Genomic DNA, 72,089 nt, shown 5'->3' on the forward strand with positions numbered 1-72,089 from the left:
TCACTGTAAAACAGAGTTGGAGCTAGTACATCCCCATATATATGTATGGAGTGGAGTTGGCAACTGAAAATAAACTATGTGTTCCCAACAAGCTAGATGAAGGACGGCTTTCACACACACTTATCTCTCAGAACTGAGCATGTGGAGAGACGTTCGTTCATCTATCACAAAGGGAACGGGTTGCAGGAGAAACTTTTACTCTGGTTTCTCAGTCTGTTTCCTTGTGCCGGTTTGAAGTTCCTGCAGTTTTCACTGTAAAACAGAGTTGGAGCTAGTACATCCCCATATATATGTATGGAGTGGAGTTGGCAACTGAAAATAAACTATGTGTTCCCAACAAGCTAGATGAAGGACGGCTTTCACACACACTTATATCTCAGACCTGAGCATGTGGAGAGACTTTCGTTCATCTAGCACAAAGGGAACGGGTTGCAGGAGAAACTTTTCTCTGGTTTCTCAGTCTGTTTCCTAGTGCCGTTTTGAAGTTCCTGCAGTTTTCACTGTAAAACGGATTTGGAGCTAGTACCTCCCCATATATATGTATGGAGTGGAGTTTGCAACTGAAAAGAAACTTTGTGTTCCCAACAAGATAGGTGAAGGATGGCTTTCACACACAAATATCTGTCAGAACTGAGCATGTGGAGAGACGTTCGTTCATCTAGAACAAAAGGAACGGGTTGCAGGAGAAACTTTTACTATGTTTCTCAGTCTTTTTCCTAGTGCCGGTTTGAAGTTCCTGCAGTTTCCACTGTAAAACCGAGTTGGAGCTAGTACCTCCCCATATATATGTATGCAGTGGGCTTTGCAACTGAAAAGAAACTTTGTGTTCCCTACAAGCTAGGTGAAGGACGGCGTTCACACAAACTTATCACTCAGAACTGATCATGTGGAGAGACTTTCGTTCATCTAGCACAAAGAGAACGGTTTGCAGGAGAAACTTTTACTCTGGTTTCTCAGTCTGTTTCTTAGTGCCGGTTTGTAGTTCCTGCAGTTTTCACTGTAAAACCGATTTGGAGCTAGTACCACCCCATATATATGTATGGAGTGGAGTTTGCAAGTGAAAAGAAACTTTGTGTTCCCAAAAAGATAGGTGAAGGACGGCTTTCACACACACTTATCTGTCAGAACTGAGCATGTGGAGAGACGTTCGTTCATCTAGCTAAAGGGAACGGGTTGCAGGAGAAACTTTTACTCTGGTTTCTCAGTCTGTTTCCTAGTGCCGGTTTGATGTTCCTGCATTTTTCACTGTAAAATCGAGTTTGAGCTCGTACCTCCCCATATATATGTATGGAGTGGAGTCTGCAACTGAAAAGAAACTTTGTGTTCCCAACAAGCTAGGTGAAGTACGGCTTTCACACACAATTATCTCTCAAAAATGAGCATGTGGAGAGTCGTTCGTTCATGTAGCACAAAGGGAACCGGTTGCAGGAGAAGCTTTTACTCTGGTTTCACAGTATGTTTCCTAGTGCCGGTTTGAAGTTCCTTCAGTTTTCACTTTAAAACCGATTTGGAGCTAGTACCTCCCCATATATATGTATGGTGTGGAGTTTTCAAGTGAAAAGAAACTTTGTTTTTCCAACAAGCTAGGTGAAGGACGGCTTTCACAGACAATTTTATCTCAGATCTGAGCATGTTGAGAGACGTTCCTTCATCTAGCACAACGGGAACGTGTTGCAGAAGAAACTTTTACTCTTGTTTCTCAGTCTTTTTCCTAGTGCCGCTTTGAAGTTCCTGCATTTATCACTGTAAAACCGAGTTGGAGCTAGTACTTCCCCATATATATGTATGGAGTGTAGTTTGCAACTGAAAGAAACTTTGTGTTCCTAACAAGCTAGGAGAAGTACGGCTTTCACACACACATATCTCTCAGAACTGAGCATGTGGAGAGACGTTCCTTCATCAAGCACAAAGGAACGGGTTGCAGGAGAAACTTTTACTCTGATTTCTCAGTCTGTTTCCTAGTGCCGGTTTGTAGTTCCTGCAGTTTTCACTCTAAAACCGATTTGGAGCTAGTACCTCCCCATATATATGTATGGAGTGGAGTTTGCAAATGAAAAGAAACTATGTGTTCCCAAAAAGATAGGTGAATGACGGCTTTCACACACACTTATCTGTCAGAACTGAGCATGTGGAGAGACGTTCGTTCATCTAGCTAAAGGGAACGGGTTGCAGGAGAAACTTTTACTCTGGTTTCTCAGTCTGTTTCCTTGTGATGGTTTGTTGTTCCTGCAGTTTTCACTGTAAAACCGAGTTTGAGCTAGTACCTCCCCATATATATGTATGGAGTGGAGTTTGCAAGTGAAAAGAAACTTTGTGTTCCCAACAAGCTAGGTGAAGGACGGCTTTCACACACACTAATCTCTCAGAAGTGAGCATGTGGAGAGACGTTCGTTCATCTAGCACAAAGGGAACGGGTTGCAGGAGAAACTTTTACTCTGGTTTCTCAGGCTGTTTCCTAGTGCCGGTTTGAAGTTCCTGCAATTTCCACTGTAAAACCGAGTTGAAGCTTGTACCTCCCCATATATATGTATGGAGTGGAGTTTGCAACTGAAAAGAAACTTTGTGTTTTCTACAAGCTGGTTGAAGGACGGCTTTCACACCCACTTATCTCTCAGAACTGAGCATGTGGAGAGACGTTCGTTCATCTAGCACAAAGGGAACGGGTTGCAAAAGAAATTTTTACTCTGGTTTCTCACTCTGTTTCCTAGTGCCGGTTTGAAATTCCTGCAGTTTCCACTGTAAAACCGAGTTGGAGCTCGTACCTCACCATATATATGTACGGAGTGGGGATTGCAACTGAAAAGAAACTTTGTGTTCCCTACAAGCTGGTTGAAGTTCGGCTTTCACAGACACTTATCTCTCAGAACTGAGCATGTGGAGAGACGTTCGTTCATCTATCACAAATGGAACGGGTTGCAGGAGAAACTTTTACTCTGGTTTCTCAGTCTGTTTCCTTGTGCCGGTTTGAAGTTCCTGCAGTTTTCACTGTAAAACAGAGTTGGAGCTAGTACATCCCCATATATATGTATGGAGTGGAGTTGGCAACTGAAAATAAACTATGTGTTCCCAACAAGCTAGATGAAGGACGGCTTTCACACACACTTATCTCTCAGAACTGAGCATGTGGAGAGACGTTCGTTCATCTATCACAAAGGGAACGGGTTGCAGGAGAAACTTTTACTCTGGTTTCTCAGTCTGTTTCCTTGTGCCGGTTTGAAGTTCCTGCAGTTTTCACTGTAAAACAGAGTTGGAGCTAGTACATCCCCATATATATGTATGGAGTGGAGTTGGCAACTGAAAATAAACTATGTGTTCCCAACAAGCTAGATGAAGGACGGCTTTCACACACACTTATATCTCAGACCTGAGCATGTGGAGAGACTTTCGTTCATCTAGCACAAAGGGAACGGGTTGCAGGAGAAACTTTTCTCTGGTTTCTCAGTCTGTTTCCTAGTGCCGTTTTGAAGTTCCTGCAGTTTTCACTGTAAAACGGATTTGGAGCTAGTACCTCCCCATATATATGTATGGAGTGGAGTTTGCAACTGAAAAGAAACTTTGTGTTCCCAACAAGATAGGTGAAGGATGGCTTTCACACACAAATATCTGTCAGAACTGAGCATGTGGAGAGACGTTCGTTCATCTAGAACAAAAGGAACGGGTTGCAGGAGAAACTTTTACTATGTTTCTCAGTCTTTTTCCTAGTGCCGGTTTGAAGTTCCTGCAGTTTCCACTGTAAAACCGAGTTGGAGCTAGTACCTCCCCATATATATGTATGCAGTGGGCTTTGCAACTGAAAAGAAACTTTGTGTTCCCTACAAGCTAGGTGAAGGACGGCGTTCACACAAACTTATCACTCAGAACTGATCATGTGGAGAGACTTTCGTTCATCTAGCACAAAGAGAACGGTTTGCAGGAGAAACTTTTACTCTGGTTTCTCAGTCTGTTTCTTAGTGCCGGTTTGTAGTTCCTGCAGTTTTCACTGTAAAACCGATTTGGAGCTAGTACCACCCCATATATATGTATGGAGTGGAGTTTGCAAGTGAAAAGAAACTTTGTGTTCCCAAAAAGATAGGTGAAGGACGGCTTTCACACACACTTATCTGTCAGAACTGAGCATGTGGAGAGACGTTCGTTCATCTAGCTAAAGGGAACGGGTTGCAGGAGAAACTTTTACTCTGGTTTCTCAGTCTGTTTCCTAGTGCCGGTTTGATGTTCCTGCATTTTTCACTGTAAAATCGAGTTTGAGCTCGTACCTCCCCATATATATGTATGGAGTGGAGTCTGCAACTGAAAAGAAACTTTGTGTTCCCAACAAGCTAGGTGAAGTACGGCTTTCACACACAATTATCTCTCAAAAATGAGCATGTGGAGAGTCGTTCGTTCATGTAGCACAAAGGGAACCGGTTGCAGGAGAAGCTTTTACTCTGGTTTCACAGTATGTTTCCTAGTGCCGGTTTGAAGTTCCTTCAGTTTTCACTTTAAAACCGATTTGGAGCTAGTACCTCCCCATATATATGTATGGTGTGGAGTTTTCAAGTGAAAAGAAACTTTGTTTTTCCAACAAGCTAGGTGAAGGACGGCTTTCACAGACAATTTTATCTCAGATCTGAGCATGTTGAGAGACGTTCCTTCATCTAGCACAACGGGAACGTGTTGCAGAAGAAACTTTTACTCTTGTTTCTCAGTCTTTTTCCTAGTGCCGCTTTGAAGTTCCTGCATTTATCACTGTAAAACCGAGTTGGAGCTAGTACTTCCCCATATATATGTATGGAGTGTAGTTTGCAACTGAAAGAAACTTTGTGTTCCTAACAAGCTAGGAGAAGTACGGCTTTCACACACACATATCTCTCAGAACTGAGCATGTGGAGAGACGTTCCTTCATCAAGCACAAAGGAACGGGTTGCAGGAGAAACTTTTACTCTGATTTCTCAGTCTGTTTCCTAGTGCCGGTTTGTAGTTCCTGCAGTTTTCACTCTAAAACCGATTTGGAGCTAGTACCTCCCCATATATATGTATGGAGTGGAGTTTGCAAATGAAAAGAAACTATGTGTTCCCAAAAAGATAGGTGAAGGACGGCTTTCACACACACTTATCTGTCAGAACTGAGCATGTGGAGAGACGTTCGTTCATCTAGCTAAAGGGAACGGGTTGCAGGAGAAACTTTTACTCTGTTTTCTCAGTCTGTTTCCTAGTGCCGGTTTGATGTTCCTGCATTTTTCACTGTAAAATCGAGTTTGAGCTCGTACCTCCCCATATACATGTATGGAGTGGAGTCTGCAACTGAAAAGAAACTTTGTGTTCCCAACAAGCTAGGTGAAGGACGGCTTTCACACACAATTATCTCTCAGAACTGAGCATGTTGAGAGACGTTCTTTCATGTAGCACAAAGGGAACGTGTTGCAGGAGAAGCTTTTACTCTGGTTTCACAGTATGTTTCCTAGTGCCGGTTTGAAGTTCCTGCAGTTTTCACGGTAAAACCGATTTGGAGCTAGTACCTCCCCATATATATGTATGGTGTGGAGTTTGCAAGTGAAAAGAAACTTTGTGTTTCCAACAATCTAGGTGAAGGACGGCTTTCACAGACACTTTATCTCAGAACTGAGCATGTGGAGAGACGTTCCTTCATCTAGCACAACGGGAACGGGTTGCAGAAGAAACTTTTACTCTTGTTTCTCAGTCTTTTTCCTAGTGCCGGTTTGAAGTTCATGCATTTATCACTGTAAACCGAGTTGGAGCTAGTACTTCCCCATATATATGTATGGAGTGTAGTTTGCAACTGAAAAGAAACTTTGTGTTCCCAACAAGCTAGGAGAAGTACGGCTTTCACACACACTTATCTCTCAGAACTGAGCATGTGGAGAGACGTTCCTTCATCAAGCACAAAGGAACGGGTTGCAGTAGAAACTTTTACTCTGATTTCTCAGTCTGTTTCCTAGTGCCGGTTTGAAGTTCCTGAAGTTTTCACTGTAAAACCGAGTTGGAGCTAGTACCTACCCATATATATGTATGGAGTGGATTTTGCAAGTGAAAAGAAACTTTGTGTTCCCAACAAGCTAGGTGAAGGACGGCTTTCACACACACTTATCTCTCAGAACTGAGCATGTGGAGAGACGTTCGTTCATCTAGCACAAAGGGAACGGGTTGCAGGAGAAACTTTTACTCTGGTTTCTCAGTCTGTTTCCTTGTGCCGGTTTGAAGTTCCTGCAGTTTTCACTGTAAAACCGAGTTGGAGCTAGTACCTCCCCATATATATGTATGGAGTGGAGTTTGCAAGTGAAAAGAAATTTTGTGTTCCCAACAAGCTAGGAGAAGTACGGCTTTCACACACACTTATCTCTCAGAACTGAGCATGTGGGGAGACGTTCGTTCATCTAGCACAAAAGGAACGGGTTGCAGGTGAAACTTTTACTCTGGTTTCTCAGTCTGTTTCCTAGTGCCGGTTTGAAGTTCCTGCAGTTTTCACTGTAAAACCGAGTTGGAGCTAGATCCACCCCATATATATGTATGGAGTGTAGTTTGCAAGTGAAAAGAAACTTTGTGTTCCCAACAAGCTAGGTGAAGGATGGCTTTCACACACATTTATCTGTCAGAACTGAGCATGTGGAGAGACGTTCGTTCATCTAGTACAAAAGGAACGGGTTGCAGAAAAAACTTTTACTCTGGTTACTCAGTCTGTTTCCTAGTGCCGGTTTGAAGTTCCTGCAGTTTTCACTGTAAAACAGATTTGGAGCATGTACCTCCCCATATATATGTATGGAGTGGAGTTTGCAACTGAAAAGAAACTATGTGTTCCCAACAAGCTAGATGAAGGACGGCTTTCACACACACTTATCTCTCAGAACTGAGCATGTGGAGAGACGTTCGTTCATCTAGAACAAAAGGAACGGGTTGCAGGAGTAACTTTTACTATGGTTTCTCAGTCTGTTTCCTAGTGCCGGTTTGAAGTTCCTGCATTTTCCACTGTAAAACCGAGTTGGAGCTAGTACCTCCCCATATAGATTTATGCAGTGGGCTTTGCAACTGAAAAGAAACTTTGTGTTCCCTACAAGCTAGGTGAAGGACGGCTTTCACACACACTTATCACTCAGAACTGATCATGTGGAGAGACGTTCGTTCATCTAGCACAAAGAGAACGGTTTGCAGGAGAAACTTTTACTCTGGTTTCTCAGTCTGTTTCCTAGTGCCGGTTTGTAGTTCCTGCAGTTTTCACTCTAAAACCGATTTGGAGCTAGTACCTCCCCATATATATGTATGGAGTGGAGTTTGCAAATGAAAAGAAACTATGTGTTCCCAAAAAGATAGGTGAAGGAAGGCTTTCACACACACTTATCTGTCAGAACTGAGCATGTGGAGAGACGTTCGTTCATCTAGCTAAAGGGAACGGGTTGCAGGAGAAACTTTTACTCTGTTTTCTCAGTCTGTTTCCTGGTGCCGGTTTGATGTTCCTGCATTTTTCACTGTAAAATCGAGTTTGAGCTCGTACCTCCCCATATACATGTATGGAGTGGAGTCTGCAACTGAAAAGAAACTTTGTGTTCCCAACAAGCTAGGTGAAGGACGGCTTTCACACACACTTATCTCTCAGAACTGAGCATGTGGAGAGACGTTCGTTCATCTAGCACAAAAGGAACGGGTTGCAGGTGAAACTTTTACTCTGGTTTCTCAGTCTGTTTCCTAGTGCCGGTTTGAAGTTCCTGCAGTTTTCACTGTAAAACCGAGTTGGAGCTAGATCCACCCCATATATATGTATGGAGTGTAGTTTGCAAGTGAAAAGAAACTTTGTGTTCCCAACAAGCTAGGTGAAGGATGGCTTTCACACACATTTATCTGTCAGAACTGAGCATGTGGAGAGACGTTCGTTCATCTAGTACAAAAGGAACGGGTTGCAGAAAAAACTTTTACTCTGGTTACTCAGTCTGTTTCCTAGTGCCGGTTTGAAGTTCCTGCAGTTTCCACTGTAAAACCGAGTTGAAGCTTGTACCTCCCAATATATATGTATGGAGTGGAGTTTGCAACTGAAAAGAAACTTTGTGTTCTCTACAAGCTGGTTGAAGGACGGCTTTCACACCCACTTATCTCTCAGAACTGAGCATGTGGAGAGACGTTCGTTCATCTAGCAAAAAGGGAACGGGTTGAAGGAGAAACTTTTACTCTGGTTTCTCAGTCTGTTTCCTAGTGCCGGTTTGAAGTTCCTGCAGTTTTCACTGTAAAACCGAGTTGGAGCTAAAACCTCCCCATATATATGTATGGAGTGTGGTTTGCAACTGAAAAGAAACTTTGTGTTCTCTACAAGCTGGTTGAAGGACGGCTTTCACACCCACTTATCTCTCAGAACTGAGCATGAGGAGAGACGTTCGTTCATCTAGCACAAAGCGAACGGGTTGCAGAAGAAATTTTACTCTGGTTTCTCAGTCTGTTTCCTAGTGCCGGTTTTAAGTTCCTGCAGTTTTCACTGTAAAACCGAGTTGGAGCAAGTACCTCCCCATATATATGTATGGAGAGGAGTTTGCAACTGAAAAGATACTTTGTGTTCCCAACAAGCTAGGTGAAGTACGGCTTTCACACACACGTATATGTCAGAACTGAGCATGTGGAGAAACGTTCGTTCATCTAGCCAAAGGGAACGTTTTGCAGGTAAACTTTCAGTCTGGTTTCTCAGTCTGTTTCCTAGTGCCGTTTTGAAGTTCCTGCAGTTTTCACTGAAAAACCGAGTTGGAGCTAGAACCTCCCCATATATATGTATGGAGTGGAGTTTGCAAATGAAAGAAACTTTGTATTCTCTACAAGCTGGTTGAAGGACGGCTTTCACACCCACTTATCTCTCAGAACTGAGCATGTGGAGAGACGTTGGTTCATCTAGCACAAAGGGAACGGGTTGCAAGAGAAACATTTACTATGGTTTCTCAATCTGTTTCCTAGTGCCGGTTTGAAGTTCCGGCAGTTTTCACTGTAAAACAGATTTGAAGCTTGTACCTCCCAATATATATGTATGGAGTGGAGTTGGCAACTGAAAAGAAACTTTGTGTTCCCCAAAAGCTAGGTGAAGGACGGCTTTCACACACACTTATCTCTCAGAAGTGAGCATGTGGAGAGACGTTCGTTCATCTAGCAAAAAGGGAATGGGTTGCATGAGAAACTTTTACTCTGGTTTCTCAGTCTGTTTCCTAGTGCCGGTTTGAAGTTCCTGCAGTTTTCACTCTAAAAGCGAGTTGGAGCTTGTACCTCCCCATATATATGTATGGAGTGGATTTTGCAACTGAAAAGAAACTATGTGTTCCCAACAAGCTAGTTGAAGGACGGCTTTCACACACAATTATCTCTCAGAACTGAGCATGTGGAGAGACGTTCGTTCATCTAGCACAAAGGGAACGGGTTGCAGGAGAACATTATCTCTGGTTTCTCAGTCTGTTTCCTAGTGCCGGTTTGAAGTTCCTGCAGTTTTCACTGTAAAACCGATTTGGAGCTTGTACCTCCCCATATATATGTATGGAGTGGAGTTTGCAACTGAAAGGAATCTTTGTGTTCCCAACAAGCTAGGTGAAGAACTGCGTTCACACACACTTATCTCTCAGAACTGAGCATGTGGAGAGACGTTCGTTCATCTAGCACAAATGGAACGGGTTGCAGGAGAAACTTTTACTCTGGTTTCCAATTCTGTTTCCTAGTGCCGGTTTGAAGTTCCTGAAGTTTTCACTGTAAAACCGATTTGGACCAAGTACCTCCCCATATATATGTATGGAGTGGAGTCTGCAAGTGAAAAGAAACTTTGTGTTCCCAACAAGCTAGGTGAAGGACGGCTTTCACACACAATTATCTCTCAGAACTGAGCATGTGGAGAGACGTTCTTTCATGTAGCACAAAGGGAACGTGTTGCAAGAGAAGCTTTTACTCTGGTTTCACAGTATGTTTCCTAGTGCCGGTTTGAAGTTCCTGCAGTTTTCACTGTAAAACCTAGTTGGAGCTAGTACCTCCCCATATATATGTATGGTGTGGAGATTGCAAGTGAAAAGATACTTTGTGTTTCCAACAAGCTAGGTGAAGGACGGCTTTCACAGACAATTTTATCTCAGAACTGAGCATGTGGAGAGACGTTCCTTCATCTAGCACAACGGGAAAGGGTTGCAGAAGAAACTTTTACTCTTGTTTCTCAGTCTTTTTCCTAGAGCCTGTTTGAAGTTCCTGCATTTATCACTGTAAAACCGAGTTGGAGCTAGTACTTCCCCATATATATGTATGGAGTGTAGTTTGCAACTGAAAAGAAACTTTGTGTTCCCAACAAGCTAGGAGAAGTACGGCTTTCACACACACTTATCTCTCAGAACTGAGCATGTGGAGAGACGTTCCTTCATCAAGCACAAAGGAACGGGTTGCAGGAGAAACTTTTACTCTGATTTCTCAGTCTGTTTCCTAGTGCCGGTTTGAAGTTCCTGCAGTTTTCACTGTAAAACAGATTTGGAGCATGTACCTCCCCATATATATGTATGGAGTGGATTTTGCAACTGAAAAGAAACTATGTGTTCCCAACAAGCTAGATGAAGGACGGCTTTCACACACACTTATCTCTCAGAACTGAGCATGTGGAGAGACGTTCGTTCAACTATCACAAAGGGAACAGGTTGCAGCAGAAACTTTTACTCTGGTTTCTCAGTCTGTTTCCTTGTGCCGGTTTGAACTTCCTGCAGTTTTCACTGTAAAACTGTTTTGGAGCTAGTACCTCCCCATATATATGTATGGAGTGGAGTTTGCAATGAAAAGAAACTTTGTGTTCCCAACAAGCTAGGTGAAGGATTTCTTTCACCCACAAATATCTGTCAGAACTGAGCATGTGGAGAGACGTTCGTTCATCTAGAACAAAAGGAACGGGTTGCAGGAGAAACTTTTACTATGGTTTCTCAGTCTGTTTCCTAGTGCCGGTTTGAAGTTCCTGCATTTTCCACTGTAAAACCGATTTGGAGCTAGTACCTCCCCATATAGATGTATGCAGTGGGCTTTGCAACTGAAAAGAAACTTTGTGTCCCCTACAAGCTAGGTGAAGGACGGCTTTCACACACACTTATCACTCAGAACTGATCATGTGGAGAGACGTTCGTTCATCTAGCACAAAGAGAACGGTTTGCAGGAGAAACTTTTACTCTGGTTTCTCAGTCTGTTTCCTAGTGCCGGTTTGTAGTTCCTGCAGTTTTCACTCTAAAACCGATTTGGAGCTAGTACCTCCCCATATATATGTATGGAGTAGAGTTTGCAAATGAAAAGAAACTATGTGTTCCCAAAAAGATAGGTGAAGGACGGCTTTCACACACACTTATCTGTCAGAACTGAGCATGTGGAGAGACGTTCGTTCATCTAGCTAAAGGGAACGGGTTGAAGGAGGAACTTTTACTCTGTTTTCTCAGTCTGTTTCCTAGTGCCGGTTTGATGTTCCTGCATTTTTCACTGTAAAATCGAGTTTGAGCTCGTACCTCCCCATATACATGTATGGAGTGGAGTCTGCAACTGAAAAGAAACTTTGTGTTCCCAACAAGCTAGGTGAAGGACGGCTTTCACACACAATTATCTCTCAGAACTGAGCATGTTGAGAGACGTTCTTTCATGTAGCACAAAGGGAACGTGTTGCAGGAGAAGCTTTTACTCTGGTTTCACAGTATGTTTCCTAGTGCCGGTTTGAAGTTCCTGCAGTTTTCACGGTAAAACCGATTTGGAGCTAGTACCTCCCCATATATATGTATGGTGTGGAGTTTGCAAGTGAAAAGAAACTTTGTGTTTCCAACAATCTAGGTGAAGGACGGCTTTCACAGACACTTTATCTCAGAACTGAGCATGTGGAGAGACGTTCCTTCATCTAGCACAACGGGAACGGGTTGCAGAAGAAACTTTTACTCTTGTTTCTCAGTCTTTTTCCTAGTGCCGGTTTGAAGTTCATGCATTTATCACTGTAAAACCGAGTTGGAGCTAGTACTTCCCCATATATATGTATGGAGTGTAGTTTGCAACTGAAAAGAAACTTTGTGTTCCCAACAAGCTAGGAGAAGTACGGCTTTCACACACACTTATCTCTCAGAACTGAGCATGTGGAGAGACGTTCCTTCATCAAGCACAAAGGAACGGGTTGCAGTAGAAACTTTTACTCTGATTTCTCAGTCTGTTTCCTAGTGCCGGTTTGAAGTTCCTGAAGTTTTCACTGTAAAACCGAGTTGGAGCTAGTACCTACCCATATATATGTATGGAGTGGATTTTGCAAGTGAAAAGAAACTTTGTGTTCCCAACAAGCTAGGTGAAGGACGGCTTTCACACACACTTATCTCTCAGAACTGAGCATGTGGAGAGACGTTCGTTCATCTAGCACAAAGGGAACGGGTTGCAGGAGAAACTTTTACTCTGGTTTCTCAGTCTGTTTCCTTGTGCCGGTTTGAAGTTCCTGCAGTTTTCACTGTAAAACCGAGTTGGAGCTAGTACCTCCCCATATATATGTATGGAGTGGAGTTTGCAAGTGAAAAGAAATTTTGTGTTCCCAACAAGCTAGGAGAAGTACGGCTTTCACACACACTTATCTCTCAGAACTGAGCATGTGGAGAAACGTTCGTTCATCTAGCACAAAAGGAACGGGTTGCAGGTGAAACTTTTACTCTGGTTTCTCAGTCTGTTTCCTAGTGCCGGTTTGAAGTTCCTGCAGTTTTCACTGTAAAACCGAGTTGGAGCTAGATCCACCCCATATATATGTATGGAGTGTAGTTTGCAAGTGAAAAGAAACTTTGTGTTCCCAACAAGCTAGGTGAAGGATGGCTTTCACACACATTTATCTGTCAGAACTGAGCATGTGGAGAGACGTTCGTTCATCTAGTACAAAAGGAACGGGTTGCAGAAAAAACTTTTACTCTGGTTACTCAGTCTGTTTCCTAGTGCCGGTTTGAAGTTCCTGCAGTTTTCACTGTAAAACAGATTTGGAGCATGTACCTCCCCATATATATGTATGGAGTGGAGTTTGCAACTGAAAAGAAACTATGTGTTCCCAACAAGCTAGATGAAGGACGGCTTTCACACACACTTATCTCTCAGAACTGAGCATGTGGAGAGAAGTTCGTTCAACTATCACAAAGGGAACAGGTTGCAGCAGAAACTTTTACTCTGGTTTCTCAGTCTGTTTCCTTGTGCCGGTTTGAACTTCCTGCAGTTTTCACTGTAAAACTGTTTTGGAGCTAGTACCTCCCCATATATATGTATGGAGTGGAGTTTGCAATGAAAAGAAACTTTGTGTTCCCAACAAGCTAGGTGAAGGATTTCTTTCACCCACAAATATCTGTCAGAACTGAGCATGTGGAGAGCCGTTCGTTCATCTAGAACAAAAGGAACGGGTTGCAGGAGAAACTTTTACTATGGTTTCTCAGTCTGTTTCCTAGTGCCGGTTTGAAGTTCCTGCATTTTCCACTGTAAAACCGATTTGGAGCTAGTACCTCCCCATATAGATGTATGCAGTGGGCTTTGCAACTGAAAAGAAACTTTGTGTTCCCAACAAGCTAGGTGAAGGACGGCTTTCACACACAATTATCTCTCAGAACTGAGCATGTTGAGAGACGTTCTTTCATGTAGCACAAAGGGAACGTGTTGCAGGAGAAGCTTTTACTCTGGTTTCACAGTATGTTTCCTAGTGCCGGTTTGAAGTTCCTGCAGTTTTCACGGTAAAACCGATTTGGAGCTAGTACCTCCCCATATATATGTATGGTGTGGAGTTTGCAAGTGAAAAGAAACTTTGTGTTTCCAACAATCTAGGTGAAGGACGGCTTTCACAGACACTTTATCTCAGAACTGAGCATGTGGAGAGACGTTCCTTCATCTAGCACAACGGGAACGGGTTGCAGAAGAAACTTTTACTCTTGTTTCTCAGTCTTTTTCCTAGTGCCGGTTTGAAGTTCATGCATTTATCACTGTAAAACCGAGTTGGAGCTAGTACTTCCCCATATATATGTATGGAGTGTAGTTTGCAACTGAAAAGAAACTTTGTGTTCCCAACAAGCTAGGAGAAGTACGGCTTTCACACACACTTATCTCTCAGAAATGAGCATGTGGAGAGACGTTCCTTCATCAAGCACAAAGGAACGGGTTGCAGTAGAAACTTTTACTCTGATTTCTCAGTCTGTTTCCTAGTGCCGGTTTGAAGTTCCTGAAGTTTTCACTGTAAAACCGAGTTGGAGCTAGTACCTACCCATATATATGTATGGAGTGGATTTTGCAAGTGAAAAGAAACTTTGTGTTCCCAACAAGCTAGGTGAAGGACGGCTTTCACACACACTTATCTCTCAGAACTGAGCATGTGGAGAGACGTTCGTTCATCTAGCACAAAGGGAACGGGTTGCAGGAGAAACTTTTACTCTGGTTTCTCAGTCTGTTTCCTTGTGCCGGTTTGAAGTTCCTGCAGTTTTCACTGTAAAACCGAGTTGGAGCTAGTACCTCCCCATATATATGTATGGAGTGGAGTTTGCAAGTGAAAAGAAATTTTGTGTTCCCAACAAGCTAGGAGAAGTACGGCTTTCACACACACTTATCTCTCAGAACTGAGCATGTGGAGAGACGTTCGTTCATCTAGCACAAAAGGAACGGGTTGCAGGTGAAACTTTTACTCTGGTTTCTCAGTCTGTTTCCTAGTGCCGGTTTGAAGTTCCTGCAGTTTTCACTGTAAAACCGAGTTGGAGCTAGATCCACCCCATATATATGTATGGAGTGTAGTTTGCAAGTGAAAAGAAACTTTGTGTTCCCAACAAGCTAGGTGAAGGATGGCTTTCACACACATTTATCTGTCAGAACTGAGCATGTGGAGAGACGTTCGTTCATCTAGTACAAAAGGAACGGGTTGCAGAAAAAACTTTTACTCTGGTTACTCAGTCTGTTTCCTAGTGCCGGTTTGAAGTTCCTGCAGTTTCCACTGTAAAACCGAGTTGAAGCTTGTACCTCCCAATATATATGTATGGAGTGGAGTTTGCAACTGAAAAGAAACTTTGTGTTCTCTACAAGCTGGTTGAAGGACGGCTTTCACACCCACTTATCTCTCAGAACTGAGCATGTGGAGAGACGTTCGTCATCTAGCAAAAAGGGAACGGGTTGCAGGAGAAACTTTTACTCTGGTTTCTCAGTCTGTTTCCTAGTGCCGGTTTGAAGTTCCTGCAGTTTTCACTGTAAAACCGAGTTGGAGCTAAAACCTCCCCATATATATGTATGGAGTGTGGTTTGCAACTGAAAAGAAACTTTGTGTTCTCTACAAGCTGGTTGAAGGACGGCTTTCACACCCACTTATCTCTCAGAACTGAGCATGTGGAGAGACGTTCGTTCATCTAGCACAAAGCGAACGGGTTGCAGAAGAAATTTTACTCTGGTTTCTCAGTCTGTTTCCTAGTGCCGGTTTTAAGTTCCTGCAGTTTTCACTGTAAAACCGAGTTGGAGCAAGTACCTCCCCATATATATGTATGGAGAGGAGTTTGCAACTGAAAAGATACTTTGTGTTCCCAACAAGCTAGGTGAAGTACGGCTTTCACACACACGTATATGTCAGAACTGAGCATGTGGAGAAACGTTCGTTCATCTAGCCAAAGGGAACGTTTTGCAGGTAAACTTTCAGTCTGGTTTCTCAGTCTGTTTCCTAGTGCCGTTTTGAAGTTCCTGCAGTTTTCACTGAAAAACCGAGTTGGAGCTAGAACCTCCCCATATATATGTATGGAGTGGAGTTTGCAAATGAAAGAAACTTTGTTTTCCCAACAAGCTAGGTGAAGGATGGCTTTCACACACATTTATCTGTCAGAAATGAGCATGTGGAGAGAAGTTCGTTCATCTAGAAGAAAAGGAACGTGTTGCAGGAGAAACTATTACTCTGGTTTCTCAGTCTGTTTCATAGTGCCGGTTTAAAATTCCTGCAGTTTTCACTGTAAAACAGAGTTGGAGCTAGTACCTCCCCATATATATGTTTGGAGTGGAGTTTGCAACTGAAAAGAAACTTTGTGTTCGAAACAAGCTAGGTGAAGGGCGGCTTTCACACACACTTATCTTGCAGAACTGAGCATGTGGAGAGACGTTCTTTCATCTAGCAAAGGGAACGGGTTGCAGGAGTAACTTTTACTCTGGTTTCTAAGTCTGTTTCCTTGTGCTGGTTTGAAGTTCCTGCAGTTTTCACTGTAAAACCGAGTTGGAGCTAGTACCTCCCCATATATATGTACGGTGTGGAGATTGCAAGTGAAAAGAAACTGTGTGTTTCCAACAAGCTAGGTGAAAGACGGCTTTCACAGACACTTTTATCTCAGAACTGAGCATGTGGAGAGACGTTCCTTCATCTAGCACAACGGGAACGGGTTGCAGAAGAAACTTTTACTCTTGTTTCTCAGTCTTTTTCCTAGTGCCGGTTTGAAGTTCCTGCAGTTTTCACTCTAAAATCGAGTTGGAGCTTGTACCTCCCCATATATATGTATGGAGTGGATTTTGCAACTGAAAAGAAACTATGTGTTCCCAACAAGCTAGTTGAAGGACGGCTTTCACACACAATTATCTCTCATAACTGAGCATGTGGAGAGACGTTCGTTCATCTAGCACAAAGGGAACGGGTTGCACGAGAACATTTTCTCTGGTTTCTCAGTCTGTTTCCTAGTGCCGGTTTGAAGTTCCTGCAGTTTTCACTGTAAAACCGATTTGGAGCTTGTACCTCCCCATATATATGTATGGAGTGGAGTTTGCAACTGAAAAGAATCTTTGTGTTCCCAACAAGCTAGGTGAAGAACTGCGTTCACACACACTTATCTCTCAGAACTGAGCATGTGGAGAGACGTTCGTTCATCTAGCACAAATGGAACGGGTTGCAGGAGAAACTTTTACTCTGGTTTCCAATTCTGTTTCCTAGTGCCGATTTGAAGTTCCTGAAGTTTTCACTGTAAAACCGATTTGGAGCCAGTACCTCCCCATATATATGTATGGAGTGGAGTTTGCAACTGAAAAGAAACTATGTGTTCCCAACAAGCTAGATGAAGGACGGCTTTCACACACACTTATCTCTCAGAAATGAGCATGTGGAGAGACGTTCGTTCATCTATCACTAAGGGAACAGGTTGCAGCAGAAACTTTTACTCTGGTTTATCAGTCTGTTTCCTTGTGCCGGTTTGAAGTTCCTGCAGTTTTCACTGTAAAACCGAGTTGGAGCTAGTACCTCCCCATATATATGTATGGAGTGGAGTTGGCAACTGAAAAGAAACTATGTGTTCCCAACAAGCTAGGAGAAATACGGCTTTCACACACACTTATATCTCAGTCCTGAGCATGTGGAGAGACGTTCGTTCATCTAGCACAAAGGGAACGTGTTGCAGGAGAAACTTTTCTCTGGTTTCTCAGTCTGTTTCCTAGTGCCGGTTTGAAGTTCCTGCATTTTCCACTGTAAAACCGAGTTGGAGCTAGTACCTCCCCATATATATGTATGCAGTGGGCTTTGCAACTGAAATGAAACTTTGTGTTCCCTACATGCTAGGTGAAGGACGGCTTTCACACACACTTAGCACTCAGAACTGATCATGTGAGAGACGTTCGTTCATCTAGCACAAAGAGAACGGTTTGCAGGAGAAACTTTTACTCTGGTTTCTCAGTCTGTTTCCTAGTGCCGGTTTGTAGTTCCTGCAGTTTTCACTGTAAAACCGATTTGGAGCTAGTACCTCCCCATATATATGTATGGAGTGGAGTTTGCAACTGAAAAGAAACTATGTGTTCCCAAAAAGATAGGTGAAGGACGGCTTTCACACACACTTATCTGTCAGAACTGAGCATGTGGAGAGACGTTCGTTCATCTAGCTAAAAGGAACGGGTTGCAGGAGAAACTTTTACTCTGGTTTCTCAGTCTGTTTCCTAGAGCCGGTTTGATGTTCCTGCATTTTTCACTGTAAAATAGAGCTTGAGCTCGTACCTCCCCATATATATGTATGGAGTGGAGTCTGCAAGTGAAAAGAAACTTTGTGTTCCCAACAAGCTAGGTGAAGGACGGCTTTCACACACAATTATCTCTCAGAACTGAGCATGTGGAGAGACGTTCTTTCATGTAGCACAAAGGGAACGTGTTGCAGGAGAAGCTTTTACTCTGGTTTCACAGTATGTTTCCTAGTGCCGGTTTGAGGTTCCTGCAGTTTTCACTGTAAAACCGATTTGGATCTAGTACCTCCCCATATATATGTATGGTGTGGAGATTGCAAGTGAATAGAAACTTTGTGTTTCCAACAAGCTAGGTGAAGGACGGCTTTCACAGACAATTTTATCTCAGAACTGAGCATGTGGAGAGACGTTCCTTCATCTAGCACAACGGGAACGGGTTGCAGAAGAAACTTTTACTCTTGTTTCTCAGTCTTTTTCCTAGAGACGGTTTGAAGTTCCTGCATTTATCACTGTAAAACCGAGTTGGAGCTAGTACTTCCCCATATATATGTATGGAGTGTAGTTTGCAACTGAAAAGAAACTTTGTGTTCCCAACAAGCTAGGAGAAGTACGGCTTTCACACACACTTATCTCTCAGAACTGAGCATGTGGAGAGACTTTCCTTCATCAAGCACAAAGAACGGGTTGCAGGAGAAACTTTTACTCTGATTTCTCAGTCTGTTTCCTAGTGCCGGTTTGAAGTTCCTGCAGTTTTCACTGTAAAACAGATTTGGAGCATGTACCTCCCCATATATATGTATGGAGTGGAGTTTGCAACTGAAAAGAAACTATGTGATCCCAACAAGCTAGATGAAGGACGGCTTTCACACACACTTATCTCTCAGAACTGAGCATGAGGAGAGACGTTCGTTCATCTATCACAAAGGGAACAGGTTGCAGCAGAAACTTTTACTCTGGTTTCTCAGTCTGTTTCCTTGTGCCGGTTTGAAGTTCCTGCAGTTTTCACTGTAAAACGGTTTTGGAGCTAGTACCTCCCCATATATATGTATGGAGTGGAGTTTGCAACTGAAAAGAAACTTTGTGTTCCCAACAAGCTAGGTGAAGGATTTCTTTCACACACAAATATCTGTCAGAACTGAGCATGTGGAGAGACGTTCGTTCATCTAGAACAAAAGGAACGGGTTGCAGGAGAAACTTTTACTATGGTTTCTCAGTCTGTTTCCTAGTGCCGGTTTGAAGTTCCTGCATTTCCCACTGTAAAACCGAGTTGGAGCTAGTACCTCCCCATATAGATGTATGCAGTGGGCTTTGCAACTGAAAAGAAACTTTGTGTTCCCTACAAGCTAGGTGAAGGACGGCTTTCACACACACTTATCACTCAGAACTGAGCATGTGGAGAGACGTTCGTTCATCTAGCACAAAGCAAACGGGTTGCAGAAGAAATTTTACTCTGGTTTCTCAGTCTGTTTCCTAGTGCCGGTTTTAAGTTCCTGCAGTTTTCACTGTAAAACCGAGTTGGAGCAAGTACCTCCCCATATATATGTATGGAGAGGAGTTTGCAACTGAAAAGATACTTTGTGTTCCCAACAAGCTAGGTGAAGTACGGCTTTCACACACACGTATATGTCAGAACTGAGCATGTGGAGAAACGTTCGTTCATCTAGCCAAAGGGAACGTTTTGCAGGTAAACTTTCAGTCTGGTTTCTCAGTCTGTTTCCTAGTGCCGTTTTGAAGTTCCTGCAGTTTTCACTGAAAAACCGAGTTGGAGCTAGAACCTCCCCATATATATGTATGGAGTGGAGTTTGCAAATGAAAGAAACTTTGTTTTCCCAACAAGCTAGGTGAAGGATGGATTTCACACACACTTATCTGTCAGAAATGAGCATGTGGAGAGAAGTTCGTTCATCTAGAAGAAAAGGAACGTGTTGCAGGAGAAACTATTACTCTGGTTTCTCAGTCTGTTTCATAGTGCCGGTTTAAAATTCCTGCAGTTTTCACTGTAAAACAGAGTTGGAGCTAGTACCTCCCCATATATATGTTTGGAGTGGAGTTTGCAACTGAAAAGAAACTTTGTGTTCGAAACAAGCTAGGTGAAGGGCGGCTTTCACACACACTTATCTTGCAGAACTGAGCATGTGGAGAGACGTTCTTTCATCTAGCAAAGGGAACGGGTTGCAGGAGTAACTTTTACTCTGGTTTCTAAGTCTGTTTCCTTGTGCTGGTTTGAAGTTCCTGCAGTTTTCACTGTAAAACCGAGTTGGAGCTAGTACCTCCCCATATATATGTACGGTGTGGAGATTGCAAGTGAAAAGAAACTGTGTGTTTCCAACAAGCTAGGTGAAAGACGGCTTTCACAGACACTTTTATCTCAGAACTGAGCATGTGGAGAGACGTTCCTTCATCTAGCACAACGGGAACGGGTTGCAGAAGAAACTTTTACTCTTGTTTCTCAGTCTTTTTCCTAGTGCCTGTTTGAAGTTCCTGCAGTTTTCACTCTAAAATCGAGTTGGAGCTTGTACCTCCCCATATATATGTATGGAGTGGATTTTGCAACTGAAAAGAAACTATGTGTTCCCAACAAGCTAGTTGAAGGACGGCTTTCACACACAATTATCTCTCAGAACTGAGCATGTGGAGAGACGTTCGTTCATCTAGCACAAAGGGAACGGGTTGCACGAGAACATTTTCTCTGGTTTCTCAGTCTGTTTCCTAGTGCCGGTTTGAAGTTCCTGCAGTTTTCACTGTAAAACCGATTTGGAGCTTGTACCTCCCCATATATATGTATGGAGTGGAGTTTGCAACTGAAAAGAATCTTTGTGTTCCCAACAAGCTAGGTGAAGAACTGCGTTCACACACACTTATCTCTCAGAACTGAGCATGTGGAGAGACGTTCGTTCATCTAGCACAAATGGAACGGGTTGCAGGAGAAACTTTTACTCTGGTTTCCAATTCTGTTTCCTAGTGCCGATTTGAAGTTCCTGAAGTTTTCACTGTAAAACCGATTTGGAGCAAGTACCTCCCCATATATATGTATGGAGTGGAGTTTGCAACTGAAAAGAAACTATGTGTTCCCAACAAGCTAGATGAAGGACGGCTTTCACACACACTTATCTCTCAGAAATGAGCATGTGGAGAGACGTTCGTTCATCTATCACTAAGGGAACAGGTTGCAGCAGAAACTTTTACTCTGGTTTATCAGTCTGTTTCCTTGTGCCGGTTTGAAGTTCCTGCAGTTTTCACTGTAAAACCGAGTTGGAGCTAGTACCTCCCCATATATATGTATGGAGTGGAGTTGGCAACTGAAAAGAAACTATGTGTTCCCAACAAGCTAGGAGAAATACGGCTTTCACACACACTTATATCTCAGTCCTGAGCATGTGGAGAGACGTTCGTTCATCTAGCACAAAGGGAACGTGTTGCAGGAGAAACTTTTCTCTGGTTTCTCAGTCTGTTTCCTAGTGCCGGTTTGAAGTTCCTGCATTTTCCACTGTAAAACCGAGTTGGAGCTAGTACCTCCCCATATATATGTATGCAGTGGGCTTTGCAACTGAAATGAAACTTTGTGTTCCCTACATGCTAGGTGAAGGACGGCTTTCACACACACTTAGCACTCAGAACTGATCATGTGAGAGACGTTCGTTCATCTAGCACAAAGAGAACGGTTTGCAGGAGAAACTTTTACTCTGGTTTCTCAGTCTGTTTCCTAGTGCCGGTTTGTAGTTCCTGCAGTTTTCACTGTAAAACCGATTTGGAGCTAGTACCTCCCCATATATATGTATGGAGTGGAGTTTGCAACTGAAAAGAAACTATGTGTTCCCAAAAAGATAGGTGAAGGACGGCTTTCACACACACTTATCTGTCAGAACTGAGCATGTGGAGAGACGTTCGTTCATCTAGCTAAAAGGAACGGGTTGCAGGAGAAACTTTTACTCTGGTTTCTCAGTCTGTTTCCTAGAGCCGGTTTGATGTTCCTGCATTTTTCACTGTAAAATAGAGCTTGAGCTCGTACCTCCCCATATATATGTATGGAGTGGAGTCTGCAAGTGAAAAGAAACTTTGTGTTCCCAACAAGCTAGGTGAAGGACGGCTTTCACACACAATTATCTCTCAGAACTGAGCATGTGGAGAGACGTTCTTTCATGTAGCACAAAGGGAACGTGTTGCAGGAGAAGCTTTTACTCTGGTTTCACAGTATGTTTCCTAGTGCCGGTTTGAGGTTCCTGCAGTTTTCACTGTAAAACCGATTTGGATCTAGTACCTCCCCATATATATGTATGGTGTGGAGATTGCAAGTGAATAGAAACTTTGTGTTTCCAACAAGCTAGGTGAAGGACGGCTTTCACAGACAATTTTATCTCAGAACTGAGCATGTGGAGAGACGTTCCTTCATCTAGCACAACGGGAACGGGTTGCAGAAGAAACTTTTACTCTTGTTTCTCAGTCTTTTTCCTAGAGACGGTTTGAAGTTCCTGCATTTATCACTGTAAAACCGAGTTGGAGCTAGTACTTCCCCATATATATGTATGGAGTGTAGTTTGCAACTGAAAAGAAACTTTGTGTTCCCAACAAGCTAGGAGAAGTACGGCTTTCACACACACTTATCTCTCAGAACTGAGCATGTGGAGAGACTTTCCTTCATCAAGCACAAAGAACGGGTTGCAGGAGAAACTTTTACTCTGTTTTCTCAGTCTGTTTCCTGGTGCCGGTTTGATGTTCCTGCATTTTTCACTGTAAAATCGAGTTTGAGCTCGTACCTCCCCATATACATGTATGGAGTGGAGTCTGCAACTGAAAAGAAACTTTGTGTTCCCAACAAGCTAGGTGAAGGACGGCTTTCACACACACTTATCTCTCAGAACTGAGCATGTGGAGAGACGTTCGTTCATCTAGCACAAAAGGAACGGGTTGCAGGTGAAACTTTTACTCTGGTTTCTCAGTCTGTTTCCTAGTGCCGGTTTGAAGTTCCTGCAGTTTTCACTGTAAAACCGAGTTGGAGCTAGATCCACCCCATATATATGTATGGAGTGTAGTTTGCAAGTGAAAAGAAACTTTGTGTTCCCAACAAGCTAGGTGAAGGATGGCTTTCACACACATTTATCTGTCAGAACTGAGCATGTGGAGAGACGTTCGTTCATCTAGTACAAAAGGAACGGGTTGCAGAAAAAACTTTTACTCTGGTTACTCAGTCTGTTTCCTAGTGCCGGTTTGAAGTTCCTGCAGTTTCCACTGTAAAACCGAGTTGAAGCTTGTACCTCCCAATATATATGTATGGAGTGGAGTTTGCAACTGAAAAGAAACTTTGTGTTCTCTACAAGCTGGTTGAAGGACGGCTTTCACACCCACTTATCTCTCAGAACTGAGCATGTGGAGAGACGTTCGTTCATCTAGCAAAAAGGGAACGGGTTGAAGGAGAAACTTTTACTCTGGTTTCTCAGTCTGTTTCCTAGTGCCGGTTTGAAGTTCCTGCAGTTTTCACTGTAAAACCGAGTTGGAGCTAAAACCTCCCCATATATATGTATGGAGTGTGGTTTGCAACTGAAAAGAAACTTTGTGTTCTCTACAAGCTGGTTGAAGGACGGCTTTCACACCCACTTATCTCTCAGAACTGAGCATGAGGAGAGACGTTCGTTCATCTAGCACAAAGCGAACGGGTTGCAGAAGAAATTTTACTCTGGTTTCTCAGTCTGTTTCCTAGTGCCGGTTTTAAGTTCCTGCAGTTTTCACTGTAAAACCGAGTTGGAGCAAGTACCTCCCCATATATATGTATGGAGAGGAGTTTGCAACTGAAAAGATACTTTGTGTTCCCAACAAGCTAGGTGAAGTACGGCTTTCACACACACGTATATGTCAGAACTGAGCATGTGGAGAAACGTTCGTTCATCTAGCCAAAGGGAACGTTTTGCAGGTAAACTTTCAGTCTGGTTTCTCAGTCTGTTTCCTAGTGCCGTTTTGAAGTTCCTGCAGTTTTCACTGAAAAACCGAGTTGGAGCTAGAACCTCCCCATATATATGTATGGAGTGGAGTTTGCAAATGAAAGAAACTTTGTATTCTCTACAAGCTGGTTGAAGGACGGCTTTCACACCCACTTATCTCTCAGAACTGAGCATGTGGAGAGACGTTGGTTCATCTAGCACAAAGGGAACGGGTTGCAAGAGAAACATTTACTATGGTTTCTCAATCTGTTTCCTAGTGCCGGTTTGAAGTTCCGGCAGTTTTCACTGTAAAACAGATTTGAAGCTTGTACCTCCCAATATATATGTATGGAGTGGAGTTGGCAACTGAAAAGAAACTTTGTGTTCCCAAAAAGCTAGGTGAAGGACGGCTTTCACACACACTTATCTCTCAGAAGTGAGCATGTGGAGAGACGTTCGTTCATCTAGCAAAAAGGGAATGGGTTGCATGAGAAACTTTTACTCTGGTTTCTCAGTCTGTTTCCTAGTGCCGGTTTGAAGTTCCTGCAGTTTTCACTCTAAAAGCGAGTTGGAGCTTGTACCTCCCCATATATATGTATGGAGTGGATTTTGCAACTGAAAAGAAACTATGTGTTCCCAACAAGCTAGTTGAAGGACGGCTTTCACACACAATTATCTCTCAGAACTGAGCATGTGGAGAGACGTTCGTTCATCTAGCACAAAGGGAACGGGTTGCAGGAGAACATTATCTCTGGTTTCTCAGTCTGTTTCCTAGTGCCGGTTTGAAGTTCCTGCAGTTTTCACTGTAAAACCGATTTGGAGCTTGTACCTCCCCATATATATGTATGGAGTGGAGTTTGCAACTGAAAGGAATCTTTGTGTTCCCAACAAGCTAGGTGAAGAACTGCGTTCACACACACTTATCTCTCAGAACTGAGCATGTGGAGAGACGTTCGTTCATCTAGCACAAATGGAACGGGTTGCAGGAGAAACTTTTACTCTGGTTTCCAATTCTGTTTCCTAGTGCCGGTTTGAAGTTCCTGAAGTTTTCACTGTAAAACCGATTTGGACCAAGTACCTCCCCATATATATGTATGGAGTGGAGTCTGCAAGTGAAAAGAAACTTTGTGTTCCCAACAAGCTAGGTGAAGGACGGCTTTCACACACAATTATCTCTCAGAACTGAGCATGTGGAGAGACGTTCTTTCATGTAGCACAAAGGGAACGTGTTGCAAGAGAAGCTTTTACTCTGGTTTCACAGTATGTTTCCTAGTGCCGGTTTGAAGTTCCTGCAGTTTTCACTGTAAAACCTAGTTGGAGCTAGTACCTCCCCATATATATGTATGGTGTGGAGATTGCAAGTGAAAAGATACTTTGTGTTTCCAACAAGCTAGGTGAAGGACGGCTTTCACAGACAATTTTATCTCAGAACTGAGCATGTGGAGAGACGTTCCTTCATCTAGCACAACGGGAAAGGGTTGCAGAAGAAACTTTTACTCTTGTTTCTCAGTCTTTTTCCTAGAGCCTGTTTGAAGTTCCTGCATTTATCACTGTAAAACCGAGTTGGAGCTAGTACTTCCCCATATATATGTATGGAGTGTAGTTTGCAACTGAAAAGAAACTTTGTGTTCCCAACAAGCTAGGAGAAGTACGGCTTTCACACACACTTATCTCTCAGAACTGAGCATGTGGAGAGACGTTCCTTCATCAAGCACAAAGGAACGGGTAGCAGGAGAAACTTTTACTCTGATTTCTCAGTCTGTTTCCTAGTGCCGGTTTGAAGTTCCTGCAGTTTTCACTGTAAAACAGATTTGGAGCATGTACCTCCCCATATATATGTATGGAGTGGATTTTGCAACTGAAAAGAAACTATGTGTTCCCAACAAGCTAGATGAAGGACGGCTTTCACACACACTTATCTCTCAGAACTGAGCATGTGGAGAGACGTTCGTTCAACTATCACAAAGGGAACAGGTTGCAGCAGAAACTTTTACTCTGGTTTCTCAGTCTGTTTCCTTGTGCCGGTTTGAACTTCCTGCAGTTTTCACTGTAAAACTGTTTTGGAGCTAGTACCTCCCCATATATATGTATGGAGTGGAGTTTGCAATGTAAAGAAACTTTGTGTTCCCAACAAGCTAGGTGAAGGATTTCTTTCACCCACAAATATCTGTCAGAACTGAGCATGTGGAGAGACGTTCGTTCATCTAGAACAAAAGGAACGGGTTGCAGGAGAAACTTTTACTATGGTTTCTCAGTCTGTTTCCTAGTGCCGGTTTGAAGTTCCTGCATTTTCCACTGTAAAACCGATTTGGAGCTAGTACCTCCCCATATAGATGTATGCAGTGGGCTTTGCAACTGAAAAGAAACTTTGTGTCCCCTACAAGCTAGGTGAAGGACGGCTTTCACACACACTTATCACTCAGAACTGATCATGTGGAGAGACGTTCGTTCATCTAGCACAAAGAGAACGGTTTGCAGGAGAAACTTTTACTCTGGTTTCTCAGTCTGTTTCCTAGTGCCGGTTTGTAGTTCCTGCAGTTTTCACTCTAAAACCGATTTGGAGCTAGTACCTCCCCATATATATGTATGGAGTAGAGTTTGCAAATGAAAAGAAACTATGTGTTCCCAAAAAGATAGGTGAAGGACGGCTTTCACACACACTTATCTGTCAGAACTGAGCATGTGGAGAGACGTTCGTTCATCTAGCTAAAGGGAACGGGTTGAAGGAGGAACTTTTACTCTGTTTTCTCAGTCTGTTTCCTAGTGCCGGTTTGATGTTCCTGCATTTTTCACTGTAAAATCGAGTTTGAGCTCGTACCTCCCCATATACATGTATGGAGTGGAGTCTGCAACTGAAAAGAAACTTTGTGTTCCCAACAAGCTAGGTGAAGGACGGCTTTCACACACAGTTATCTCTCAGAACTGAGCATGTTGAGAGACGTTCTTTCATGTAGCACAAAGGGAACGTGTTGCAGGAGAAGCTTTTACTCTGGTTTCACAGTATGTTTCCTAGTGCCGGTTTGAAGTTCCTGCAGTTTTCACGGTAAAACCGATTTGGAGCTAGTACCTCCCCATATATATGTATGGTGTGGAGTTTGCAAGTGAAAAGAAACTTTGTGTTTCCAACAATCTAGGTGAAGGACGGCTTTCACAGACACTTTATCTCAGAACTGAGCATGTGGAGAGACGTTCCTTCATCTAGCACAACGGGAACGGGTTGCAGAAGAAACTTTTACTCTTGTTTCTCAGTCTTTTTCCTAGTGCCGGTTTGAAGTTCATGCATTTATCACTGTAAAACCGAGTTGGAGCTAGTACTTCCCCATATATATGTATGGAGTGTAGTTTGCAACTGAAAAGAAACTTTGTGTTCCCAACAAGCTAGGAGAAGTACGGCTTTCACACACACTTATCTCTCAGAACTGAGCATGTGGAGAGACGTTCCTTCATCAAGCACAAAGGAACGGGTTGCAGTAGAAACTTTTACTCTGATTTCTCAGTCTGTTTCCTAGTGCCGGTTTGAAGTTCCTGAAGTTTTCACTGTAAAACCGAGTTGGAGCTAGTACCTACCCATATATATGTATGGAGTGGATTTTGCAAGTGAAAAGAAACTTTGTGTTCCCAACAAGCTAGGTGAAGGACGGCTTTCACACACACTTATCTCTCAGAACTGAGCATGTGGAGAGACGTTCGTTCATCTAGCACAAAGGGAACGGGTTGCAGGAGAAACTTTTACTCTGGTTTCTCAGTCTGTTTCCTTGTGCCGGTTTGAAGTTCCTGCAGTTTTCACTGTAAAACCGAGTTGGAGCTAGTACCTCCCCATATATATGTATGGAGTGGAGTTTGCAAGTGAAAAGAAATTTTGTGTTCCCAACAAGCTAGGAGAAGTACGGCTTTCACACACACTTATCTCTCAGAACTGAGCATGTGGAGAAACGTTCGTTCATCTAGCACAAAAGGAACGGGTTGCAGGTGAAACTTTTACTCTGGTTTCTCAGTCTGTTTCCTAGTGCCGGTTTGAAGTTCCTGCAGTTTTCACTGTAAAACCGAGTTGGAGCTAGATCCACCCCATATATATGTATGGAGTGTAGTTTGCAAGTGAAAAGAAACTTTGTGTTCCCAACAAGCTAGGTGAAGGATGGCTTTCACACACATTTATCTGTCAGAACTGAGCATGTGGAGAGACGTTCGTTCATCTAGTACAAAAGGAACGGGTTGCAGAAAAAACTTTTACTCTGGTTACTCAGTCTGTTTCCTAGTGCCGGTTTGAAGTTCCTGCAGTTTTCACTGTAAAACAGATTTGGAGCATGTACCTCCCCATATATATGTATGGAGTGGAGTTTGCAACTGAAAAGAAACTATGTGTTCCCAACAAGCTAGATGAAGGACGGCTTTCACACACACTTATCTCTCAGAACTGAGCATGTGGAGAGAAGTTCGTTCAACTATCACAAAGGGAACAGGTTGCAGCAGAAACTTTTACTCTGGTTTCTCAGTCTGTTTCCTTGTGCCGGTTTGAACTTCCTGCAGTTTTCACTGTAAAACTGTTTTGGAGCTAGTACCTCCCCATATATATGTATGGAGTGGAGTTTGCAATGAAAAGAAACTTTGTGTTCCCAACAAGCTAGGTGAAGGATTTCTTTCACCCACAAATATCTGTCAGAACTGAGCATGTGGAGAGACGTTCGTTCATCTAGAACAAAAGGAACGGGTTGCAGGAGAAACTTTTACTATGGTTTCTCAGTCTGTTTCCTAGTGCCGGTTTGAAGTTCCTGCATTTTCCACTGTAAAACCGATTTGGAGCTAGTACCTCCCCATATAGATGTATGCAGTGGGCTTTGCAACTGAAAAGAAACTTTGTGTCCCCTACAAGCTAGGTGAAGGACGGCTTTCACACACACTTATCACTCAGAACTGATCATGTGGAGAGACGTTCGTTCATCTAGCACAAAGAGAACGGTTTGCAGGAGAAACTTTTACTCTGGTTTCTCAGTCTGTTTCCTAGTGCCGGTTTGTAGTTCCTGCAGTTTTCACTCTAAAACCGATTTGGAGCTAGTACCTCCCCATATATATGTATGGAGTGGAGTTTGCAAATGAAAAGAAACTATGTGTTCCCAAAAAGATAGGTGAAGGACGGCTTTCACACACACTTATCTGTCAGAACTGAGCATGTGGAGAGACGTTCGTTCATCTAGCTAAAGGGAACGGGTTGCAGGAGAAACTTTTACTCTGTTTTCTCAGTCTGTTTCCTAGTGCCGGTTTGATGTTCCTGCATTTTTCACTGTAAAATCGAGTTTGAGCTCGTACCTCCCCATATACATGTATGGAGTGGAGTCTGCAACTGAAAAGAAACTTTGTGTTCCCAACAAGCTAGGTGAAGGACGGCTTTCACACACAATTATCTCTCAGAACTGAGCATGTTGAGAGACGTTCTTTCATGTAGCACAAAGGGAACGTGTTGCAGGAGAAGCTTTTACTCTGGTTTCACAGTATGTTTCCTAGTGCCGGTTTGAAGTTCCTGCAGTTTTCACGGTAAAACCGATTTGGAGCTAGTACCTCCCCATATATATGTATGGTGTGGAGTTTGCAAGTGAAAAGAAACTTTGTGTTTCCAACAATCTAGGTGAAGGACGGCTTTCACAGACACTTTATCTCAGAACTGAGCATGTGGAGAGACGTTCCTTCATCTAGCACAACGGGAACGGGTTGCAGAAGAAACTTTTACTCTTGTTTCTCAGTCTTTTTCCTAGTGCCGGTTTGAAGTTCATGCATTTATCACTGTAAAACCGAGTTGGAGCTAGTACTTCCCCATATATATGTATGGAGTGTAGTTTGCAACTGAAAAGAAACTTTGTGTTCCCAACAAGCTAGGAGAAGTACGGCTTTCACACACACTTATCTCTCAGAAATGAGCATGTGGAGAGACGTTCCTTCATCAAGCACAAAGGAACGGGTTGCAGTAGAAACTTTTACTCTGATTTCTCAGTCTGTTTCCTAGTGCCGGTTTGAAGTTCCTGAAGTTTTCACTGTAAAACCGAGTTGGAGCTAGTACCTACCCATATATATGTATGGAGTGGATTTTGCAAGTGAAAAGAAACTTTGTGTTCCCAACAAGCTAGGTGAAGGACGGCTTTCACACACACTTATCTCTCAGAACTGAGCATGTGGAGAGACGTTCGTTCATCTAGCACAAAGGGAACGGGTTGCAGGAGAAACTTTTACTCTGGTTTCTCAGTCTGTTTCCTTGTGCCGGTTTGAAGTTCCTGCAGTTTTCACTGTAAAACCGAGTTGGAGCTAGTACCTCCCCATATATATGTATGGAGTGGAGTTTGCAAGTGAAAAGAAATTTTGTGTTCCCAACAAGCTAGGAGAAGTACGGCTTTCACACACACTTATCTCTCAGAACTGAGCATGTGGAGAGACGTTCGTTCATCTAGCACAAAAGGAACGGGTTGCAGGTGAAACTTTTACTCTGGTTTCTCAGTCTGTTTCCTAGTGCCGGTTTGAAGTTCCTGCAGTTTTCACTGTAAAACCGAGTTGGAGCTAGATCCACCCCATATATATGTATGGAGTGTAGTTTGCAAGTGAAAAGAAACTTTGTGTTCCCAACAAGCTAGGTGAAGGATGGCTTTCACACACATTTATCTGTCAGAACTGAGCATGTGGAGAGACGTTCGTTCATCTAGTACAAAAGGAACGGGTTGCAGAAAAAACTTTTACTCTGGTTACTCAGTCTGTTTCCTAGTGCCGGTTTGAAGTTCCTGCAGTTTCCACTGTAAAACCGAGTTGAAGCTTGTACCTCCCAATATATATGTATGGAGTGGAGTTTGCAACTGAAAAGAAACTTTGTGTTCTCTACAAGCTGGTTGAAGGACGGCTTTCACACCCACTTATCTCTCAGAACTGAGCATGTGGAGAGACGTTCGTCATCTAGCAAAAAGGGAACGGGTTGCAGGAGAAACTTTTACTCTGGTTTCTCAGTCTGTTTCCTAGTGCCGGTTTGAAGTTCCTGCAGTTTTCACTGTAAAACCGAGTTGGAGCTAAAACCTCCCCATATATATGTATGGAGTGTGGTTTGCAACTGAAAAGAAACTTTGTGTTCTCTACAAGCTGGTTGAAGGACGGCTTTCACACCCACTTATCTCTCAGAACTGAGCATGTGGAGAGACGTTCGTTCATCTAGCACAAAGCGAACGGGTTGCAGAAGAAATTTTACTCTGGTTTCTCAGTCTGTTTCCTAGTGCCGGTTTTAAGTTCCTGCAGTTTTCACTGTAAAACCGAGTTGGAGCAAGTACCTCCCCATATATATGTATGGAGAGGAGTTTGCAACTGAAAAGATACTTTGTGTTCCCAACAAGCTAGGTGAAGTACGGCTTTCACACACACGTATATGTCAGAACTGAGCATGTGGAGAAACGTTCGTTCATCTAGCCAAAGGGAACGTTTTGCAGGTAAACTTTCAGTCTGGTTTCTCAGTCTGTTTCCTAGTGCCGTTTTGAAGTTCCTGCAGTTTTCACTGAAAAACCGAGTTGGAGCTAGAACCTCCCCATATATATGTATGGAGTGGAGTTTGCAAATGAAAGAAACTTTGTTTTCCCAACAAGCTAGGTGAAGGATGGCTTTCACACACATTTATCTGTCAGAAATGAGCATGTGGAGAGAAGTTCGTTCATCTAGAAGAAAAGGAACGTGTTGCAGGAGAAACTATTACTCTGGTTTCTCAGTCTGTTTCATAGTGCCGGTTTAAAATTCCTGCAGTTTTCACTGTAAAACAGAGTTGGAGCTAGTACCTCCCCATATATATGTTTGGAGTGGAGTTTGCAACTGAAAAAAACTTTGTGTTCGAAACAAGCTAGGTGAAGGGCGGCTTTCACACACACTTATCTTGCAGAACTGAGCATGTGGAGAGACGTTCTTTCATCTAGCAAAGGGAACGGGTTGCAGGAGTAACTTTTACTCTGGTTTCTAAGTCTGTTTCCTTGTGCTGGTTTGAAGTTCCTGCAGTTTTCACTGTAAAACCGAGTTGGAGCTAGTACCTCCCCATATATATGTACGGTGTGGAGATTGCAAGTGAAAAGAAACTGTGTGTTTCCAACAAGCTAGGTGAAAGACGGCTTTCACAGACACTTTTATCTCAGAACTGAGCATGTGGAGAGACGTTCCTTCATCTAGCACAACGGGAACGGGTTGCAGAAGAAACTTTTACTCTTGTTTCTCAGTCTTTTTCCTAGTGCCGGTTTGAAGTTCCTGCAGTTTTCACTCTAAAATCGAGTTGGAGCTTGTACCTCCCCATATATATGTATGGAGTGGATTTTGCAACTGAAAAGAAACTATGTGTTCCCAACAAGCTAGTTGAAGGACGGCTTTCACACACAATTATCTCTCATAACTGAGCATGTGGAGAGACGTTCGTTCATCTAGCACAAAGGGAACGGGTTGCACGAGAACATTTTCTCTGGTTTCTCAGTCTGTTTCCTAGTGCCGGTTTGAAGTTCCTGCAGTTTTCACTGTAAAACCGATTTGGAGCTTGTACCTCCCCATATATATGTATGGAGTGGAGTTTGCAACTGAAAAGAATCTTTGTGTTCCCAACAAGCTAGGTGAAGAACTGCGTTCACACACACTTATCTCTCAGAACTGAGCATGTGGAGAGACGTTCGTTCATCTAGCACAAATGGAACGGGTTGCAGGAGAAACTTTTACTCTGGTTTCCAATTCTGTTTCCTAGTGCCGATTTGAAGTTCCTGAAGTTTTCACTGTAAAACCGATTTGGAGCCAGTACCTCCCCATATATATGTATGGAGTGGAGTTTGCAACTGAAAAGAAACTATGTGTTCCCAACAAGCTAGATGAAGGACGGCTTTCACACACACTTATCTCTCAGAAATGAGCATGTGGAGAGACGTTCGTTCATCTATCACTAAGGGAACAGGTTGCAGCAGAAACTTTTACTCTGGTTTATCAGTCTGTTTCCTTGTGCCGGTTTGAAGTTCCTGCAGTTTTCACTGTAAAACCGAGTTGGAGCTAGTACCTCCCCATATATATGTATGGAGTGGAGTTGGCAACTGAAAAGAAACTATGTGTTCCCAACAAGCTAGGAGAAATACGGCTTTCACACACACTTATATCTCAGTCCTGAGCATGTGGAGAGACGTTCGTTCATCTAGCACAAAGGGAACGTGTTGCAGGAGAAACTTTTCTCTGGTTTCTCAGTCTGTTTCCTAGTGCCGGTTTGAAGTTCCTGCATTTTCCACTGTAAAACCGAGTTGGAGCTAGTACCTCCCCATATATATGTATGCAGTGGGCTTTGCAACTGAAATGAAACTTTGTGTTCCCTACATGCTAGGTGAAGGACGGCTTTCACACACACTTAGCACTCAGAACTGATCATGTGAGAGACGTTCGTTCATCTAGCACAAAGAGAACGGTTTGCAGGAGAAACTTTTACTCTGGTTTCTCAGTCTGTTTCCTAGTGCCGGTTTGTAGTTCCTGCAGTTTTCACTGTAAAACCGATTTGGAGCTAGTACCTCCCCATATATATGTATGGAGTGGAGTTTGCAACTGAAAAGAAACTATGTGTTCCCAAAAAGATAGGTGAAGGACGGCTTTCACACACACTTATCTGTCAGAACTGAGCATGTGGAGAGACGTTCGTTCATCTAGCTAAAAGGAACGGGTTGCAGGAGAAACTTTTACTCTGGTTTCTCAGTCTGTTTCCTAGAGCCGGTTTGATGTTCCTGCATTTTTCACTGTAAAATAGAGCTTGAGCTCGTACCTCCCCATATATATGTATGGAGTGGAGTCTGCAAGTGAAAAGAAACTTTGTGTTCCCAACAAGCTAGGTGAAGGACGGCTTTCACACACAATTATCTCTCAGAACTGAGCATGTGGAGAGACGTTCTTTCATGTAGCACAAAGGGAACGTGTTGCAGGAGAAGCTTTTACTCTGGTTTCACAGTATGTTTCCTAGTGCCGGTTTGAGGTTCCTGCAGTTTTCACTGTAAAACCGATTTGGATCTAGTACCTCCCCATATATATGTATGGTGTGGAGATTGCAAGTGAATAGAAACTTTGTGTTTCCAACAAGCTAGGTGAAGGACGGCTTTCACAGACAATTTTATCTCAGAACTGAGCATGTGGAGAGACGTTCCTTCATCTAGCACAACGGGAACGGGTTGCAGAAGAAACTTTTACTCTTGTTTCTCAGTCTTTTTCCTAGAGACGGTTTGAAGTTCCTGCATTTATCACTGTAAAACCGAGTTGGAGCTAGTACTTCCCCATATATATGTATGGAGTGTAGTTTGCAACTGAAAAGAAACTTTGTGTTCCCAACAAGCTAGGAGAAGTACGGCTTTCACACACACTTATCTCTCAGAACTGAGCATGTGGAGAGACTTTCCTTCATCAAGCACAAAGAACGGGTTGCAGGAGAAACTTTTACTCTGATTTCTCAGTCTGTTTCCTAGTGCCGGTTTGAAGTTCCTGCAGTTTTCACTGTAAAACAGATTTGGAGCATGTACCTCCCCATATATATGTATGGAGTGGAGTTTGCAACTGAAAAGAAACTATGTGATCCCAACAAGCTAGATGAAGGACGGCTTTCACACACACTTATCTCTCAGAACTGAGCATGAGGAGAGACGTTCGTTCATCTATCACAAAGGGAACAGGTTGCAGCAGAAACTTTTACTCTGGTTTCTCAGTCTGTTTCCTTGTGCCGGTTTGAAGTTCCTGCAGTTTTCACTGTAAAACGGTTTTGGAGCTAGTACCTCCCCATATATATGTATGGAGTGGAGTTTGCAACTGAAAAGAAACTTTGTGTTCCCAACAAGCTAGGTGAAGGATTTCTTTCACACACAAATATCTGTCAGAACTGAGCATGTGGAGAGACGTTCGTTCATCTAGAACAAAAGGAACGGGTTGCAGGAGAAACTTTTACTATGGTTTCTCAGTCTGTTTCCTAGTGCCGGTTTGAAGTTCCTGCATTTCCCACTGTAAAACCGAGTTGGAGCTAGTACCTCCCCATATAGATGTATGCAGTGGGCTTTGCAACTGAAAAGAAACTTTGTGTTCCCTACAAGCTAGGTGAAGGACGGCTTTCACACACACTTATCACTCAGAACTGAGCATGTGGAGAGACGTTCGTTCATCTAGCACAAAGCAAACGGGTTGCAGAAGAAATTTTACTCTGGTTTCTCAGTCTGTTTCCTAGTGCCGGTTTTAAGTTCCTGCAGTTTTCACTGTAAAACCGAGTTGGAGCAAGTACCTCCCCATATATATGTATGGAGAGGAGTTTGCAACTGAAAAGATACTTTGTGTTCCCAACAAGCTAGGTGAAGTACGGCTTTCACACACACGTATATGTCAGAACTGAGCATGTGGAGAAACGTTCGTTCATCTAGCCAAAGGGAACGTTTTGCAGGTAAACTTTCAGTCTGGTTTCTCAGTCTGTTTCCTAGTGCCGTTTTGAAGTTCCTGCAGTTTTCACTGAAAAACCGAGTTGGAGCTAGAACCTCCCCATATATATGTATGGAGTGGAGTTTGCAAATGAAAGAAACTTTGTTTTCCCAACAAGCTAGGTGAAGGATGGCTTTCACACACACTTATCTGTCAGAAATGAGCATGTGGAGAGAAGTTCGTTCATCTAGAAGAAAAGGAACGTGTTGCAGGAGAAACTATTACTCTGGTTTCTCAGTCTGTTTCATAGTGCCGGTTTAAAATTCCTGCAGTTTTCACTGTAAAACAGAGTTGGAGCTAGTACCTCCCCATATATATGTTTGGAGTGGAGTTTGCAACTGAAAAGAAACTTTGTGTTCGAAACAAGCTAGGTGAAGGGCGGCTTTCACACACACTTATCTTGCAGAACTGAGCATGTGGAGAGACGTTCTTTCATCTAGCAAAGGGAACGGGTTGCAGGAGTAACTTTTACTCTGGTTTCTAAGTCTGTTTCCTTGTGCTGGTTTGAAGTTCCTGCAGTTTTCACTGTAAAACCGAGTTGGAGCTAGTACCTCCCCATATATATGTACGGTGTGGAGATTGCAAGTGAAAAGAAACTGTGTGTTTCCAACAAGCTAGGTGAAAGACGGCTTTCACAGACACTTTTATCTCAGAACTGAGCATGTGGAGAGACGTTCCTTCATCTAGCACAACGGGAACGGGTTGCAGAAGAAACTTTTACTCTTGTTTCTCAGTCTTTTTCCTAGTGCCTGTTTGAAGTTCCTGCAGTTTTCACTCTAAAATCGAGTTGGAGCTTGTACCTCCCCATATATATGTATGGAGTGGATTTTGCAACTGAAAAGAAACTATGTGTTCCCAACAAGCTAGTTGAAGGACGGCTTTCACACACAATTATCTCTCAGAACTGAGCATGTGGAGAGACGTTCGTTCATCTAGCACAAAGGGAACGGGTTGCACGAGAACATTTTCTCTGGTTTCTCAGTCTGTTTCCTAGTGCCGGTTTGAAGTTCCTGCAGTTTTCACTGTAAAACCGATTTGGAGCTTGTACCTCCCCATATATATGTATGGAGTGGAGTTTGCAACTGAAAAGAATCTTTGTGTTCCCAACAAGCTAGGTGAAGAACTGCGTTCACACACACTTATCTCTCAGAACTGAGCATGTGGAGAGACGTTCGTTCATCTAGCACAAATGGAACGGGTTGCAGGAGAAACTTTTACTCTGGTTTCCAATTCTGTTTCCTAGTGCCGATTTGAAGTTCCTGAAGTTTTCACTGTAAAACCGATTTGGAGCAAGTACCTCCCCATATATATGTATGGAGTGGAGTTTGCAACTGAAAAGAAACTATGTGTTCCCAACAAGCTAGATGAAGGACGGCTTTCACACACACTTATCTCTCAGAAATGAGCATGTGGAGAGACGTTCGTTCATCTATCACTAAGGGAACAGGTTGCAGCAGAAACTTTTACTCTGGTTTATCAGTCGGTTTCCTTGTGCCGGTTTGAAGTTCCTGCAGTTTTCACTGTAAAACCGAGTTGGAGCTAGTACCTCCCCATATATATGTATGGAGTGGAGTTGGCAACTGAAAAGAAACTATGTGTTCCCAACAAGCTAGGAGAAATACGGCTTTCACACACACTTATATCTCAGTCCTGAGCATGTGGAGAGACGTTCGTTCATCTAGCACAAAGGGAACGTGTTGCAGGAGAAACTTTTCTCTGGTTTCTCAGTCTGTTTCCTAGTGCCGGTTTGAAGTTCCTGCATTTTCCACTGTAAAACCGAGTTGGAGCTAGTACCTCCCCATATATATGTATGCAGTGGGCTTTGCAACTGAAATGAAACTTTGTGTTCCCTACATGCTAGGTGAAGGACGGCTTTCACACACACTTAGCACTCAGAACTGATCATGTGAGAGACGTTCGTTCATCTAGCACAAAGAGAACGGTTTGCAGGAGAAACTTTTACTCTGGTTTCTCAGTCTGTTTCCTAGTGCCGGTTTGTAGTTCCTGCAGTTTTCACTGTAAAACCGATTTGGAGCTAGTACCTCCCCATATATATGTATGGAGTGGAGTTTGCAACTGAAAAGAAACTATGTGTTCCCAAAAAGATAGGTGAAGGACGGCTTTCACACACACTTATCTGTCAGAACTGAGCATGTGGAGAGACGTTCGTTCATCTAGCTAAAAGGAACGGGTTGCAGGAGAAACTTTTACTCTGGTTTCTCAGTCTGTTTCCTAGAGCCGGTTTGATGTTCCTGCATTTTTCACTGTAAAATAGAGCTTGAGCTCGTACCTCCCCATATATATGTATGGAGTGGAGTCTGCAAGTGAAAAGAAACTTTGTGTTCCCAACAAGCTAGGTGAAGGACGGCTTTCACACACAATTATCTCTCAGAACTGAGCATGTGGAGAGACGTTCTTTCATGTAGCACAAAGGGAACGTGTTGCAGGAGAAGCTTTTACTCTGGTTTCACAGTATGTTTCCTAGTGCCGGTTTGAGGTTCCTGCAGTTTTCACTGTAAAACCGAGTTGGAGCTAGTACCTCCCCATATATATGTATGGTGTGGAGATTGCAAGTGAATAGAAACTTTGTGTTTCCAACAAGCTAGGTGAAGGACGGCTTTCACAGACAATTTTATCTCAGAACTGAGCATGTGGAGAGACGTTCCTTCATCTAGCACAACGGGAACGGGTTGCAGAAGAAACTTTTACTCTTGTTTCTCAGTCTTTTTCCTAGAGACGGTTTGAAGTTCCTGCATTTATCACTGTAAAACCGAGTTGGAGCTAGTACTTCCCCATATATATGTATGGAGTGTAGTTTGCAACTGAAAAGAAACTTTGTGTTCCCAACAAGCTAGGAGAAGTACGGCTTTCACACACACTTATCTCTCAGAACTGAGCATGTGGAGAGACTTTCCTTCATCAAGCACAAAGAACGGGTTGCAGGAGAAACTTTTACTCTGATTTCTCAGTCTGTTTCCTAGTGCCGGTTTGAAGTTCCTGCAGTTTTCACTGTAAAACAGATTTGGAGCATGTACCTCCCCATATATATGTATGGAGTGGAGTTTGCAACTGAAAAGAAACTATGTGATCCCAACAAGCTAGATGAAGGACGGCTTTCACACACACTTATCTCTCAGAACTGAGCATGAGGAGAGACGTTCGTTCATCTATCACAAAGGGAACAGGTTGCAGCAGAAACTTTTACTCTGGTTTCTCAGTCTGTTTCCTTGTGCCGGTTTGAAGTTCCTGCAGTTTTCACTGTAAAACGGTTTTGGAGCTAGTACCTCCCCATATATATGTATGGAGTGGAGTTTGCAACTGAAAAGAAACTTTGTGTTCCCAACAAGCTAGGTGAAGGATTTCTTTCACACACAAATATCTGTCAGAACTGAGCATGTGGAGAGACGTTCGTTCATCTAGAACAAAAGGAACGGGTTGCAGGAGAAACTTTTACTATGGTTTCTCAGTCTGTTTCCTAGTGCCGGTTTGAAGTTCCTGCATTTCCCACTGTAAAACCGAGTTGGAGCTAGTACCTCCCCATATAGATGTATGCAGTGGGCTTTGCAACTGAAAAGAAACTTTGTGTTCCCTACAAGCTAGGTGAAGGACGGCTTTCACACACACTTATCACTCAGAACTGATCATGTGGAGAGACGTTCGTTCATCTAGCACAAAGAGAACGGTTTGCAGGAGAAACTTTTACTCTGGTTTCTCAGTCTGTTTCCTAGTGCCGGTTTGTAGTTCCTGCAGTTTTCACTCTAAAACCGATTTGGAGCTAGTACCTCCCCATATATATGTATGGAATGGAGTTTGCAACTGAAAAGAAACTATGTGTTCCCAAAAAGATAGGTGAATGACGGCTTTCACACACACTTATCTGTCAGAACTGAGCATGTGGAGAGACGTTCGTTCATCTAGCTAAAGGGAACGGGTTGCAGGAGAAACTTTTACTCTGTTTTCTCAGTCTGTTTCCTAGTGCCGGTTTGATGATCCTGCATTTTTCACTGTAAAATCGAGTTTGAGCTCGTACCTCCCCATATATATGTATGGAGTGGAGTCTGCAACTGAAAAGAAACTTTGTGTTCCCAACAAGCTAGGTGAAGGACGGCTTTCACACACAATTATCTCTCAGAACTGAGCATGTTGAGAGACGTTCTTTCATGTAGCACAAAGGGAACGTGTTGCAGGAGAAGCTTTTACTCTGGTTTCACAGTATGTTTCCTAGTGCCGGTTTGAAGTTCCTGCAGTTTTCACGGTAAAACCGATTTGGAGCTAGTACCTCCCCATATATATGTATGGTGTGGAGTTTGCAAGTGAAAAGAAACTTTGTGTTTCCAACAAGCTAGTTGAAGGACGGCTTTCACAGACACTTTATCTCAGAACTGAGCATGTGGAGAGACGTTCCTTCATCTAGCACAACGGGAAAGGGTTGCAGAAGAAACTTTTACACTTGTTTCTCAGTCTTTTTCCTAGTGCCGGTTTGAAGTTCCTGCATTTATCACTGTAAAACCGGGTTGGAGTTAGTACTTCCCCATATATATGTATGGAGTGTAGTTTGCAACTGAAAAGAAACTTTGTGTTCCCAACAAGCTAGGAGAAGTACGGCTTTCACACACACTTATCTCTCAGAACTGAGCATGTGGAGAGACGTTCCTTCATCAAGCACAAAGGAACGGGTTGCAGTAGAAACTTTTACTCTGATTTCTCAGTCTGTTTCCTAGTGCCGGTTTGAAGTTCCTGAAGTTTTCACTGTAAAACCGAGTTGGAGCTAGTACCTACCCATATATATGTATGGAGTGGAGTTTGCAAGTGAAAAGAATCTTTGTGTTCCCAACAAGCTAGGTGAAGAACTGCGTTCACACACACTTATCTCTCAGAACTGAGCATGTGGAGAGACGTTCGTTCATCTAGCACAAATGGAACGGGTTGCAGGAGAAACTTTTACTCTGGTTTCCAATTCTGTTTCCTAGTGCCGATTTGAAGTTCCTGAAGTTTTCACTGTAAAACCGATTTGGAGCAAGTACCTCCCCATATATATGTATGGAGTGGAGTTTGCAACTGAAAAGAAACTATGTGTTCCCAACAAGCTAGATGAAGGACGGCTTTCACACACACTTATCTCTCAGAAATGAGCATGTGGAGAGACGTTCGTTCATCTATCACTAAGGGAACAGGTTGCAGCAGAAACTTTTACTCTGGTTTATCAGTCTGTTTCCTTGTGCCGGTTTGAAGTTCCTGCAGTTTTCACTGTAAAACCGAGTTGGAGCTAGATCCACCCCATATATATGTATGGAGTGTAGTTTGCAAGTGAAAAGAAACTTTGTGTTCCCAACAAGCTAGGTGAAGGATGGCTTTCACACACATTTATCTGTCAGAACTGAGCATGTGGAGAGACGTTCGTTCATCTAGTACAAAAGGAACGGGTTGCAGAAAAAACTTTTACTCTGGTTACTCAGTCTGTTTCCTAGTGCCGGTTTGAAGTTCCTGCAGTTTCCACTGTAAAACCGAGTTGGAGCAAGTACCTCCCCATATATATGTATGGAGTGGAGTTTGCAACTGAAAAGAAACTATGTGTTCCCAACAAGCTAGATGAAGGACGGCTTTCACACACACTTATCTCTCAGAACTGAGCATGTGGAGAGACGTTCGTTCATCTATCACAAAGGGAACGGGTTGCAGGAGAAACTTTTACTCTGGTTTCTCAGTCTGTTTCCTTGTGCCGGTTTGAAGTTCCTGCAGTTTTCACTGTAAAACAGAGTTGGAGCTAGTACATCCCCATATATATGTATGGAGTGGAGTTGGCAACTGAAAATAAACTATGTGTTCCCAACAAGCTAGATGAAGGACGGCTTTCACACACACTTATATCTCAGACCTGAGCATGTGGAGAGACTTTCGTTCATCTAGCACAAAGGGAACGGGTTGCACGAGAAATTTCTCTGGTTTCTCAGTCTGTTTCCTAGTGCCGTTTTGAAGTTCCTGCAGTTTTCACTGTAAAACGGATTTGGAGCTAGTACCTCCCCATATATATGTATGGAGTGGAGTTTGCAACTGAAAAGAAACTTTGTGTTCCCAACAATATAGGTGAAGGATGGCTTTCACACACAAATATCTGTCAGAACTGAGCATGTGGAGAGACGTTCGTTCATCTAGAACAAAAGGAACGGGTTGCAGGAGAAACTTTTACTATGTTTCTCAGTCTGTTTCCTAGTGCCGGTTTGAAGTTCCTGCAGTTTCCACTGTAAAACCGAGTTGGAGCTAGTACCTCCCCATATATATGTATGCAGTGGGCTTTGCAACTGAAAAGAAACTTTGTGTTCCCTACAAGCTAGGTGAAGGACGGCGTTCACACACACTTATCACTCAGAACTGATCATGTGGAGAGACTTTCGTTCATCTAGCACAAAGAGAACGGTTTGCAGGAGAAACTTTTACTCTGGTTTCTCAGTCTGTTTCTTAGTGCCGGTTTGTAGTTCCTGCAGTTTTCACTGTAAAACCGATTTGGAGCTAGTACCACCCCATATATATGTATGGAGTGGAGTTTGCAACTGAAAAGAAACTTTGTGTTCCCAAAAAGATAGGTGAAGGACGGCTTTCACACACACTTATCTGTCAGAACTGAGCATGTGGAGAGACGTTCGTTCATCTAGCTAAAGGGAACGGGTTGCAGGAGAAATTTTTACTCTGGTTTCTCAGTCTGTTTCCTAGTGCCGGTTTGATTTTCCTGCATTTTTCACTGTAAAATCGAGTTTGAGCTCGTACCTCCCCATATATATGTATGGAGTGGAGTCTGCAACTGAAAAGAAACTTTGTGTTCCCTACAAGCTGGTTGAAGGACGGCTTTCACAGACACTTATCTCTCAGAACTGAGCATGTGGAGAGACGTTCGTTCTTCTAGCACAAAGGGAACGGGTTGCAGGAGAAACTTTTACTCTGGTTTCTCAATCTGTTTCCTTGTGACGGTTTGAAGTTCCTGCAGTTTTCACTGTAAAACCGAGTTGGAGATAGTACCTCCCCATATATATTTATGGAGTGGAGTTTGCAAGTGAAAAGAAACTTTGTGTTCCCAACAAGCTAGGTGAAGAATGGATTTCACACACACTTATCTCTCAGAACTGAGCATGTGGAAAGACGTTCCTTCATCTAGCAAAAAGGGAACGGTTTGCAGGAGAAACTTTTACTCTGGTTTCTCAGTCTGTTTCCTAGTGCCGGTTTGAAGTTCCTGCAGTTTTCACTGTAAAACTGAGTTGGAGCTAGAACCTCCCCATATATATGTATGGAGTGGAGTTTGCAATTGAAAAGAAACTTTGCGTTCCCAACAAGCTAGGTGAAGAATGGCTTTCACACACACTTATCTGTCAGAACTGAGCATGTGGAGAGACAATCGTTCATCTAGAATAAAAAGGAACGTGTTGCAGGAGAAACTTTTACTCTGGTTTCTCAGTCTGTTTCCTAGGGCCGGTTTGAAGTTCCTGCAGTTTTCACTGTAAAACCGAGTTGGAACTAGAACCTCCCCATATATATGTATGGAGTGGAGATTGCAACTGAAAAGAAACTTTGTGTTCCCAACAAGCTAGGTGAAGGATGGCTTTCACACACAATTATCTGTCAGAACTGAGCATGTGGAGAGACGTTCGTTCATCTACAACAAATTGAACGGATTGTAGGAGAAACTTTTACTCTGGTTTCTCAGTCTGTTTCCTAGTGCCGGTTTGAAGTTCCTGCAGTTTTCACTGTAAAACCGAGTTGGAGCTAGTACCTCCCCATATATATGTATGGAGAGAATTTTGCAACTGAAAAGAAACTTTGTGTTCCCTACAAGCTGGTTGAAGTACGGCTTTCACACACACTTATCTATCAGAACTGATCATGTGGAGAGACGTTCGTTCATCTAGCACAAAGGGAACGGGTTGCAGGAGAAACTTTTACTCTGGTTTCTCAGTCTTTTTCCTAGTGCCGGTATGAAGTTCCTGCAGTATTCACTGTAAAACCGAGTTGGAGCTTGTACCTCCCCATATATATGTATGGAGTGGAGTTTGCAACTGAAAAGAAACTTTGTGTTCTCTACAAGCTGGTTGAAGGACGGCTTTCACACCCACTTATCTCTCAGAACCGAGCATGTGGAGAGACGTTCGTTCATCTAGCACAAAGGGAACGGGTTGCAAGGGAAACTTTTACTCTAGATTCTCAGTTTGTTTCCTAGTGCCGGTTTGAAGTTCCTGCAGTTTTCATTGTAAAACCGAGTTGGAGCTAGTACCTCCCCATATATATTTATGGATTGGAGTTTGAAACTGAAAATAAACTTTGTGTTCCCAACAAGCTAGGTGAAGAACGGCTTTCACACACTCTTATCTCGCAGAACTGAGCATGTGTTGAGACGTTCGTTCATCTAGCACAAAGGTAACGTGTTGCAGGAGAAACTTTTACTCTGGTTTCTCAGTCTGTTTCCTAGTGCCGGTTTGTAGTTCCTGCAGTTTTCACTGTAAAACCGAGGTGGAACTTGTACCTCCCCATATATATGTATGGAGAGGAGTTTGCAAGTGAAAAGAAACTTTGTGTTCCCAACAAGCTAGGTGAAGGACGGCTTTCACACGCACGTATATGTCAGAACTGAGCATGTGGAGAAACGTTCGTTCATCTAGCCAAAGGGAACGTTTTGCAGGTAAACTTTCAGTCTGGTTTCTCAGTCTGTTTCCTAGTGCCGGTTTGAAGTTCCTGCAGTTTTCACTGTAAAACCGAGTTGGAGCTAGAACCTCCCCATATATATGTATGGAGTGGAGATTGCAACTGAAAAGAAACTTTGTTTTCCCAACAAGCTAGGTGAAGGATGGCTTTCACACACATTTATCTGTCAGAACTGAGCATGTGAATAGACGTTCGTTCATCTAGAACAAATTGAACGGATTGTAGGAGAAACTTTTACTCTGGTTTCTCAGTCTGTTTCCTAGTGCCGGTTTGAAGTTCCTGCAGTTTCCACTGTAAAACCGAGTTGGAGCTAGTACCTCCCCATATATATGTATGCAGTGGGCTTTGCAACTGAAAAGAAACTTTGTGTTCCCTACAAGCTAGGTGAAGGACGGCGTTCACACACACTTATCACTCAGAACTGATCATGTGGAGAGACTTTCGTTCATCTAGCACAAAGAGAACGGTTTGCAGGAGAAACTTTTACTCTGGTTTCTCAGTCTGTTTCTTAGTGCCGGTTTGTAGTTCCTGCAGTTTTCACTGTAAAACCGATTTGGAGCTAGTACCACCCCATATATATGTATGGAGTGGAGTTTGCAAGTGAAAAGAAACTTTGTGTTCCCAAAAAGATAGGTGAAGGACGGCTTTCACACACACTTATCTGTCAGAACTGAGCATGTGGAGAGACGTTCGTTCATCTAGATAAAGGGAACGGGTTGCAGGAGAAACTTTTACTCTGGTTTCTCAGTCTGTTTCCTTGTGCCGGTTTGAAGTTCCTGCAGTTTTCACTGTAAAACCGAGTTGGAGCTAGTACCTCCCCATATATATGTATGGAGTGGAGTTTGCAAGTGAAAAGAAATTTTGTGTTCCCAACAAGCTAGGAGAAGTACGGCTTTCACACACACTTATCTCTCAGAACTGAGCATGTGGAGAGACGTTCGTTCATCTAGCACAAAAAATGAACGGGTTGCAGGTGAAACTTTTACTCTGGTTTCTCAGTCTGTTTCCTAGTGCCGGTTTGAAGTTCCTGCAGTTTTCACTGTAAAATCGAGTTGGAGCTAGATCCACCCCATATATATGTATGGAGTGTAGTTTGCAAGTGAAAAGAAACTTTGTGTTCCCAACAAGCTAGGTGAAGGATGGCTTTCACACACATTTATCTGTCAGAACTTAGCATGTGGAGAGACGTTCGTTCATCTAGTACAAAAGGAACGGGTTGCAGAAAAAACTTTTACTCTGGTTACTCAGACTGTTTCCTAGTGCCGGTTTGAAGTTCCTGCAGTTTCCAGTGTAAAACCGAGTTGAAGCTTGTACCTCCCAATATATATGTATGGAGTGGAGTTTGCAACTGAAAAGAAACTTTGTGTTCTCTACAAGCTGGTTGAAGGACGGCTTTCACACCCACTTATCTCTCAGAACTGAGCATGTGGAGAGACGTTCGTTCATCTAGCAAAAAGGGAACGGGTTGCAGGAGAAACTTTTACTCTGGTTTCTCAGTCTGTTTCCTAGTGCCGGTTTGAAGTTCCTGCAGTTTTCACTGTAAAACCGAGTTGGAGCTAGAACCTCCCCTTATATATGTATGGAGTGTGGTTTGCAAGTGAAAAGAAACTTTGTGTTCCCAAAAAGATAGGTGAAGGACGGCTTTCACACACACTTATCTGTCAGAACTGAGCATGTGGAGAGACGTTCGTTCATCTAGCTAAAGGGAACGGGTTGCAGGAGAAACTTTTACTCTGGTTTCTCAGTCTGTTTCCTAGTGCCGGTTTGATGTTCCTGCATTTTTCACTGTAAAATCGAGTTTGAGCTCGTACCTCCCCATATATATGTATGGAGTGGAGTCTGCAACTGAAAAGAAACTTTGTGTTCCCAACAAGCTAGGTGAAGTACGGCTTTCACACACAATTATCTCTCAAAAATGAGCATGTGGAGAGTCGTTCGTTCATGTAGCACAAAGGGAACCGGTTGCAGGAGAAGCTTTTACTCTGGTTTCACAGTATGTTTCCTAGAGCCGGTTTGAAGTTCCTTCAGTTTTCACTTTAAAACCGATTTGGAGCTAGTACCTCCCCATATATATGTATGGTGTGGAGTTTTCAAGTGAAAAGAAACTTTGTTTTTCCAACAAGCTAGGTGAAGGACGGCTTTCACAGACACTTTTATCTCAGATCTGAGCATGTTGAGAGACGTTCCTTCATCTAGCACAACGGGAACGTGTTGCAGAAGAAACTTTTACTCTTGTTTCTCAGTCTTTTTCCTAGTGCCGCTTTGAAGTTCCTGCATTTATCACTGTAAAACCGAGTTGGAGCTAGTACTTCCCCATATATATGTATGGAGTGTAGTTTGCAACTGAAAGAAACTTTGTGTTCCCAACAAGCTAGGAGAAGTACGGCTTTCACACACACATATCTCTCAGAACTGAGCATGTGGAGAGACGTTCCTTCATCAAGCACAAAGGAACGGGTTGCAGGAGAAACTTTTACTCTGATTTCTCAGTCTGTTTCCTAGTGCCGGTTTGAAGTTCCTGCAGTTTTCACTGTAAAACCGAGTTGGAGCTAGTACCTACCCATATATATGTATGGAATGGAGTTTGCAATTGAAAAGAAACTTTGTGTTCCCAAAAAGCTAGGTGAAGGACGGCTTTCACACACACTTATCTCTCAGAATTAAGCATTTGGAGAGACGTTCGTTCATCTAGCACAAAGGGAACGGTTTGCAGGAGAAACTTTTACTCTGGTTTCTCAGTCTGTTTCCTTGTGACGGTTTGAAGTTCCTGCATTTTTCACTGTAAAACCGAGTTTGAGCTAGTACCTCCAAATATATATGTATGGAGTGGAGTTTGCAAGTGAAAAGAAACTTTGTGTTCCCAACAAGCTAGGTGAAGGACGGCTTTCACACACACTTATCTCTCAGAAGTGAGCATGTGGAGAGACGTTCGTTCATCTAGCACAAATGGAACGGGTTGCAGGAGAAACTTTTACTCTGATTTCTCAGTCTGTTTCCTAGTGCCGGTTTGAAGTTCCTGCTGTTTTCACTGTAAAACCGAGTTGGAGCTCGTACCTCCCCATATATATGTACGGAGTGGAGATTGCAACTGAAAAGAAACTTTGTGTTCCCTACAAGCTGGTTGAAGGACGGCTTTCACACACACTTACCTCTCAGAACTGAGCATGTGGAGATACGTTCGTTCATCTAGCCCAAAGGGAACGGGTTGCAGGAGAAACTTTTACTCTAGTTTCTCAGTCTGTTTCCTAGTACCGGTTTGAAGTTCCTGCAGTTTTCATTGTAAAACCGAGTTGGAGCTTGTACCTCCCCATATATATGTATGGAGTGGGGTTTGAAACTGAAAAGAAACTTTGTGTTCCCAACAAGCCAGGTGAAGAACGGCTTTCACACACTCTTATCTCGCAGAATTGAGCATGTGGTGAGACGTTCGTTCATCTAGCACAAAGGGAACGGTTTGCAGGGGAAACTTTTACTCTGGTTTCTCAGTCTGTTTCCTACTGCCGGTTTGAAGTTCCTGCAGTTTTCAATGTAAAACCGATTTGAAGCTTGTACCTCCCAATATGTATGTATGGAGTGGAGTTTGCAACTGAAAAGAAACTTTGTGTTCCCAGAAAGCTAGGTGAAGTAAGGCTTTCACACACACTTATCTCTCAGAACTGAGCATGAGGAGAGACGTTCGTTCATCTAGCACAAAGGGAACGGGTTGCAGGAGAAACTTTTACTCTGGTTTCTCAGTCTGTTTCCTAGTGCCGGTTTGAAGTTCCTGCAGTTTCCACTGTAAAACCGAGTTGGAGATAGTACCTCCCCATATATATGTATGGAGTGGAGTTTGCAACTCAAAAGAAACTATATGTTCCCAACAAGCTAGGTGAAGGACGGCTTTCACACACCCTTATCTCTCAGAACTGAGCATGTGGAAAGACGTTCGTTCATCTAGCAAAAAGGGAACGGTTTGCAGGAGAAACTTTTTCTCTGGTTTCTCAGTCTGTTTCCTAGTGCCGGTTTGTAGTTCCTGCAGTTTTCACTGTAAAACCGATCTGGAACTTGTACCTCCCCTTATATATGTATGGAGAGGAGTTTGCAACTGAAAAGATACTTTGTGTTCCCAACAAGCTAGGTGAAGTACGGCTTTCACACTCACGTATATGTCAGAACTGAGCATGTGGAGAAACGTTCGTTCATCTAGCCAAAGGGAACGTGTTGCAGGTAAACTTTCAGTCTGGTTTCTCAGTCTGTTTCCTAGTGCCGTTTTGAAGTTCCTGCAGTTTTCACTGAAAAACCGAGTTGGAGCTAGAACCTTCCCGTATATATGTATGGAGTGGAGTTTGCAAATGACAGAAACTTTGTTTTCCCAACAAGCTAGGTGAAGGATGGCTTTCACACACACTTATCTGTCAGAAATGAGCATGTGGAGAGAAGTTCGTTCATCTAGAAGAAAAGGAACGTGTTGCAGGAGAAACTTTTACTCTGGTTTCTCAGTCTGTTTCCTAGTGCCGGTTTGAAATTCCTGCAGTTTTCACTGTAAAACAGAGTTGGAGCTAGTACCTTCCCATATATATGTTTGGAGTGGAGTTTGCAACTGAAAAGAAACTTTGTGTTCGAAACAAGCTAGGTGAAGGCGGCTTTCACACACACTTATCTTGCAGAACTGAGCATGTGGAGAGAAGTTCGTTCATCTAGCACAAAGGGAATGGGTTGCAGGAGAAACTTTTACTCTGGTTACTCAGTCGGTTTCCTACTGCCGGTTTGAAGATCCTGCAGTTTTCACTGTAAAAACGATTTGAAGCTTGTACCTCCCAATATATATGTATGGAGTGGAGTTTGCAACTGAAAAGAAACTTTGTGTCCCCAACAAGCTAGGTGAAGGACGGATTTCACACACACTTATCTCTCAGAACTGAGCATGTGGAGAGACGTTCTTTCATCTAGCAAAGGGAACGGGTTGCAGGAGTAACTTTTACTCTGGTTTCTAAGTCTGTTTCCTTGTGCTGGTTTGAAGTTCCTGCAGTTTTCACTGTAAAACCGAGTTGGAGCTAGTACCTCCCCATATATATGTACGGTGTGGAGTTTGCAAGTGAAAAGAAACTTTGTGTTTCCAACAAGCTAGGTGAAGGACGGCTTTCACAGACACTTTTATCTCAGAACTGAGCATGTGGAGAGACGTTCCTTCATCTAGCACAACGGGAACGGGTTGCAGAAGAAACTTTTACTCTTGTTTCTCAGTCTTTTTCCTAGTGCCGGTTTGAAGTTCCTGCATTTTTCACTGTAAAACCGAGATGGAGCTAGTACTTCCCCATATATATGTATGGAGTGTAGTTTGCAACTGAAAAGAAACTTTGTGTTCCCAACAAGCTAGGAGAAGTACGGCTTTCACACACACATATCTCTCAGAACTGAGCATGTGGAGAGACATTCCTTCATCAAGCACAAAGGAACGGGTTGCAGGAGAAATTTTACTCCGATTTCTCAGTCTGTTTCCTAGTGCCGGTTTGAAGTTCCTGCAGTTTTCACTGTAAAACCGAGTTGGAGCTCGTACCTCACCATATATATGTATGGAGTGGAGTTTGCAAGTGAAAAGAAACTTTGGGTTCCCAAAAAGCTAGGTGAAGGACAGCATTCACACACACTTATCTCTCAGAATTAAGCATTTGGAGAGACGTTCGTTCATCTAGCACAAAGGGAACGGGTTGCAGGAGAAACTTTTACTCTGGTTTCTCAGTCTGTTTCCTTGTGATGGTTTGTTGTTCCTGCAGTTTTCACTGTAAAACCGAGTTGGAGCTAGTACCTCCCCATATATATGTATGGAGTGGAGTTTGCAAGTGAAAAGAAACTTTGTGTTCCCAACAAGCTAGGTGAAGGACGGCTTTCACACACACTAATCTCTCAGAAGTGAGCATGTGGAGAGACGTTCGTTCATCTAGCACAAAGGGAACGGGTTGCAGGAGAAACATTTACTCTGGTTTCTCAGGCTGTTTCCTAGTGCCGGTTTGAAGTTCCTGCAATTTCCACTGTAAAACCGAGTTGAAGCTTGTACCTCCCCATATATATGTATGGAGTGGAGTTTGCAACTGAAAAGAAACTTTGTGTTTTCTACAAGCTGGTTGAAGGACGGCTTTCACACCCACTTATCTCTCAGAACTGAGCATGTGGAGAGACGTTCGTTCATCTAGCACAAAGGGAACGGGTTGCAAAAGAAATTTTTACTCTGGTTTCTCACTCTGTTTCCTAGTGCCGGTTTGAAATTCCTGCAGTTTCCACTGTAAAACCGAGTTGGAGCTCGTACCTCACCATATATATGTACGGAGTGGGGATTGCAACTGAAAAGAAACTTTGTGTTCCCTACAAGCTGGTTGAAGTTCGGCTTTCACAGACACTTATCTCTCAGAACTGAGCATGTGGAGAGACGTTCGTTCATCTATCACAAATGGAACGGGTTGCAGGAGAAACTTTTACTCTGGTTTCTCAGTCTGTTTCCTTGTGCCGGTTTGAAGTTCCTGCAGTTTTCACTGTAAAACAGAGTTGGAGCTAGTACATCCCCATATATATGTATGGAGTGGAGTTGGCAACTGAAAATAAACTATGTGTTCCCAACAAGCTAGATGAAGGACGGCTTTCACACACACTTATCTCTCAGAACTGAGCATGTGGAGAGACGTTCGTTCATCTATCACAAAGGGAACGGGTTGCAGGAGAAACTTTTACTCTGGTTTCTCAGTCTGTTTCCTTGTGCCGGTTTGAAGTTCCTGCAGTTTTCACTGTAAAACAGAGTTGGAGCTAGTACATCCCCATATATATGTATGGAGTGGAGTTGGCAACTGAAAATAAACTATGTGTTCCCAACAAGCTAGATGAAGGACGGCTTTCACACACACTTATATCTCAGACCTGAGCATGTGGAGAGACTTTCGTTCATCTAGCACAAAGGGAACGGGTTGCAGGAGAAACTTTTCTCTGGTTTCTCAGTCTGTTTCCTAGTGCCGTTTTGAAGTTCCTGCAGTTTTCACTGTAAAACGGATTTGGAGCTAGTACCTCCCCATATATATGTATGGAGTGGAGTTTGCAACTGAAAAGAAACTTTGTGTTCCCAACAAGATAGGTGAAGGATGGCTTTCACACACAAATATCTGTCAGAACTGAGCATGTGGAGAGACGTTCGTTCATCTAGAACAAAAGGAACGGGTTGCAGGAGAAACTTTTACTATGTTTCTCAGTCTTTTTCCTAGTGCCGGTTTGAAGTTCCTGCAGTTTCCACTGTAAAACCGAGTTGGAGCTAGTACCTCCCCATATATATGTATGCAGTGGGCTTTGCAACTGAAAAGAAACTTTGTGTTCCCTACAAGCTAGGTGAAGGACGGCGTTCACACAAACTTATCACTCAGAACTGATCATGTGGAGAGACTTTCGTTCATCTAGCACAAAGAGAACGGTTTGCAGGAGAAACTTTTACTCTGGTTTCTCAGTCTGTTTCTTAGTGCCGGTTTGTAGTTCCTGCAGTTTTCACTGTAAAACCGATTTGGAGCTAGTACCACCCCATATATATGTATGGAGTGGAGTTTGCAAGTGAAAAGAAACTTTGTGTTCCCAAAAAGATAGGTGAAGGACGGCTTTCACACACACTTATCTGTCAGAACTGAGCATGTGGAGAGACGTTCGTTCATCTAGCTAAAGGGAACGGGTTGCAGGAGAAACTTTTACTCTGGTTTCTCAGTCTGTTTCCTAGTGCCGGTTTGATGTTCCTGCATTTTTCACTGTAAAATCGAGTTTGAGCTCGTACCTCCCCATATATATGTATGGAGTGGAGTCTGCAACTGAAAAGAAACTTTGTGTTCCCAACAAGCTAGGTGAAGTACGGCTTTCACACACAATTATCTCTCAAAAATGAGCATGTGGAGAGTCGTTCGTTCATGTAGCACAAAGGGAACCGGTTGCAGGAGAAGCTTTTACTCTGGTTTCACAGTATGTTTCCTAGTGCCGGTTTGAAGTTCCTTCAGTTTTCACTTTAAAACCGATTTGGAGCTAGTACCTCCCCATATATATGTATGGTGTGGAGTTTTCAAGTGAAAAGAAACTTTGTTTTTCCAACAAGCTAGGTGAAGGACGGCTTTCACAGACACTTTTATCTCAGATCTGAGCATGTTGAGAGACGTTCCTTCATCTAGCACAACGGGAACGTGTTGCAGAAGAAACTTTTACTCTTGTTTCTCAGTCTTTTTCCTAGTGCCGCTTTGAAGTTCCTGCATTTATCACTGTAAAACCGAGTTGGAGCTAGTACTTCCCCATATATATGTATGGAGTGTAGTTTGCAACTGAAAGAAACTTTGTGTTCCTAACAAGCTAGGAGAAGTACGGCTTTCACACACACATATCTCTCAGAACTGAGCATGTGGAGAGACGTTCCTTCATCAAGCACAAAGGAACGGGTTGCAGGAGAAACTTTTACTCTGATTTCTCAGTCTGTTTCCTAGTGCCGGTTTGAAGTTCCTGCAGTTTTCACTGTAAAACCGAGTTGGAACTAGTACCTACCCATATATATGTATGGATTGGAGTTTGCAATTGAAAAGAAACTTTGTGTTCCCAAAAAGCTAGGTGAAGGACGGCTTTCACACTCACTTATCTCTCAGAATTAAGCATTTGGAGAGACGTTCGTTCATCTAGCACAAAGGGAACGGTTTGCAGGAGAAACTTTTACTCTGGTTTCTCAGTCTGTTTCCTTGTGACGGTTTGAAGTTCCTGCATTTTTCACTGTAAAACCGAGTTTGAACTAGTACCTCCAAATATATATGTATGGAGTGGAGTTTGCAAGTGAAAAGAAACTTTGGGTTCCCAACAAGCTAGGTGAAGGACGGCTTTCACACACACTTATCTCTCAGAAGTGAGCATGTGGAGAGACGTTCGTTCATCTAGCACAAATGGAACGGGTTGCAGGAGAAACTTTTACTCTGATTTCTCAGTCTGTTTCCTAGTGCCGGTTTGAAGTTCCTGCTGTTTTCACTGTAAAACCGAGTTGGAGCTCGTACCTCCCCATATATATGTACGGAGTGGAGATTGCAACTGAAAAGAAACTTTGTGTTCCCTACAAGCTGGTTGAAGGACGGCTTTCACACACACTTACCTCTCAGAACTGAGCATGTGGAGATACGTTCGTTCATCTAGCCCAAAGGGAACGGGTTGCAGGAGAAACTTTTACTCTAGTTTCTCAGTCTGTTTCCTAGTACCGGTTTGAAGTTCCTGCAGTTTTCATTGTAAAACCGAGTTGGAGCTTGTGCCTCCCCATATATATGTATGGAGTGGGGTTTGAAACTGAAAAGAAACTTTGTGTTCCCAACAAGCCAGGTGAAGAACGGCTTTCACACACTCTTATCTCGCAGAATTGAGCATGTGGTGAGACGTTCGTTCATCTAGCACAAAGGGAACGGTTTGCAGGGGAAACTTTTACTCTGGTTTCTCAGTCTGTTTCCTACTGCCGGTTTGAAGTTCCTGCAGTTTTCACTGTAAAACCGATTTGAAGCTTGTACCTCCCAATATGTATGTATGGAGTGGAGTTTGCAACTGAAAAGAAACTTTGTGTTCCCAGAAAGCTAGGTGAAGGACGGCTTTCACACACACTTATCACTCAGAACTGAGCATGAGGAGAGACTTTCGTTCATCTAGCACAAAGGGAACGGGTTGCAGGAGAAACTTTTACTCTGGTTTCTCAGTCTGTTTCCTAGTGCCGGTTTGAAGTTCCTGCAGTTTCCACTGTAAAACCGAGTTGGAGATAGTACCTCCCCATATATATGTATGGAGTGGAGTTTGCAACTCAAAAGAAACTATATGTTCCCAACAAGCTAGGTGAAGGACGGCTTTCACACACCCTTATCTCTCAGAACTGAGCATGTGGAAAGACGTTCGTTCATCTAGCAAAAAGGGAACGGTTTGCAGGAGAAACTTTTTCTCTGGTTTCTCAGTCTGTTTCCTAGTGCCGGTTTGTAGTTCCTGCAGTTTTCACTGTAAAACCGATCTGGAACTTGTACCTCCCCTTATATATGTATGGAGAGGAGTTTGCAACTGAAAAGATACTTTGTGTTCCCAACAAGCTAGGTGAAGTACGGCTTTCACACACACGTATATGTCAGAACTGAGCATGTGGAGAAACGTTCGTTCATCTAGCCAAAGGGAACGTGTTGCAGGTAAACTTTCAGTCTGGTTTCTCAGTCTGTTTCCTAGTGCCGTTTTGAAGTTCCTGCAGTTTTCACTGAAAAACCGAGTTGGAGCTAGAACCTCCCCATATATATGTATGGAGTGGAGTTTGCAAATGAAAGAAACTTTGTTTTCCCAACAAGCTAGGTGAAGGATGGCTTTCACACACTCTTATCTGTCAGAAATGAGCATGTGGAGAGAAGTTCGTTCATCTAGAAGAAAAGGAACGTGTTGCAGGAGAAACTTTTACTCTGGTTTCTCAGTCTGTTTCCTAGTGCCGGTTTGAAATTCCTGCAGTTTTCACTGTAAAACAGAGTTGGAGCTAGTACCTTCCCATATATATGTTTGGAGTGGAGTTTGCAACTGAAAAGAAACTTTGTGTTCGAAACAAGCTAGGTGAAGGCGGCTTTCACACACACTTATCTTGCAGAACTGAGCATGTGGAGAGAAGTTCGTTCATCTAGCACAAAGGGAATGGGTTGCCCGAGAAACTTTTACTCTGGTTACTCAGTCGGTTTCCTACTGCCGGTTTGAAGATCCTCCAGTTTTCACTGTAAAAACGATTTGAAGCTTGTACCTCCCAATATATATGTATGGAGTGGAGTTTGCAACTGAAAAGAAACTTTGTGTCCCCAACAAGCTAGGTGAAGGATGGCTTTCACACACACTTATCTCTCAGAACTGAGCATGTGGAGAGACGTTCTTTCATCTAGCAAAGGGAACGGGTTGCAGGAGTAACTTTTACTCTGGTTTCTAAGTCTGTTTCCTTGTGCTGGTTTGAAGTTCCTGCAGTTTTCACTGTAAAACCGAGTTGGAGCTAGTACCTCCCCATATATATGTACGGTGTGGAGTTTGCAAGTGAAAAGAAACTTTGTGTTTCCAACAAGCTAGGTGAAGGACGGCTTTCACAGACACTTTTATCTCAGAACTGAGCATGTGGAGAGACGTTCCTTCATCTAGCACAACGGGAACGGGTTGCAGAAGAAACTTTTACTCTTGTTTCTCAGTCTTTTTCCTAGTGCCGGTTTGAAGTTCCTGCATTTTTCACTGTAAAACCGAGATGGAGCTAGTACTTCCCCATATATATGTATGGAGTGTAGTTTGCAACTGAAAAGAAACTTTGTGTTCCCAACAAGCTAGGAGAAGTACGGCTTTCACACACACATATCTCTCAGAACTGAGCATGTGGAGAGACATTCCTTCATCAAGCACAAAGGAACGGGTTGCAGGAGAAATTTTACTCCGATTTCTCAGTCTGTTTCCTAGTGCCGGTTTGAAGTTCCTGCAGTTTTCACTGTAAAACCGAGTTGGAGCTCGTACCTCACCATATATATGTATGGAATGGAGTTTGCAAGTGAAAAGAAACTTTGGGTTCCCAAAAAGCTAGGTGAAGGACAGCATTCACACACACTTATCTCTCAGAATTAAGCATTTGGAGAGACGTTCGTTCATCTAGCACAAAGGGAACGGGTTGCAGGAGAAACTTTTACTCTGGTTTCTCAGTCTGTTTCCTTGTGATGGTTTGTTGTTCCTGCAGTTTTCACTGTAAAACCGAGTTGGAGCTAGTACCTCCCCATATATATGTATGGAGTGGAGTTTGCAAGTGAAAAGAAACTTTGTGTTCCCAACAAGCTAGGTGAAGGACGGCTTTCACACACACTAATCTCTCAGAAGTGAGCATGTGGAGAGACGTTCGTTCATCTAGCACAAAGGGAACGGGTTGCAGGAGAAACTTTTACTCTGGTTTCTCAGTCTGTTTCCTTGTGATGGTTTGTTGTTCCTGCAGTTTTCACTGTAAAACCGAGTTGGAGCTAGTACCTCCCCATATATATGTATGGAGTGGAGTTTGCAAGTGAAAAGAAACTTTGTGTTCCCAACAAGCTAGGTGAAGGACGGCTTTCACACACACTAATCTCTCAGAAGTGAGCATGTGGAGAGACGTTCGTTCATCTAGCACAAAGGGAACGGGTTGCAGGAGAAACTTTTACTCTGGTTTCTCAGTCTGTTTCCTTGTGATGGTTTGTTGTTCCTGCAGTTTTCACTGTAAAACCGAGTTGGAGCTAGTACCTCCCCATATATATGTATGGAGTGGAGTTTGCAAGTGAAAAGAAACTTTGTGTTCCCAACAAGCTAGGTGAAGGACGGCTTTCACACACACTAATCTCTCAGAAGTGAGCATGTGGAGAGACGTTCGTTCATCTAGCACAAAGGGAACGGGTTGCAGGAGAAACATTTACTCTGGTTTCTCAGGCTGTTTCCTAGTGCCGGTTTGAAGTTCCTGCAATTTCCACTGTAAAACCGAGTTGAAGCTTGTACCTCCCCATATATATGTATGGAGTGGAGTTTGCAACTGAAAAGAAACTTTGTGTTTTCTACAAGCTGGTTGAAGGACGGCTTTCACACCCACTTATCTCTCAGAACTGAGCATGTGGAGAGACGTTCGTTCATCTAGCACAAAGGGAACGGGTTGCAAAAGAAATTTTTACTCTGGTTTCTCACTCTGTTTCCTAGTGCCGGTTTGAAATTCCTGCAGTTTCCACTGTAAAACCGAGTTGGAGCTCGTACCTCACCATATATATGTACGGAGTGGGGATTGCAACTGAAAAGAAACTTTGTGTTCCCTACAAGCTGGTTGAAGTTCGGCTTTCACAGACACTTATCTCTCAGAACTGAGCATGTGGAGAGACGTTCGTTCATCTATCACAAATGGAACGGGTTGCAGGAGAAACTTTTACTCTGGTTTCTCAGTCTGTTTCCTTGTGCCGGTTTGAAGTTCCTGCAGTTTTCACTGTAAAACAGAGTTGGAGCTAGTACATCCCCATATATATGTATGGAGTGGAGTTGGCAACTGAAAATAAACTATGTGTTCCCAACAAGCTAGATGAAGGACGGCTTTCACACACACTTATCTCTCAGAACTGAGCATGTGGAGAGACGTTCGTTCATCTATCACAAAGGGAACGGGTTGCAGGAGAAACTTTTACTCTGGTTTCTCAGTCTGTTTCCTTGTGCCGGTTTGAAGTTCCTGCAGTTTTCACTGTAAAACAGAGTTGGAGCTAGTACATCCCCATATATATGTATGGAGTGGAGTTGGCAACTGAAAATAAACTATGTGTTCCCAACAAGCTAGATGAAGGACGGCTTTCACACACACTTATATCTCAGACCTGAGCATGTGGAGAGACTTTCGTTCATCTAGCACAAAGGGAACGGGTTGCAGGAGAAACTTTTCTCTGGTTTCTCAGTCTGTTTCCTAGTGCCGTTTTGAAGTTCCTGCAGTTTTCACTGTAAAACGGATTTGGAGCTAGTACCTCCCCATATATATGTATGGAGTGGAGTTTGCAACTGAAAAGAAACTTTGTGTTCCCAACAAGATAGGTGAAGGATGGCTTTCACACACAAATATCTGTCAGAACTGAGCATGTGGAGAGACGTTCGTTCATCTAGAACAAAAGGAACGGGTTGCAGGAGAAACTTTTACTATGTTTCTCAGTCTTTTTCCTAGTGCCGGTTTGAAGTTCCTGCAGTTTCCACTGTAAAACCGAGTTGGAGCTAGTACCTCCCCATATATATGTATGCAGTGGGCTTTGCAACTGAAAAGAAACTTTGTGTTCCCTACAAGCTAGGTGAAGGACGGCGTTCACACAAACTTATCACTCAGAACTGATCATGTGGAGAGACTTTCGTTCATCTAGCACAAAGAGAACGGTTTGCAGGAGAAACTTTTACTCTGGTTTCTCAGTCTGTTTCTTAGTGCCGGTTTGTAGTTCCTGCAGTTTTCACTGTAAAACCGATTTGGAGCTAGTACCACCCCATATATATGTATGGAGTGGAGTTTGCAAGTGAAAAGAAACTTTGTGTTCCCAAAAAGATAGGTGAAGGACGGCTTTCACACACACTTATCTGTCAGAACTGAGCATGTGGAGAGACGTTCGTTCATCTAGCTAAAGGGAACGGGTTGCAGGAGAAACTTTTACTCTGGTTTCTCAGTCTGTTTCCTAGTGCCGGTTTGATGTTCCTGCATTTTTCACTGTAAAATCGAGTTTGAGCTCGTACCTCCCCATATATATGTATGGAGTGGAGTCTGCAACTGAAAAGAAACTTTGTGTTCCCAACAAGCTAGGTGAAGTACGGCTTTCACACACAATTATCTCTCAAAAATGAGCATGTGGAGAGTCGTTCGTTCATGTAGCACAAAGGGAACCGGTTGCAGGAGAAGCTTTTACTCTGGTTTCACAGTATGTTTCCTAGTGCCGGTTTGAAGTTCCTTCAGTTTTCACTTTAAAACCGATTTGGAGCTAGTACCTCCCCATATATATGTATGGTGTGGAGTTTTCAAGTGAAAAGAAACTTTGTTTTTCCAACAAGCTAGGTGAAGGACGGCTTTCACAGACACTTTTATCTCAGATCTGAGCATGTTGAGAGACGTTCCTTCATCTAGCACAACGGGAACGTGTTGCAGAAGAAACTTTTACTCTTGTTTCTCAGTCTTTTTCCTAGTGCCGCTTTGAAGTTCCTGCATTTATCACTGTAAAACCGAGTTGGAGCTAGTACTTCCCCATATATATGTATGGAGTGTAGTTTGCAACTGAAAGAAACTTTGTGTTCCTAACAAGCTAGGAGAAGTACGGCTTTCACACACACATATCTCTCAGAACTGAGCATGTGGAGAGACGTTCCTTCATCAAGCACAAAGGAACGGGTTGCAGGAGAAACTTTTACTCTGATTTCTCAGTCTGTTTCCTAGTGCCGGTTTGAAGTTCCTGCAGTTTTCACTGTAAAACCGAGTTGGAACTAGTACCTACCCATATATATGTATGGATTGGAGTTTGCAATTGAAAAGAAACTTTGTGTTCCCAAAAAGCTAGGTGAAGGACGGCTTTCACACTCACTTATCTCTCAGAATTAAGCATTTGGAGAGACGTTCGTTCATCTAGCACAAAGGGAACGGTTTGCAGGAGAAACTTTTACTCTGGTTTCTCAGTCTGTTTCCTTGTGACGGTTTGAAGTTCCTGCATTTTTCACTGTAAAACCGAGTTTGAACTAGTACCTCCAAATATATATGTATGGAGTGGAGTTTGCAAGTGAAAAGAAACTTTGGGTTCCCAACAAGCTAGGTGAAGGACGGCTTTCACACACACTTATCTCTCAGAAGTGAGCATGTGGAGAGACGTTCGTTCATCTAGCACAAATGGAACGGGTTGCAGGAGAAACTTTTACTCTGATTTCTCAGTCTGTTTCCTAGTGCCGGTTTGAAGTTCCTGCTGTTTTCACTGTAAAACCGAGTTGGAGCTCGTACCTCCCCATATATATGTACGGAGTGGAGATTGCAACTGAAAAGAAACTTTGTGTTCCCTACAAGCTGGTTGAAGGACGGCTTTCACACACACTTACCTCTCAGAACTGAGCATGTGGAGATACGTTCGTTCATCTAGCCCAAAGGGAACGGGTTGCAGGAGAAACTTTTACTCTAGTTTCTCAGTCTGTTTCCTAGTACCGGTTTGAAGTTCCTGCAGTTTTCATTGTAAAACCGAGTTGGAGCTTGTGCCTCCCCATATATATGTATGGAGTGGGGTTTGAAACTGAAAAGAAACTTTGTGTTCCCAACAAGCCAGGTGAAGAACGGCTTTCACACACTCTTATCTCGCAGAATTGAGCATGTGGTGAGACGTTCGTTCATCTAGCACAAAGGGAACGGTTTGCAGGGGAAACTTTTACTCTGGTTTCTCAGTCTGTTTCCTACTGCCGGTTTGAAGTTCCTGCAGTTTTCACTGTAAAACCGATTTGAAGCTTGTACCTCCCAATATGTATGTATGGAGTGGAGTTTGCAACTGAAAAGAAACTTTGTGTTCCCAGAAAGCTAGGTGAAGGACGGCTTTCACACACACTTATCACTCAGAACTGAGCATGAGGAGAGACTTTCGTTCATCTAGCACAAAGGGAACGGGTTGCAGGAGAAACTTTTACTCTGGTTTCTCAGTCTGTTTCCTAGTGCCGGTTTGAAGTTCCTGCAGTTTCCACTGTAAAACCGAGTTGGAGATAGTACCTCCCCATATATATGTATGGAGTGGAGTTTGCAACTCAAAAGAAACTATATGTTCCCAACAAGCTAGGTGAAGGACGGCTTTCACACACCCTTATCTCTCAGAACTGAGCATGTGGAAAGACGTTCGTTCATCTAGCAAAAAGGGAACGGTTTGCAGGAGAAACTTTTTCTCTGGTTTCTCAGTCTGTTTCCTAGTGCCGGTTTGTAGTTCCTGCAGTTTTCACTGTAAAACCGATCTGGAACTTGTACCTCCCCTTATATATGTATGGAGAGGAGTTTGCAACTGAAAAGATACTTTGTGTTCCCAACAAGCTAGGTGAAGTACGGCTTTCACACACACGTATATGTCAGAACTGAGCATGTGGAGAAACGTTCGTTCATCTAGCCAAAGGGAACGTGTTGCAGGTAAACTTTCAGTCTGGTTTCTCAGTCTGTTTCCTAGTGCCGTTTTGAAGTTCCTGCAGTTTTCACTGAAAAACCGAGTTGGAGCTAGAACCTCCCCATATATATGTATGGAGTGGAGTTTGCAAATGAAAGAAACTTTGTTTTCCCAACAAGCTAGGTGAAGGATGGCTTTCACACACTCTTATCTGTCAGAAATGAGCATGTGGAGAGAAGTTCGTTCATCTAGAAGAAAAGGAACGTGTTGCAGGAGAAACTTTTACTCTGGTTTCTCAGTCTGTTTCCTAGTGCCGGTTTGAAATTCCTGCAGTTTTCACTGTAAAACAGAGTTGGAGCTAGTACCTTCCCATATATATGTTTGGAGTGGAGTTTGCAACTGAAAAGAAACTTTGTGTTCGAAACAAGCTAGGTGAAGGCGGCTTTCACACACACTTATCTTGCAGAACTGAGCATGTGGAGAGAAGTTCGTTCATCTAGCACAAAGGGAATGGGTTGCCCGAGAAACTTTTACTCTGGTTACTCAGTCGGTTTCCTACTGCCGGTTTGAAGATCCTCCAGTTTTCACTGTAAAAACGATTTGAAGCTTGTACCTCCCAATATATATGTATGGAGTGGAGTTTGCAACTGAAAAGAAACTTTGTGTCCCCAACAAGCTAGGTGAAGGATGGCTTTCACACACACTTATCTCTCAGAACTGAGCATGTGGAGAGACGTTCTTTCATCTAGCAAAGGGAACGGGTTGCAGGAGTAACTTTTACTCTGGTTTCTAAGTCTGTTTCCTTGTGCTGGTTTGAAGTTCCTGCAGTTTTCACTGTAAAACCGAGTTGGAGCTAGTACCTCCCCATATATATGTACGGTGTGGAGTTTGCAAGTGAAAAGAAACTTTGTGTTTCCAACAAGCTAGGTGAAGGACGGCTTTCACAGACACTTTTATCTCAGAACTGAGCATGTGGAGAGACGTTCCTTCATCTAGCACAACGGGAACGGGTTGCAGAAGAAACTTTTACTCTTGTTTCTCAGTCTTTTTCCTAGTGCCGGTTTGAAGTTCCTGCATTTTTCACTGTAAAACCGAGATGGAGCTAGTACTTCCCCATATATATGTATGGAGTGTAGTTTGCAACTGAAAAGAAACTTTGTGTTCCCAACAAGCTAGGAGAAGTACGGCTTTCACACACACATATCTCTCAGAACTGAGCATGTGGAGAGACATTCCTTCATCAAGCACAAAGGAACGGGTTGCAGGAGAAATTTTACTCCGATTTCTCAGTCTGTTTCCTAGTGCCGGTTTGAAGTTCCTGCAGTTTTCACTGTAAAACCGAGTTGGAGCTCGTACCTCACCATATATATGTATGGAATGGAGTTTGCAAGTGAAAAGAAACTTTGGGTTCCCAAAAAGCTAGGTGAAGGACAGCATTCACACACACTTATCTCTCAGAATTAAGCATTTGGAGAGACGTTCGTTCATCTAGCACAAAGGGAACGGGTTGCAGGAGAAACTTTTACTCTGGTTTCTCAGTCTGTTTCCTTGTGATGGTTTGTTGTTCCTGCAGTTTTCACTGTAAAACCGAGTTGGAGCTAGTACCTCCCCATATATATGTATGGAGTGGAGTTTGCAAGTGAAAAGAAACTTTGTGTTCCCAACAAGCTAGGTGAAGGACGGCTTTCACACACACTAATCTCTCAGAAGTGAGCATGTGGAGAGACGTTCGTTCATCTAGCACAAAGGGAACGGGTTGCAGGAGAAACTTTTACTCTGGTTTCTCAGTCTGTTTCCTAGTGCCGGTTTGAAGTTCCTGCAATTTCCACTGTAAAACCGAGTTGAAGCTTGTACCTCCCCATATATATGTATGGAGTGGAGTTTGCAACTGAAAAGAAACTTTGTGTTCTCTACAAGCTGGTTGAAGGACGGCTTTCACACCCACTTATCTCTCAGAACTGAGCATGTGGAGAGACGTTCGTTCATCGAGCACAAAGGGAACGGGTTGCAAAAGAAATTTTTACTCTGGTTTCTCACTCTGTTTCCTAGTGCCGGTTTGAAATTCCTGCAGTTTCCACTGTAAAACCGAGTTGGAGATCGTACCTCACCATATATATGTACGGAGTGGGGATTGCAACTGAAAAGAAACTTTGTGTTCCCTACAAGCTGGTTGAAGGTCGGCTTTCACAGACACTTATCTCTCAGAACTGAGCATGTGGAGAGACGTTCGTTCATCTAGCAAAAAGGGAACGGGTTGCAGGAGAAACTTTTACTCTGGTTTCTCAATCTGTTTCCTTGTGACGGTTTGAAGTTCCTGCAGTTTTCACTGTAAAACCGATTTGGAGCTAGTACCTCCCCATATATATGTATGGAGTGGAGTTTGCAAGTGAAAAGAAACTTTGTGTTCCCAAAAAGCTAGGAGAAGGACGGTTTTCACACACAATTATCTCTCAGAACTGAGCATGTGGAGAGACGTTCCTTCATCTAGCACAGTGGGAACGGGTTGCAGGAGAAACTATTACACTGGTTTCTCAGTCTTTTTCCTACTGCCGTTTTGAAGTTCCTGCAGTTTTCACTGTAAAACCGAGTTGGAAATAGTACATCCTCTTATATATGTATGGAGTGGAGTTTGCAATTGAAAAGAATCTTTGTGTTCCCAACAAGCTAGGTGAAGGACGGCTTTCACACACACTTATCTCTCAAAACTGAGCATGTGGAGAGACGTTCGTTCATCTAGAACAAAAGGAACGGGTTGCAGTAGAAACTTTTTCTCTGGTTTCTCAGTCTGTTTTCTAGTGCCGGTTTGAAGTTCCTGCAGTTTTCACTGTAAAACCGATTTGGAGCCAGTACCACATCATATATATGTATGGAGTGAAGTTAGCAACAGAAAAGAAACATTGTGTTCCCAAATAGCTAGGTGAAGGACGGCTTTCACACACAATTATCTCTCAGAACTGAGCATGTGGATAGACGTTCCTTCATCTAGCACAGTGGGAACGGGTTGCAGGAGAAACTTTTACACTGGTTTCTCAGTCTGTTTCCTACTGCCGGTTTGAAGTTCTTGCAGTTTTCACTGTAAAACCGATTTGAAGCTTGTACCTCCCAATATATATTTATGGAGGTGAGTTTGCAACTGAAAGAAACTTTGTGTTCCCAAGAAGCTAGGTGAAGGACGGCTTTCACACACACTTTTCTCTCAGAACTGAGCATGTGGAGAGGCTTTCGTTCATCTAGTACAAATGGAAAGGGTTGCAGGAGAAACTTTTACTCTGGTTTCTCAGTCTGTTTCCTAGTGCCGGTTTGTAGTTCCTGCAGTTTTCACTGTAAAAAAGAACTGGAACTTGTACCTCCCCATATATATGTATGGAGTGGAGTTTGCAATTGAAAAGAAACTTTGTGTTCCCAACAAGCTAGGTGAAGGACGGCTTTCACAAACAATTATCTCTCAGAACAGAGCATGTGGAGAGACGTTCGTTCATTTAGAACAAAAGGAACGGGTTGCAGGAGAAATTTTTACTCTGGTTTCTCAGTCTGTTTCCTAGTGCCGGTTTGAAGTTCCTGCAGTTTACACTGTAAAACCGATTTGGAGCTAGTACCTCCCCATATATATGTATGGAGTGGAGTTTGCAACTGAAAAGAATCTATGTGTTCCCAACAAGCTAGGTGAAGGACGGCTTTCACACACACTTATCTCTCAGAACTGAGCATGTGGAGAGACGTTCGTTCATCTAGTACAAAGGGAACGGGTTGCAGGAGGAACTTTTACTCTGGTTTCTCACTCTGTTTCCTAGTGCCGGTTTGTAGTTCCTGCAGTTTTCACTGTAAAACCGAACTGGAACTTGTACCTCCCCATATATATTTATGGAGTGGAGTTTGCAATTGAAAAGAAACTTTGTGTTCCCAACAAGCTAGGTGAAGGACGGCTTTCACACACACTTATCTCTCAGAACTGAGCATGTGGAGAGACGTTCGTTCATCTAGAACAAAAGGAACGCGTTGCAGGAGAAACTTTTCCTCTGGTTTCTCAGTCTGTTTCCTAGTGCCGGTTGGAAGTTCCTGCAGTTTTCACTGTAAAACCGATTTGGAGCCAGTAACCCACCATATATATGTATGGAGTGAAGTTAGCAACAGAAAAGAAACTTTGTGTTCCCAACAAGCTAGGTGAAGGATGGCTTTCACACACTTATCTGTCAGAATTGAGCATGTGGAGAGACGATCGTTCATCTAGAACAAAAGGAACGGTTTGCAGGAGAAACTTTTACTCTGGTTTCTCAGTCTATTTCCTAGTGCCGGTTTGAATTTCCTGCCGTTTTCACTGTAAACCGAGTTGGAGCAAATACCTCCCCTTATATATATATGGAGTGGAGTTTGCAACTGAAAAGAAACTTTGTGTTCCCTACAAGCTGGTTAAAGGACGGTTTTCACACACACTTAACTCTCAGAACTGAGCATGTGGAGAGACGTTCGTTTATCTAGAACAAAATGAACGGGTTGCAGGAGAAACTTTTACTCTGGATTCTCAGTCTGTTTCCTAGTGCCGGTTTGAAGTTCCTGCAGTTTTCACTGTAAAACCGATTTGGAGCCAGTACATCATGATATATATGTATGGAGTGAAATTAGCAACAGAAAAGTAACTTTGTGTTCCCAAAAAGCTAGGTGAAGGACGGCTTTCACACACAATTATCTCTCAGAACTGAGCATGTGGATAGACGTTCCTTCATCTAGCACAGTGGGAACGGGTTGCAGGAGAAACTTTTTCTCTGGTTTCTCAGTCTGTTTCCTACTGCCGGTTTGAAGTTCCTGCATTTTTCACTGTAAAACCGATTTGAAGCTTGTACCTCCCACTATATATATATGGAGGTGAGTTTGCAACTGAAAAGAAACTTTGTGTTCCCAACAAGCTAGGTGAAGGACGGCTTTCACACACACTTTTCTCTCAGAACTGAGCATGTGGAGAGATGTTCGTTCATCTAGCACAAAGGGAACGGGTTGCAGGAGAAACTTTTACTCTGGTCTCAGTATGTTTCCTTGTTCCGGTTTGTAGTTCCTGCAGTTTTCACTGTAAAACCGAACTGGAACTTGTACCTCCCCATATATATGTATGGAGTGGAGTTTGCAATTGAAAAGAAACTTTGTGTTCCCAACAAGCTAGGTGAAGGACGGCTTTCACACACAATTATCTCTCAGAACTGAGCATGTGGAGAGACGTTCGTTCATCTAGAACAAAAGGAATGGGTTGCAGGAGAAACTTTTACTCTGGTTTCTCAGTCTGTTTCCTAGTGCCGGTTGGAAGTTCCTGCAGTTTTCACTGTAAAACCGATTTGGAGCCAGTAACTCACCATATATATGTATGGAGTGAAGTTAGCAACAGAAAAGAAACTTTGTGTTCCCAAAAAGCTAGGTGAAGGACGGCTTTCACACACACTTATCTCTCAGAACTGAGCATGTGGAGAGACGTTCCTTCATCTAGCACAAAGGGAACGGGTTCCAGGAGAAACCTTTACTCTGGTTTCTCAGTCTGTTTCCTACTGCCGGTTTGAAGTTCCTGCAGTTTTCACTGTAAAACCGATTTGAAGCTTTTACCTCCCAATATGTATTTATGGATTGGAGTTTGCAACTGAAAGAAACTTTTTGTTCCCAACAAGCTAGGTGAAGGACAGCTTTCAAACACACGTATATGTCAGAACTGAGCATGTGGAGAAACCTTCGTTCATCTAGCCAAAGGGAACGGGTTGCAGGATAAACTTTCAGTCTGGTTTCTCAGTCTGTTTCCTAGTGCCGGTTTGAAGTTCCTGCAGTTTTCACTGTAAAACCTAGTTGGAGCTTGTACCTCCCCATATATATGTATGGAGTGGAGTTTGCAATTGAAAGAAACTTTGTGTTCCCAACTAGCTAGGTGAAGGACGGCTTTCACACACACTTATCTGTCAGAAATGAGCATGTGGAGAGAAGTCCGTTCATCTAGAACAAAAGGAACGGGTTGCAGGAGAAACTTTTACTCTGGTTTCTCAGTCTGTTTCCTACTGCCGGTTTGAAGTTCCTGCAGGTTTCACTGTAAAACCGAGTTGGAGCTAGTACCTACCCATATATATGTATGGAGTGGAGTTTGCAACTGAAAAGAAACTTTGTGTTCCCAACAAGCTAGGTGAAGGACGGCTTTCACACACACTTATCTCTCAGAACTGAGCATGTGGAGAGACGTTCGTTCATCTAGTACAAAGGGAACGGGTTGCAGGAGGAACTTTTACTCTGGTTTCTCAGTCTGTTTCCTAGTGCCGGTTTGTAGTTCCTGCAGTTTTCACTGTAAAAACGAACTGGAACTTGTACCTCCCCATATATATTTATGGAGTGGAGTTTGCAATTGAAAAGAAACTTTGTGTTCCCAACAAGCTAGGTGAAGGACGGCTTTCACACACACTTATCTCTCAGAACTGAGCATGTGGAGAGACGTTCGTTCATCTAGAACAAAAGGAACGGGTTGCAGGAGAAAATTTTCCTCTGGTTTCTCAGTCTGTTTCCTAGTGCCGGTTGGAAGTTCCTGCAGTTTTCACTGTAAAACCGATTTGGAGCCAGTAACTCACCATAGATATGTATGGAGTGAAGTTAGCAACAGAAAAGAAACTTTGTGTTCCCAACAAGTTAGGTGAAAGTTGGCTTTCACACCCACTAATCTCTCAGAACTGAGCATGTGGAGAGACGTTCGTTCATCTAGCACAAAGGGAACGGGTTGCAGCAGTAACTTTTACTCTGGTTTCTCAGTCTGTTTCCTAGTGCTGGTGTGAAGTTCCTGCAGTTTTCACTGTAAAACCGAGTTGGAGATAGTACCTCCCCATATATATGTATGGAGTGGAGTTTGCAACTGAAAAGAATCTATGTGTTCCCAACAAGCTAGGTGAAGGACGGCTTTCACACACACTTATCTCTCAGAACTGAGCATGTGGAGAGACGTTCGTTCATCTAGTACAAAGGGAACGGGTTGCAGGAGGAAATTTTACTCTGGTTTCTCAGTCTGTTTCCTAGTGCCGGTTTGTAGTTCCTGCAGTTTTCACTGTAAAACCGAGTTGGAGATAGTACCTCCCCATATATATGTATGGAGTGGAGTTTGCAATTGAAAGAAACTTTGTGTTCCCAACAAGCTAGGTGAAGGACGGCTTTCACACACTTATCTGTCAGAACTGAGCATGTGGAGAGACGATCGTTCATCTAGAACAAAAGGAACGGGTTGCAGGAGAAACTTTTACTCTGGTTTCTCAGTCTATTTCCTAGTGCCGGTTTGAATTTCCTGCAGTTTTCACTGTAAACCGAGTTGGAGCAAGTACCTCCCCTTATATATATATGGAGTGGAGTTTGCAACTGAAAAGAAACTTTGTGTTCCCTACAAGCTGGTTAAAGGACGGTTTTCACACACACTTAACTCTCAGAACTGAGCATGTGGAGAGACGTTCGTTTATCTAGAACAAAATGAACGGGTTGCAGGAGAAACTTTTACTCTGGTTTCTCAGTCTGTTTCCTAGTGCCGGTTTGAAGTTCCTGCAGTTTTCACTGTAAAACCGATTTGGAGCCAGTACATCATCATATATATGTATGGAGTGAAGTTAGCAACAGAAAAGTAACTTTGTGTTCCCAAAAAGCTAGGTGAAGGACGGCTTTCACACACAATTATCTCTCAGAACTGAGCATGTGGATAGACGTTCCTTCATCTAGCACAGTGGGAACGGGTTGCAGGAGAAACTTTTTCTCTGGTTTCTCAGTCTGTTTCCTACTGCCGGTTTGAAGTTCCTGCATTTTTCACTGTAAAACCGATTTGAAGCTTGTACCTCCCAATATATATATATGGAGGTGAGTTTGCAACTGAAAAAAACTTTGTGTTCCCAACAAGCTAGGTGAAGGACGGCTTTCACACACACTTATCTCTCAGAACTGAGCATGTGGAGAGATGTTCGTTCATCTAGCACAAAGGGAACGGGTTGCAGGAGAAACTTTTACTCTGGTCTCAGTATGTTTCCTTGTTCCGGTTTGTAGTTCCTGCAGTTTTCACTGTAAAACCGAACTGGAACTTGTACCTCCCCATATATATGTATGGAGTGGAGTTTGCAATTGAAAAGAAACTTTGTGTTCCCAACAAGCTAGGTGAAGGACGGCTTTCACACACAATTATCTCTCAGAACTGAGCATGTGGAGAGACGTTCGTTCATCTAGAACAAAAGGAACGGGTTGCAGGAGAAACTTTTACTCTGGTTTCTCAGTCTGTTTCCTAGTGCCGGTTGGAAGTTCCTGCAGTTTTCACTGTAAAACCGATTTGGAGCCAGTAACTCACCATATATATGTATGGAGTGAAGTTAGCAACAGAAAAGAAACTTTGTGTTCCCAAAAAGCTAGGTGAAGGACGGCTTTCACACACACTTATCTCTCAGAACTGAGCATGTGGAGAGACGTTCCTTCATCTAGCACAAAGGGAACGGGTTCCAGGAGAAACTTTTACTCTGGTTTCTCAGTCTGTTTCCTACTGCCGGTTTGAAGTTCCTGCAGTTTTCACTGTAAAACCGAATTGAAGCTTTTACCTCCCAATATGTATTTATGGATTGGAGTTTGCAACTGAAATGAAACTTTTTGTTCCCAACAAGCTAGGTGAAGGACAGCTTTCAAACACACGTATATGTCAGAACTGAGCATGTGGAGAAACCTTCGTTCATCTAGCCAAAGGGAACGGGTTGCAGGATAAACTTTCAGTCTGGTTTCTCAGTCTGTTTCCTAGTGCCGGTTTGAAGTTCCTGCAGTTTTCACTGTAAAACCTAGTTGGAGCTTGTACCTCCCCATATATATGTATGGAGTGGAGTTTGCAATTGAAAGAAACTTTGTGTTCCCAACAAGCTAGGTGAAGGACGGCTTTCACACACACTTATCTGTCAGAAATGAGCATGTGGAGAGAAGTCCGTTCATCTAGAATAATAGGAACGGGTTGCAGGAGAAACTTTTACTCTGGGTTCTCAGTCTGTTTCCTACTGCCGGTTTGAAGTTCCTGCAGGTTTCACTGTAAAACCGAGTTGGAGCTAGTACCTACCCATATATATGTATGGAGTGGAGTTTGCAACTGAAAAGAATCTTTGTGTTCCCAGCAAGCTAGGTGAAGGATGGCTTTCACACACTTATTTGTCAGAACTGAGCATGTGGAGAGATGATCGTTCATCTAGATCAAAAGGAACGGGTTGCAGGAGAAACTTTTACTCTGGTTTCTCAGTCTGTTTCCTAGTGCCGGATTGAATTTCCTGCAGTTTCCACTGTATAACCGAGTTGGAGCTAGTACCTTACTATATATATATATGGAGTGGAATTTGCAACTGAAAAGAAACTTTGTGTTCCCTACAAGCTGATTGAAGGACGGTTTTCACACACACTTATCTCTCAGAACTGAGCATGTGGAGAGACGTTCGTTCATCTACCACAAAGGGAACGGGTTGCAGGAGAAACTTTTACTCTGGTTTCCCAGTCTGTTTCCTAGTGCCGGTTTGTATTTCCTGCAGTTTTCACTGTAAAACCGAGCTGGAACTTGTACCTCCCCATATATATGTATGCAGTGGAGTTTGCAATTGAAAAGAAACTTTGTGTTCCCAACAAGCTAGATGAAGGACGGCTTTCACACACACATATCTCTCAGAACTGAGCATGTGGAGAGACGTTCGTTCATCTAGAAAAAAAGAAACGGGTTGCAGGAGAAACTTTTACTCTGGTTTCTCAGTCTGTTTCCTAGTGCCGGTTTGAAGTTCCTGCAGTTTTCACTGTAAAACCGATTTGGAGCCAGTACCACATCATATATATGTATGGAGTGAAGTTAGCAACAGAAAAGAAACTTTGTGTTCCCAAAAAGCTAGGTGAAGGACGGCTTTCACACACAATTATCTCTCAGAACTGAGCATGTGGATAGACGTTCCTTCATCTAGAACAGTGGGAACGGGTTGCAGGAGAAACTTTTACTCTGGTTTCTCAGTGTGTTTCCTACTGCCGGTTTGAAGTTCCTGCATTTTTCACTGTAAAACCGGTTTGAAGCTTGTACCTCCCAATATATATATATGGAGGTGAGTTTAGAACTGAAAAGAAACTTTGTGTTCCCAACAAGCTAGGTGAAGGACGGCTTTCACACACAATTTTCTCTCAGAACTGAGCATGTGGAGAGATGTTCGTTCATCTAGCAAAAAGGGAACGAGTTGCAGGAGAAATTTTTACTCTGGTCTGATTATGTTTCTTTGTTCCGGTTTGAAGTTCCTGCAGTTTTCACTCTAAAACCGAGTTGGAGCTAGTACCTCCCCATATATATGTATGGAGTGGAGTTTGCAACTGAAAAGAATCTATGTGTTCCCAACAAGCTAGGTGAAGGACGGCTTTCACACACACATCTCTCAGAACTGAGCATGTGGAGAGACGTTCGTTCATCTAGTACAAAGGGAACGGGTTGCAGGAGAAACTTTTACTCTGGTTTCTCTGTCTGTTTCCTAGTGCCGGTTTGTAGTTCCTGCTGTTTTCACTGTAAAACCGAACTGGAACTTGTACCTCCCCATATATATGTATGGAGTGGAGTTTGCAATTGAAAAGAAACTTTGTGTTCCCAACAAGCTAGGTGAAGGACGGCTTTCAAACACAATTATCTCTCAGAACTGAGCATGTGGAGAGACGTTCGTTCATCTAGAACAAAAGGAATGGGTTGCAGGAGAAACTTTTACTCTGGTTTCTCAGTCTGTTTCCTAGTGCCGGTTGGAAGTTCCTGCAGTTTTCACTGTAAAACAGATTTGGAGCCAGTACCTCACCATATATATGTATGGAGTGAAGTTAGCAACAGAAAAGAAACTTTGTGTTCCCAAAAAGCTAGGTGAAGGACGGCTTTCACACACACTTATCTCTCAGAACTGAGCATGTGGAGAGACGATCCTTCATCTAGCACAAAGGGAACGGTTTGCAGGAGAAACTTTTACTCTGTTTTCTCAGTCTGTTCCCTACTGCCGGTTTGAAGTTCCTGCAGTTTTCACTGTAAAACCGATTTGAAGCTTGTACCTCCCAATATGTATTTATGGATTGGAGTTTGCAACTGAAAAGAAACTTTGTGTTCCCAACAAGCTAGGTGAAGGACAGCTTTCAAACACACGTATATGTCAGAACTGAGCATGTGGAGAAACATTCGTTCATCTAGCCAAAGGGAACGGGTTGCAGGATAAACTTTCATTCTGGTTTCTCAGTCTGTTTCCTAGTGCCGTTTTGAAGTTCCTGCAGTTTTCACTGTAAAACCGAGTTGGAGCTAGAACCTCCCCATATATATGTATGGAGTGGAGGTTGCAATTGAAAGAAACTTTGTGTTCCCAGCAAGCTAGGTGAAGGACGGCTTTCACACACACTTATCTGTCAGAAATGAGCATGTGGAGAGAAGTTCGTTCATCTAGAACAAAAGGAACGGGTTGCAGGAGAAACTTTTACTCTGGTTACTCAGTCTGTTTCCTACTGCCGGTTTGAAGTTCCTGCAAGTTTCACTGTAAAACCGAGTTGGAGCTAGTACCTACCCATATATATG

Source organism: Camelus bactrianus, chromosome 2, assembly GCF_048773025.1.
Source record: "Camelus bactrianus isolate YW-2024 breed Bactrian camel chromosome 2, ASM4877302v1, whole genome shotgun sequence".
NCBI lineage: Eukaryota > Metazoa > Chordata > Mammalia > Artiodactyla > Camelidae > Camelus > Camelus bactrianus.